The 69,816-nt window shown below is 53.5% G+C and overlaps 1 protein-coding gene across 5 annotated transcripts; it reads left to right on the top strand.

Moving 5' to 3' along the window:
• Positions 1 to 9,240: 9,240 nt before the first annotated feature.
• Positions 9,241 to 55,909, top strand: AACS (acetoacetyl-CoA synthetase). Of its 5 annotated transcripts, none has more exons than XM_060027876.1 (18): positions 9,241 to 9,478; positions 13,932 to 14,035; positions 15,887 to 16,007; positions 16,565 to 16,678; positions 21,165 to 21,262; positions 24,181 to 24,295; positions 24,481 to 24,562; positions 28,205 to 28,352; positions 33,342 to 33,422; positions 37,327 to 37,451; positions 41,562 to 41,626; positions 41,762 to 41,884; positions 43,738 to 43,851; positions 44,534 to 44,659; positions 49,151 to 49,220; positions 49,789 to 49,847; positions 50,665 to 50,867; positions 53,723 to 55,902. In XM_060027876.1, the coding sequence occupies exons 1-18, from the start codon at positions 9,346 to 9,348 to the stop codon at positions 53,858 to 53,860; spliced, it is 2,019 nt and encodes a 672-aa protein (XP_059883859.1). In that variant the 5' UTR covers positions 9,241 to 9,345; the 3' UTR covers positions 53,861 to 55,902. The 5 variants fall into 5 exon arrangements, with proteins under 5 accessions (XP_059883859.1, XP_059883860.1, XP_059883862.1 ...); XM_060027877.1 differs by lacking the exon at positions 53,723 to 55,902 and adding an exon at positions 48,428 to 48,576 and having other exon boundaries at positions 50,665 to 50,861; XM_060027879.1 differs by lacking the exon at positions 50,665 to 50,867 and having other exon boundaries at positions 53,723 to 55,906.
• The last annotated feature ends 13,907 nt before the right edge of the window (positions 55,910 to 69,816 follow it).

The raw sequence follows: 69,816 nt of genomic DNA, 5'->3' as shown, positions 1-69,816 counted from the left end.
AAGCAGGGGGCCTGGGGTCGATCCCACAAGCTGCGCGGTGTGGCTGGGTGGGGGGTGGAGGGGGAAGAAGTGTTCACTCCTTTATTCCTTTATTCATTCATTGGCCTAGGCCTGCGGTTCTCAGAGTGTGGTCTGGGTTCTAATTACATAAAACGCTATTAGTCGTAAGTTGTTTGCATTTTTCACTCTCATTTTCTCACAAATGTACAGTGGAGTTTTCCAGAGGCTGCAAGACGTGTGATATCATAACAGATAGGCCGCTGCATCTGAGATGAAGATTCAGCTGTTTTCGTTAAGGGAGATATTAGAGATTTGTAAAAACGGAAAACGATGACACTCTTCTCACTAATTTTTTTTTGTTTTGAAAAGTATCGTTATTTTTCCAAAAATATGTTATTTATGGTACCATGGAATGAACTTTTTATTATTTTTAAATGAATATATATACATATATATATATATATATATATATATACATACCTATATATTGGTTCTCAGTTTTTATTTCTAATTTGGTAATGATTTCTAACTTGATTGTCAATTCTAATTGACAGATTCGAATTCTAATTGATAGGCACAGAAACAAAAGCTTTTGGGGTCTTCAGTAAGTCAAAGAATATATAAAGTTCCTCACCTTAATCTGTTTGGGCTTCTATAACGAAAATACCACCAGTTCGGTGGCTTCAAGATTTATTTCTCACAGTTCTGGAGGCTGCGAAGTCCACGATCAAGGCAGCCTCGGATTTGGTGTCTGGTGAGGACCCGTTGCCTGCTTCGGAGACAGCTGTCCTCTTTCTGTGTCTTCATATGGCAGAAAAAGAGAGCTAGTTTTTCTTAGAAGGGCATTAATCCCATTAATGAGGGCTCCACGTACATGACCAGTTAACCTCCCAAAGGCTTCATTGCCAAATACAATCACATTGGGGGTTAGGTTTCAATATGTGAATTTGGGGGAACACAGACATTCCATCTATAGCAGTCCTGAAACCAGAAAGTTCAAGACCTGCTGGCAAAGTTAAGCGATCACATAGTACACAGTTCAGAGGAACAAAAGGGTGTTGGGTGAACACCAGGTCTTGCTCCTGCCCTGCCCCCGACCACCACATTCTCCTCCCCAAGGCGACCCCTTCATCAGTTTCTTATGCCTCCTGCTAGGGGTGACAAATGCCTGCAGTAGTAGGTATGCGTATACATTATTTAACAAATAATAGTATATTATACACACTTTTCTGGTCCCTGTTTTTTGTTTGTTTTTTTGTACATACCCCTCAAGTTTGCTGTACCGTTCTTTGGCTGATGGTACCCCATTTTATGGACATACCACAATTTATTTAACCATTCCTTTATTCCTTTATTAAGGATATTGGTAAATTTGTTCTCATCAATGGCTGCACTTCCTAAATTGACTTATTTACCTTATGTGCCCATTGTGTTTCTGTGATTTTTATGCAAGTGGTTGCACTTAGTGCAAATATAAAACTATGTAACATTATTATATAACACAATGTAACACTGTTATATGACATAACACAATATATTGTTATTGAGTGTTTAGTTTTGCCGGTAGTCTTCTAGAAACTCGGCTGTTAATTTCATTTTACCCATCTTTCCCTTGGTGCAGAAAATCGGAAACCAATCTGTGGTGATCGAACAAAAAGGTGCATTTACATCATTAGTCTAATGCAGCTGTCCCCAACCTTTTCGTCACAAGAGACCGGTTTCATCGAAGACAGTTTTTCCACAAAAGGCAAGGGAGTGGAGAGATGGCTTAGGTGGTAATGCGAGCCATGGGGAGCGACGGGGAGCGGCAGGTGAAGCTCCACTCGCTCTCCGCTCACCTCCTGCTGCGCGGCCCGGTTCCTAACAGGCCGAGGACAAGTACCGGTCCATGGCCCAGGGGTTGGGGACCCCTGGTCTAATGGATAAGCTTGCTTTCTTTTTCCCCCCAAACATGTCATTTGTCCCATCTATTCCAGTTGCAACACAGTGAGGCTTAGCGTTATTAACCAGAGTGAAATGAAGAGTGGTAGGATTTAATCCCAGGGCTCCTTAAGGCAGGCCAGTTTCATTCAGGGCCCAGGGATTTGGGGTTATTCTTCAGTGGTGTATATGCACTAAGATTTTGTGTGTTCTGTGTGCTGTGGACCAACTAAGCCCGTGCGCCACAACTACTGAGCCTGCGCTCTGGAGCCCACGAGCCACAACTACTGAGCCCGTGTGCCACAACTACTGAAGCCCACACACCTGGAGCCCGCACTCCGCAACAAGAGAAGCCACTGCAATGAGAAGCCCACGCACCTCAACGAAGAGTAGCCCCCCTCGCCACAACTAGAGAAAGCCCACACACAGCAGTGAAGACCCAAAGCAGCCAAAAATAAATATATAAAATAAATAAATTTATGAAAAAAAAGTTATCTCATAAAAGAGAATGAAATCAACATTTAAGTGTCAACCAATTGGAGAAAGAAAAGGAATCTAAAGAAAGGATTAATGATGAAACCTGTTCAGGTCTAGACAAAGGTCAGAAAGGCCGCTATCAGATTATGGGTAAAAATGTATCTGTGAATAAATACGTATTGAGTGCCTACACTTTGCCCTGCATTATGACAATGAATTCTCTCCTCTCTTACATTTGTTTTTCTGTGTCGAAATTCTTCTGGAAGTGTTTTATTTCAGTGATTGCAAGTCTCTGTTTATAAGGCTGGTCAGAAAATAATACCACCATTAAAAAGTGCTGATTTTAAAAATCTGAGAATGCAAATATAAGCTATACATACATATTCTATACATATCTGTATGTTTAGAAAATGTTTCAAAGAACAGAACTGGATGGGAATTCCCCGGTGGTCCAGCGGTTAGGACTCGGTGCTCTAACTGCCAAGGGCCTGGGTTCAATCCCTGGTCGGAGAACTGAGATCCTGCAAGTGGCGCGGCATGGCCAAAAAATGAAAAAAAAAAAGACACAGAACTGGAGAAAATAACAGAAAAGGAAACAGATCATTATGGAGCCTTACCAGAGCTAGAAGCTCTGAACTCAGGTTAAATTATCTTTTTATTTCTAGAGTTATATGACTGGAGTGTCACTTTACTCCTTCTACTTTAGTATTTTCAGTCACATGTATATATTTATTTTTATTTGGCTCTAGCTACCACCTTCACAAAAGTCTCAAGTTAGCCTGTGAACTTATCTCTAAGAGTGATTATTTCTACAGTCACAGATTCACTGTTTTGCAAGTATACCATTTTCATCACACGACCTTAAACACACCCTCTGTTGTAAGTACCTAATAATCAAAATCTTTAATAAATCCTAAAAATTTCCCCCGAATAGCACAAAGCATTGCACTGTGTATATATTCCAACATTGTATTAAAATAATTAGCATTAATTGAAAGCATTACTTTATTCAATATAAACATTTAAAATAGGCATTTCTGGGAGTTCCCTTGTGGTCTAGTGGTTAAGATTCAGTGCTTTCACTGCCCTCGCATGGGTTCAATCGCTGGTCAGCGAACTGAGATCCCACGAGCTGGGTGGCAAAAAGAAAAAAAGAGAGACATTTAACTCATAACCCAGTTCCAGCATTTCTTCACTTTTTTATCCTATACACAAAAAAATGTAAGTGGCTTGGTCCTCTTTCTCAGCCTCTGAGTTTGGGTAGGTAGTGTATTACTATTTAGAGAAGAAATGCTCCATAAATGTTGAAAGATTGAATTACTGTAAGGAAAAGCAGAGTCATTTTTCTAAGGTTTTGTCCTTGGGGCGGTGGGACATTCCGCAAGGAAGTGAAGATCTAAGTCTCCAACAGGACACAGGCCTGCCTTGAAATGCCTGCATCGCTTAGGCGTGTCATGGGATCCGACCACAGTCACCTTTGCAAGATCCCTCAGCTCCTCAGACCTCACCCCAAGGCAGCACAACCTTGGAGACCTACGATATGTGCGTGTACGAAACACAAACATATCCTGGTCCTGCCCTAAAGAGGCAAGCTGATAGCTTCTCAAGTTCATTTTGTCTTCAGGAGGAGGAATGAGTGTGGTCGGACCAATTGGGGCAGGGAAAGCTTCAAATGCCTCCGGCACGGATCACATCTGTAACTCTCAAGAGCCCAAAGGTTAACTCAGACCATGCCCACATCAAAAGTAGCCCCCTCCTCACCTCCACCCCCGCCACTCTCTAATCTGTGACTTTATTATCTTCGGGCACCTCTCACTAACTTGAGTGATCTGATGAATTTGTTCACTTTCTTCCCACCGGACTTTGTCGGGTTCCCTCTGATTCCCCCAGCGCATTGAGTCCCGCACATACTAGGAGCCCACTATACACATCTGAACATCTACATGAAAGACTAAGCATGTCTCAGACACTTCAGACGCAAATCCCCCCTTTAGCCCCACAGGAGTCGAGCTCGGGGCTCGACTGAACGGTGAATATTCTGGGATTGGGGGAGACAAACAGTTGCTGCAGGACTGAGTTATCAAGGTGACAGCACTCCGCCTCAGAGGTCGAAGTAGGACCCCGCCCCGCGGCCCAGCGCCAATTGGGCACGGCTTTTTCCGAATCCCCTTTTCGATTGGCTGAGAGGCGCGGCCTCGATGCACCGCAACGCCTTGCGATTGGTGGCGCTCTGGCCCGCCTTCCTCGGTGCGACGTACTGGGCTGATGCGAGGCCAGTTCTCTGCCAGCCAATCAGTGTGCGATCTGAGTGTGGTTCGACCGTGCGACTCGGATCCCTCCGCTGCCGCCGCCGCCGCCGCGGGCGCGGCCTCCTGTCTGGGCTGGTTGCACCCGGTTAGGCTTCCGTTAGGGTCGGGGCGGGGTCCGGTATCTTGGGAGAGGCCGTAGAGAGTGCCGTCGTGCCGGCTGGATGAGAAAGGGACGGAGGCCGGCGGCTTTGTCCAGAGGGCGCTTTCCCTCCTTCTAAGGACCCCCTCCAGCAAATTCAGACTCTTTCGTGGCATTCTAAAAGTTTAAAAAACAAAAACAAAAGAATCTCGAGTACAAATGCACACAATAAGTAAAAGAACGCTAATAAAAATAAAAGATTTCAATTGCCCGAAATTTGCAAAAGAAATGCCCAGTAGAGACTTATAATACAGACAGCCAAATTCTGAACCCTCAGTATCTTTCATCGCCCCATAAGTATTTATTGAACTGCTACTTTGTCCCGGCAACCGTGCTGCCCTGGAAGCATACCAAGGACTTAGTTTCAGATGGTGATTAGCGCGGTGGGTGAAAAAAAACGGCCATTAGGGTGGAGAATCTGGGCAGTATTTTGAATTGTAACCACCTACAATGAGATGGTGGGGGAAGCGTGTGTGTGTGTGTGTGTGTGTGTGTGTGTGTGTGTGTGTGTATGTGTGTGTGTGTAAATAAGATTTCTCTGCATCTTATTACACCATCTATCCCCCCCTTCACCATTTGTGCCCCCTGACTAGAGACAAGTTTTCAGGAGATAGAGTCCTTCTGGGAGCCTGGCTCGTGAAGAATGAACTTTGCAAATACATAAGAAGCCAAATCGAGCCAGAGGGTGGCAAGTCACCTCATCTGGTCCTCGTGTCTTGCCCTGTTGAAAACAATATTGAGGGCTTCCCTGGTGGCGCAGTGGTTGGGAGTTCGCCTGCCGTTGCAGGGGCCACGGGTTCGTGCCCCGGTCCGGGAGGATCCCACGTGCCGCGGAGCGTCTGGGCCCGTGAGCCATGGCCGCTGAGCCTGCGCGTCCGGAGCCTGTGCTCCGCAACGGGAGAGGCCGCAACAGCGAGAGGCCCGCGTACAACAACAACAACAAAAAAGAGAGAGTATAGAGAGGAAACCATGGCAAGCCTTAGAGAACTTGTACGGCTGTTTTAAATCTGCAGGATTAAATGAGGCCTCTGCTTGCAGGAATACCTCTTTCACCAGAAGCACTTGGCTCAGAAAGATTAGGGCAGTCTTAACACCCAGTACACAGTGTATCACCGAGTTGTGCGTGATCTTGAGTGGCTGAGTGTCCTACAGAAAACACAAGAAAGTGGCCTGTGCCCTCTGGGTGTTTGCCTTAAAAAAATGAACAACGTTAAGGGTTGCGAGTTAAGTTTTATTTGGGGCAAAATGAGGACTGCAGCCCGGGAGACAGCGCTTCAGATAACTCTGAGAACCTGCTCCAAGGAGGTGAGGGGGGAGCCAGGATATATAGGAGTTTTGCAACAAAGGGCGGGTAGCCGGGAATGTCAAAAGATTCTTGTTAATTAAAGAAAACCAGACATCTCAAGTTAAGGGATTTAGCGCTTTTCTATGTATGGGAAGATGCAAGAGTCTGGGCTCACTGAAATCATTCCTTTGAGATGCACTTCAGCTCTCTGGGGCCAGTAACCTGTATTTTCACATCCTGAGTTTCCTCAGGGCTCACGGGCTCACGTTAGAGGGTTGCACTCTTTGGTGACTGTGACATCCTTTGTTTATTGATATGGCAGGAAATATTCCATTTATAAATATTCCATTTATCAAGTGGTAGAGATCAGTGAGCTGTAGGGGACATTTGCATTCATGTGACACATATTTCCTGCCTGCCATGTGCCACCACAAGGAGAAGGGACCCTGCTTTCATGGAATTTCATGGCAGTGGGAGAAGACAGAACAGAAAAAAGTAAAGCAATTAATAAGCAGAATGATTTAGACTTAGACTATGAAGGAAGCAGAGCGAAATACTTGTAGCTTGGGGAAGGGGGAGGAAGGTGTATCTAATTGTTGGCTGGCTGGGGAGGGCCTAAGGGAGGGGATGACAGTTGAACTAATAACAAATGTCTATGTCACGTGATACCAGAAGTGGTCCAATTCATCCAGAACCAATTTACCAAATGCCAATGTGCCAAATAAGCAATTCACTGGGCCAGCAGAACTGGCCAGATTTACCAATTTATCAAAAAACAGGTTTTATGTGAAAACCACTGATAAAATTTCATCCCATTCTCCTACTCATGCTTTTTGTAACCAAATGAGCCTTGCATTTTCCCATGCCTCAGCTCATGCCTCTGTATGCCACAGAAAATATTCACCCACCTTTCATTTCTTTTATATGTATTTGACCTTCATCAAAGTGTATGTCAAATTCAACATATCCATGAAAGCTTTCAGTTCTGAACGAAATCATGAGAAAAGTACTTATTTGGTGCTTTCATAGGAGATCACACTGAGGCAGGAGGTAGGTGGGCTCCAGGCTAGACGTTTACAACTGCCCTCCTGTTCACACTTCCTGAGGGGAGAAGAAGATGGGCTCCAGGCCAGACATTCATTACCAGTCCCCTGTTTACACTTGCTGAAGCAAGAGATAAACGGACTCCAGGACTACATATTTATGACCAGACTCCTGTCTATATTTTGAGATCTGCACCTCGATTTAAAAACCAGTAAGAGAAATAGGGTAAATAACCGGACATTGGACATTTTTATGGCAGGGACGGAGTGGGACTAAATCCTGTTAAAAGATCAAGAGGTCATACATCTCCGATCCTTGGGGCAAGGGAGACATTGCACATGTGCAGAAAAGCTCCTTGGGGGTCAAAAAGGAGGGGACACCACCCCATAATATGTGATGCTAAGGTCGTCGTATAAGCGTCTGGGCTGTAATCCATGTTGGAAAGAAGTTGCACACGCATGTTTGGGAGGGTCCTAGGGCAGGGCAGGTGGGGAGAAAGAAACCTACTATGGATCGGGCTCTGGGGACCTTGTGGTGACCAGTTAGACAGGGATTTTGCTCCCGTGGAATGTGCATTCCAGTGTTAAAGGGATGAACATACATACATAAATCCCTCGCAGATGAGTCTTCTTCTGGGTTGAGATGGACTCATGCTTTCACAAAGGAGATGACTTGCAGACGGAGCTAGAATTGGTCCAGAACTTGGAGGTCAGGGGAGGGGGATATTCTGGAAGCACCCTGTCTTAAGTTAGAATCTATGTTTCTTTGTCATGACTGGGAGATGGACACTATTTAGGATTAAGTGGTGGAGGTAGGGGGTGGCTTCTTAAAACTCCAACACTGCAAAAAACTGTATTGGGGGAAGCTGATTGGGTTGCTGTTAGAATAAAGAACGACGAGGAATATGGGAAGGTCCCTAGCACAGTGCCAGCGTGCAGTAAGATTACAGTAAATAAAACTTCAAAATACATCCCATCCCATTTTTCTCTCCTTCTCCACAGCCACCATCATCTCTTGCAACATCACCGTAACCAGCCCCCCTGCTTATGTCCTTACTTCCTGAAGGCTATTCTCAACACAGCAGCTGGAGGGATTCCTATGACAGCTATAGTCAGAGCATGTCCTTCTGTTCACCACCTTCCAATGTTCTCATGTCACCCAGGGTAAAACCAAAGTCTTCAACAGTCTCCAGGACACACCTGAGCTTCCACCTCTTCCTTTATTGACCTTGTTCTCTACTCTAGGTCTCTCTAGTGAAAGACACTGGCCTCCCTGCTAGTTCACTAACCACGTCCAACACTCTCCTGCCTCAGGACCCTAGCACCTGCTGTTCCCTCTGCCTGGAAAATTTTCTCCCAGATACTAAATAGCTCACTCCTTCTTCAAGTTATTGATAGAACTACCCTTTTTAATGGGACCTTCCCTGACAACCTTTTTAAAATAGAAACACTCCTCCCATGTTTTCTACCCTCCCCTGATTTTTCATAGCAGTTATTACCTTTTATTATATGAGTGATAATCTACATATTACTCTATTATGTATGTTATGATACTCCTTGGTATACTGTTTTTTATTGTATATATTATACTATGTATGACATATATATAATGTATAATATTTGTTGATTGACTCCGCTTCTCCCCACACCTGTCCCCCACCCCTTATCTCTTGTTGACAGAGGGCAGGAATTTTGCCTCGCCCTGTGTTGTATCTGCAAAGCCCGCACAGTGTCCGGTACCCAGCAGGCGCTCGGTAAATAAGGCCAGGAAGAATAAATCAATCGTGAATGAATGAACACATGAACGAGCCTGCGGCCTCTCGCTCTTGCCCTCCGGCGCTGCTTTAACCCCTTCGCTCTCCAGGTGAGGTCGGGGAGCCCGGGCCCAACGCGCCTGCGCAGCCCCACCGGGTCGGCGGGCTCAGGCTCTAGTCCCGGCGGCGGCAGCACTCCTTTGCGAGGCGCGGCGCCCGCGGAGGGTTACATTCGGGGCGGGGCCGGCCAGCCGAACGGCGGGACCTTCGGGGGCGGGGCTTGCTGAGAGTCCAGTTAGGGCTGCAGCTCCTCTAAAAGTTGATCCACGTCGGCCGCTCCGCTCAGCCCCGTGTCCCGCGGCCCCGTCCCCATCCCCGCGCAGCCCCGGCCTTTCCGCCGGTCGTCCCCGTCGCAGCCATGTCCAAGGAGCCGCGGGGTGGGCGGGAGGAGATCCTGGAGTGCCAGGTGATGTGGGAGCCTGACAGCAAGAAGAACACGCAGATGGACCGCTTCCGGGCAGTCGTGGGCGCTGCCTACGGCCTGGCGCTGGGTGAGTGCGGGGCGCGCGTCCTGGGGGCTCCTCGGCCACCTCCCGGGGCCAGGAGCTTCCAGAAATCGGGCGCCCCCCCTTGGGGGTCCGAGGGACCAGCTGACAGAGGGACCCTCCTCCTGGGGTCCCGGGCGCCCCCTTTTCCAGGGCGTTGGTGTCAGGGTCCTTTCTGGTTGTTGGAATGGTCTCCTGATTTCCAGTCTCCCTCCTCTGGGGGTTGGACGAGCCGCTGGACGGGGGGCCCCTCCCCAGGGGTGGGACATCTTCTGACTGTGCGGTTTTGCCCCCTTGTCTGTGCGGGTTGTCACCTCCTCTGCTTTCAGGGAGCCGGTCCCCTCTTCACTGCAGCATCCGTCTCCCTGAGAGTGTTCCCCATCTGGTCTTGGAACCCCTGTGGACTCAGAGGTCCCTTGCTAGGCGTTCCTACCTGTGAGGTGTGCTCCCTGGGGTCCTGCCCTCGAGCCTTGGGGGCTTCCTCCCCGACCCAGGGCCTTTCTGGCTTTTAGCTCTTCCCTTCTGTTGGTGGGGAGTCACTTGTCAGCCAACAGTACCTCGTGCTATCCCCTCCCCAGGCCGACCCTGCTAGAGGCCAGCATGGATTCTGGGCACTGGGGAGAAGGGTGGTCAGGTAGGAGTCTGCCTCTGGGATTGGGGCCGAACTCCGTCCCCTCACGTGTTTACACTCCCAGCCCCGAACCGGACCTAGTCAAGGGCCCCCCTTCCAGCTGCCGCCCTGACCTCGGGAGCCACCTGGCTGGGTGTGGACCTGGGCAAGGAGGCCCTTTTCCGGATGAGACGCTTTCCCCCGCATCCACCTGGCTGGTCTACCTATACCTTCTTCACCCTCCCCGCCTCAGGGGTTTGCAACTCATTATGGCCCTTTCTGTCCTCTTCGGGCCCCTCCGCTGGCTGCAGGGACCCGTGTGTTTCTGTTGGTGGCATCACAGTTCTCAGGGAGCCTCACAGAAATGGAGGCGTGGGCCGTCTGACTTCTTACCTCGTCCCCTTTCCAGCCCAGCGTCAGCATCTCCCCTGGAGCCCTCGTTTCCTCTGCCCTGAACTGGCTGGTTTCCCTGCTTCCTGCTTTTCCTCCCTCTGCCCTCAGTACCGCCTGCGTGCGCGCTCTGCCTGAGCAGCCTTGATGCACAGGCCCGACTCTGTCACGCCTGGGCTCCAGGGCTCACAGCGGCTCCTTGTTGACTGAGGGTTTGCAAACCCTGCCGCCTGGCGGCTTCCAAGTCCTCCACAGCACGGTGGGTGTCGTAGCCTCCACGGAGCCCCTTCCTTTGGCTAGCCCAGCTGCACCCCTCTCCCGCCCTCCTGCCCCCTGGACGGTGAACCCCTGTAGACAGGTGTGGCTTATTACTCGCCGGGCCTTCTTTCAGGTAGTAGTTGGTAATGTGTGTTGGATTGGGGGATAGACTTTTTTTTTTTTTTTTCCCCCTGCGCCGCACGGCTTGTGGCATCTTAGTTCCCCGACCAGAGATTGAACCCAGGCCCTCGGCAGTGAGAGCACGGAGTCCTAACCACTGGGCCACCAGGGAATTCCCTGGGGGACAGACTTGATTCCTAAGAAGAGCCAGGAGTGGAACTGCATTCTTCTATGTTACCGTGCCGTGGTTCCGTCTCTCTTTCCTCTGCCAGCTGTTCCCCCTGCTGCTTTACAGAATGATTTCACAGAAGGGCAGTCCTGTGAGGTGCGTGAGATTGAGCTGTAATCTGACTGCCGGGATTTTGAAGTGGCTCCACCACTTACTAGCTGTGTGATCAGAAGGAAGTCACCCGACCTCCCGAGCCTTGGTTTCCTCACCTGTACAATGGGCATAATGAGAGGACCCGTATCACTGGGTGACAGATGATCGGGCGGAGCACCCGCCCGCACCTGGCCTCTGGGGTTTGCTGAGTAGACACTGGCAGAGGCACCAGTAGCTCCCCGTCTGCCTGCCCAGCTCCTCTCTGCCCTTCAAGGCTGGGACTGGTGGCCTGCGGGCCATGTCGGGCCTGCAGACTTAGTTCGGGCGGCTCACACACCGAAAGACCGCATAGGAAAAGTGAGATTTGCAACTTCTTTTGAAAACCCAAAGGCCCGTGCTGCTGGGTCTGTGTGCGCACGTGACGGCATCAGCTGAGCTGAGTGGGGCTCCTCTCTTGGTCTGGGGATGGCTTAGACCTTGGTGTTTTTCTTTCCTCCTCTCCCACGACTGGTGGTTAACCCACCCTGCTTCTCTCCTTTCCGTGGGCCTGGCCCTGGACGTTTTGGTCTTTGCTTTAAGAGCCAACTGAAATGCTGCCTTCTGTCTGATTATTCTCTCTGACCGTTTTCTCCTCTCCTCTGCTCTCCAAGTGCATGTAATTTGGACTTTCGGCCCGTCTTGCCTGGTCATTTATTTGTGAGCTTTTTTTTTTTTTTTTTTGCTGAGCAGCATGTGGGATCTTAGTTCCCTGACTGGGGATCGAGCCTGTGCCCCCTGCAGTGGAAGCGTGGAGTCTTAACCACTGGACCGCCAGGGAAGTCCTCAAGTGTCTTTATACCACAAACTGCAACTCGCCTCTGCATGCCAGCATCTGGGACAGAGCTGGCCAACAAACAGAAGGCTTGGTCTCTGTTCTCCAGCAGCTCAGGTGTACTTGTGGGGAGAAGGCTCGTGCAAAGGTAGCAGCGCTGAGCAGCGGGGGAAGGGGTGCGTGCTGTCCGCCTTCTGAGCTCCGGGTCTATCAGGATGCTGTTGAAGAGGGCCGGCAGGATCTTGAACTGAGACTTGAAGGTGTAGGCTGGTCAGAATTCTCACAGATGGAGAGGAAGGAGCAAGTGAAGTGGCAAGCGAGACTTACAAACTCGGATGCCTGCGGGGACCAGGCGGGTGACAGGGGTATTAATAACAGCTAATATTTAGTGAGCGCTTCCTGCACGCCAGGCCCCATTCGGGAACTTTACGCGGATTAACTCACTTAATCCTCAGTAACCTGGCCAAGTAGCTGCAGCTTTGATCTCGTTTCCCAGCTGAGAAAGTGGAAGCTCAGAGTCTTGGTTGAGATCTCGCAGCTGTGAGCCGTGGAGCTGGGCTGAGTGCTGGTCACCGCCGGGTTAGGTTGCCTCTCGCGTGGGTGTGAAGGGCCAGGTGGGGCAGCTGTTAGCTGCTTCAGCTGACTGTCACCGTGTGCCGTGACAGGGCACCAGCTACCTGTTGCTGCGTTGCAAACCACCCCAAGACTTAGTGACGTAAAACGACGGTAAATGTTTAGTATTTCTCAGTTTCCGTGGGCCAGGCTCCTGGGAGTGGCTTAGCTGGTGGTTCTGGCTCTGGGGCTCCCGTGGCTGCATCCACCCGTGGGCTGGGGCTGGAGGCCCACTTCCCCGGGGCCGGCTCACGTGGCAGTGAGTCAGTGCTGGTCGTGGGCGGGAGGCCTCCGTTTCACGCCGCCTAGGACTGCTTGAGTGTCCTCACAACATGGCCACTGGCTTCCTGCAGAGCAAGTGATCAAGGCGGAAGCTGCGGTGTCCTTAGGACTTTGTGACCCGGCCGGGCTCAGCGGGGGGAGGGGACGACACAGGGATGTAAATACCAGGAGGTGACACTCGTTGGCCGGCTTCCATGGCCAGACGTCCTGCCCTCTCCGGAGAAGCCAGAAATCCTGCACTTTATTTGGAAACCGAATTTAACGTCAGCCCATTCAGTTCCTGAGCTTCGCGCAGACTGAACTAAACGCGCCGGTGGTCCGTCCCCCAGGCTTCCAGATCGCAGCCTCTGAGCTGGGGGGGGGGGACGGCGGGGGACACGTGTGGGCAGAAGCCCCGGGAGCCCCTGCTCGACTGGAGAATCGTGTCAATCCCTTGGCTGCGTCGTGGACGGTGGGAAAGTTTCCGCTCAAAGCCCACCCACTCCTCCGCCGTCCGCTGGGGTCCTCGCGGCGCTGAGATGCTGCTGTGACTGCTCGCTCCCTGGTCGGCAGGCTGGTTACATCCTCCGCCCTCCCGGATGCTGTGGTGGCGCCCTTGGTGATGATGGGCTTTCCAGGTCTTCAGGGGAGGCCCTGCGCCGTCTCTCGTGCCAGCCCGGAGGAGTTTTTGGTGCTGGAGCTCTTTGCAATTTGTGAGGACCAAGGTGACTTAAAAAGCGCTGACATAGATTGCCTGAGGCCCCACAGCTAATACATGGCCAAGCCAGGGTTTGAACCCAGGCCTTCTGGGTCCGGAGTCCATGGTTTTTAGGCATGGTAGTTAAGGTATAAAGTCACCGCCTCGTGACTTTTACTCATTTGGGGAGTAGCGGTGGTGGGTTTGCTTTAACAGAAACTAAGATGCCCTGCGCTCCCAAGGCCCTGTCTCATCAGGTGCCTTCGAACCCCTCAGACACACAACTCCTCAGGTGTGTCCATCTTCTCACTGAACCAAGACTTTCCTCCTAAGATTTGTTGGAGTCATGTGCCTTTTTTTCTTTCTTTTTTGTTTCAGAAAATTATGATGACTTATATCATTGGTCAGTTGAGTCATATTCGGACTTCTGGGCAGAGTTCTGGAAATTCAGTGGAATTGTCTTCTCACGCACGTATGATGAGGTAAGAAGAGGTTGTGCTTACACATTATCTTTTCGTGCTTCTGATCCAGAATGAAGTGTTAATTTTGAGGAAGACTAAATCATATCTTCTTTTAAATCCCCACATCAGCGGGAAACAATCATTGCCCTAGAGAGTTGGCAGGAAATTGTGTTGGGGTCACGGACCTCATGGGGACTCTGCAGGCTCCGGGCCCCCTGATGTGTGTGGACCCAGGCCTTGTCCTGGGAATCTGAGTGATCCAAAGAGTAGGGCATCGCTGTATTTTTATTTTATTAAAATTTTTTAGAATTGCGGTAAAATACACATAATACAAAATTTACCATTTTATCCATTTTAAAGTGTACAGTTCAGTGATGTTCCATACACTCACATTTAAAAAATTTATTTGTTTTATTTATTTACTTTTGGCCGCACTGTGCGGCCTGCGGGATCTTAGTTCCCCAACCAGGGATGGAACCTGGGCCCCCCGCCGTGGATGTGTGGAGTCCCAACCACTGGACCACCAGGGAAGTCCCCATACTGTAATGGTTTTTCCTTTTTAAAATTTATTTATTTATTTATTTTTGGCTGCGTTGGGTCTTCATTGCTGCGCGTGGGTTTTCTCTAGTTGCAGCGAGTGGGAACTACTCTTTGTTGCGGTGCGCGGGCTTCTCGTGGCTTCTCTTGTTGCAGAGCACGGGCTCTAGGCATGTGGGCTTCAGTAGTTGTGGCACGCGAGCTCAGTAGTTGTGGCTCACGGGCTCTAGAGCTCAGGCTCAGCAGTTGTGGTGCACAGGCTTAGTTGCTCTGCGGCATGTGGGATCTTCCCGGATCAGGGCTCGAACCCGTGTCCTCTGCATTGGCAGGCGGATTCTCAACCACTGCACCACCAGGGAAGCCCCCTGTAATTGTTTTTTAAACTATCAGTAGTTTTGTTATTTACCTGGATTTTAGAGATTTTTATTTATTCCCTCAATAAATATCCAGGGAATAAGAAGTCTGTTGTATGTTTGGTTTGGTTATGGGGTGAGCCATTCTGAAAGGTTCACCTGAAGAAGAAACCAAGGTTCCAGCCCTGATGGAGGAGGCATGGATCCAACTTCCTAAAAACTGTGGCGGGGTGTCCGGTGGGCCGTGCACTTTGATCTCCTGGTTTCCATGCTCGGGTCAGCCCTGGAACATGTGGTAGCTGCCGTGTCTGTCTGTCTGTCCTTTTGTCATCAGCATCACTCATAAAGTAGGTGCTTAATAATTAACAGACTAAACTAGTGGGGCGGAGTTTTCCCTTGGCATTAATTTTTTTTAACTTTAGTGAGGAATAATTGATACATCTAATTTGTTTTCTTTATTTGGTTGCGCTGGCTCTTAGTAACGGCAGGCGTGCTCCTTAGTTGCAGCATGCGAACTCTTAGTTGCGGCATGCATGTGGGATCCAGTTCCCTGAGACTGAACCCGGGGCCCCTGCATAGGGAGCACGGAGTCTTAACCACTGCACCACCAGGGAGGTCGTGATACATATAATTGTATCTATTTCAAGTGTACACGTGAATGATTTGATATACATATGCCTTGCAGAATGAGTACCAAGTTAACTGACACATCCGTCACCTCACACAGTTACCTTTTTCTTTTTTTTTTTTGTGGTGAGAATGCTTGAGATCTACTCTCAGCAAGTGTCAGGTACACAATATCGCATTCATTTCTGTTTTCAGTTTCAAGCCTTTGGGCCAGGTCAGCGTTCAGTCTGTACAGTGATCTAGTGATGCCTTGGGCCGGCGAGTTAGCTGGCCTCCTGTGACGCGGAATCCCTTCTCTGCATCTGATGTTGCTCTCACGCATGTGTGTGTCTTGGTTTGCTGTTGTCCTCTGTAGGTCGTGGACACGTCCAAAGGGATTGCGGACATCCCCGAGTGGTTCAAAGGCAGTCGCCTCAACTACGCGGAAAACCTCCTGCAACACAGGGAAAATGACGGAGTGGCCCTTTACGTGGCACGTGAGTCCCGACAGCTACTCGGATTCTCCTCTCTTAGTGTGACGGGGCCACGTGTTCAGAGAGGCTCTGAAGCACTCAGAACCTGCAGTATATGATTCCAGACAATAGCTCGGCAGTTTTTTTTTTGTGTGTGGTGAAAAACACAAAATACTAACTTTACCATCTTAACCACTTTTAAATGTACCCTTCAGTGGTGTTCAGTGTGTTCACATTGTTGTGCAGTAGATCCCTGGAACTTTCTCACTGAAGCTCTGAACCCACGAAACACTGATTTCCCCATCTCCTCCCCCAGCCCTTGGAAAATTATACTAAAAAAATCACAACCAAATCAAAGGATTCGGGGCGTGCGTCTCAAGGATGCCCTTTCCCAAGCCTTTCTTTTCCGGAACGTCGGGTAAACCTGCATCTGGTTTGCATCCCGTGCACCTGTGTAGCGTCTCCTGGGCGCGTATCTCTAACCTGTGTTTGAACAGGTGTGAGTTTTCATCCGTGTCTGTGACTCAGAGCCTCTCTTTTTAGGATGGTCCGAGGATGACCTGTCCTTTTTCTCTTCCCAGGGGAAGGCAGGGAGGAGATCGTGAAGGTGAGTTTTGAAGAGCTGCGGCGACAGGTGGCTTTGTACGCCGCGGCGATGAGGAAGATGGGCGTGAGGAGAGGAGACCGGGTCGTCGGTGGGTACTTCTGGTGCCTGTCACAGTGGGGGCAGGGGAGTGGCTTGGAAGGAATGAGGTGGCGTCGGGTCAGATTACACGCACACGGCCTCGCGTGTGTACACGTGTGGCACAAACCAGACGAAGAGGGACGATCGTTGCAAGTGCGGCCCAGCCAGAGTGAGCTGGGCTGTGAGGGTCCCCAGCTCCCGGCCTCCATGTGGGCACGTCCTCCTGAGCCAGTGCTCACAGACGTCTACATTATTATTAATGATAATTTTTTTAATGAATTAGTTATTATTATTTTTAATGAAATGTGGTCCTTAAACTAAACACAAACCAGAAAGTTCATCGGGTCCTTGATGACAAAGCCAGGACCCCTTCCAGGGTCGGGAGAAGCTGCTGCACTTTCTGGGTCTGCCCGCCTCCAACTCGATGTTTTCCTGAGGGATTCCTGAGGGCTGATTTCCATTCTGTGATATTCGCCATCTGTGCTGACATGATTGTAGACTGATTCCTAACCCCCAAAACCCAGCAGAGGGAGTTTTATCAGTGGAGAGACTCACTAGACTGATTTCCTCTGACCCACAGACGCCAGGGCAGGTGCCACCAGCCTGCTTGTTTCCCAGATGAAAAACTGAGGCCCAGAAGAGAAAAGTAAACTCATCATTTTTTTTTTTTTAAAACTTGGAAAGAACTTTATTTAAAAAACGGGTGTTGATTTAAACAGTATAGACAATTTCAGTTCATAAGGTCGTTAACTGAAGGTATGTGGATATACTCAGCCTCTGGAGATAATAAAGAGACAGTTACTTTTTTTTGGCCGAGCCACTTGTGGGATCTCAGTTCCCCGACCAGGGATTGAACTTGGGCCCTCGGCAGTGAAAGCGCAGAGTCCTAACCACTCGGCTGCCAGGAAGTTCCCTGAGAGTTAGTGAGGCATGAAATTTGATAGCAGGACACTTCATCGCACGTCTGTTGGACGATGGGTTGTAATTATTTGGGGCCGCGATACGGCAGCGTGCGCCTGGGCCCGAGTGTCCTGGTGCCCGGCTGGTGGCCCTAGGCCACACTGCTCCTTGGGATCCCCACCTGGGCCTCCTCAGTGCGGCTTCTTCCACTTAGTTCTTCCTGGTGAGAACTTGTTTAGCAGCATCCACTCCCTGGAGTCAGGAGACCTTCCCTCGGTGCCTGGCGCTGCTTTTGGGCCTGTGGGTTTGGATGACTTTCTCCTCCCTGGACCTCGAGTTTCTGCATCTTTAAACGGGGCAGCAGAGAGGCTGAGGGGCTTGTTATGCAGAGTCTCCCGTGGGCAGAGAAGTTAGGTGGGCTTTCTCGGCCCTGCCCATCCACACGCACCCCGGGAGGGGCTGGTGACAATGACGGAGGTGTCCAGAGGCGGTTCCCAGTCTGGGTCCGGCTGGGGTTCTGTGTGCTTTTTGCTGCAGTGCTGGGGTCAGAGTTTAAATTGCTCCTTCCGGGATCAGGCATCAGATCTTATTCTTAAACCAAAGAAGAGGGCTTCTCTGTCCTCTGGCCGCACGACTTCACTCGCGGCATCAACCCCAGTGGCATCGATGGTGTCCGTCCCCTGCTTGGAGGCTCGCCGACCCCCGCTGCCTCCAGGGTGGGGATGAGAACCTGCAGCTGGGTCGGCGGCCCCGCGCGCTCGCTTCCTTCCTGCCTCTGCACTCCCCTCCCGGCCCCTGTCCTCCTAAGAGGGTCCGGCAGAGCCTTTGTTGGGAAGCCGGCCTCCGCCCCGCCTGCCCCCAGCTCTGTCCCCAGATGGCCTCACTCAAGGAAGCCCCTTGGTTGCCCCTGAGCCAGGCCCTCCTGTTGGACCCTCTGTCGGCATCTCGTTTTCATTCTTCAAAGGATGCGTCATTGGTAGTTACCTGTTTGGTTTTGTGATTATTTGAGCATCAGTCTCCTTTGTTTGGCTCTAAAACCCATGAGGCCTGGGGGTCTGGCTGCTGGGCTGCCCTCCCCACCTCCGGGGGCCATGGGACCAGGGCTGCAGGCCGGGCCGTCAGCAGGAGAAGCCACCGGCATGTTGGCGTGACCGTGCCTCTCCCGTGGGACTCACTGCAAGTGAGTGAGTGTTTGCAGTCACTCGGTGTGTGTTTGCAAAGAGGGCAGCCTTACCCTGTGTAAACCATGTGAAGGGGCCAGACCCCGAGTGTCCTTCTCAGATGATGGAGCTGGGCATGGAGCGACCGCTCACTGTTACTTGACTGGAGAGGAATGAATAGTAAAGGATGGGTAGGGGATGTGACGCGTGATCGCCTGTCTCGGCCCTGGATGGAATGTTCTACAGATCCAAGGGTTTACCCTGGTTCATTGAGGTCTCTGCTCAGAAGCTGTCCGTGCTGTCCTGTGGAAAAATCCATCACCACTCTCTCTGCACCCCGCTTTGTTTTCCTTTGTCGCCTGCTGCCTCCTTGAAATCACAGGATTATGCGTGTGTGTGTGCACGTCTGTCTGTCCTCCAGTACCAGAGGATGGGGCTTTGTCTTCTGTTCACTGCTGCATCTCAGTCTGTGGGTACCTGGCGCATAGTAGGTGTAGAACGAGTGTTTATTGGATGAATGCATGAGAGTGCTGGGTCAGAGCAGGCATTTTTGTGGTTGAAACCTCAATATCTTGGGTTCTTTGTGATCCAATTTAATTTGTCTAGAAAAGGATTTCAAAAGGTTCTTCTACCTTCCAGTAATTTTTCTTCCCTCCAATTTTCATTTTTAAAAATCTCCCTTTGAAGCAAATGTTTCTTGAGAAGGAGAAACGGAGAACAGGACATCCTGGGGCTGCCGCTTGGCCGTGCTTACGTGGGGGACACCTGCTCCGTTGCCCATCACTCCTCAGAATCAGGCTGGTGCTTGGTGACACCCCCTTCTTGAGTGTCACATCTTGGATTCTAATTTGACCTGATCACAGTTACTAGGACAGGGGACTGTGTTTCCCAGAAGACAGTGCTAGGGAAGCGTGCAGAGGGGGATTGAATGGGGAGATGCTTGGGGGCCTTCAGAGATGCGGTTACAGCTGCTCACTGCTCACGGCGCTGTTCCTTGTCTGTGAAGCGGGCGTCTCCTGGCTGCGTGTCAGTGCCCACAGCCAGCAGGTCACCCAGCCTCCCTGGGTGGTGAGTCCCGCCCTGCCTGGGGCGATGGCACCGTGGAGACACCTCAGTGCGCTCACAGCCAAGTCTCTTCTCGGCAGCTGACATCCGTCCGCGGGCCTGCTGTGTGCCAGGGCTGGACGGGGCCCGGGGGCCGTGGGAGCAATGCACGACCCCTGCCCCACGGGACACCCAGCAGGGAAGATGCCGTGAACCCAAAGAAACGAAGTCCCCACCGCTGTGGTCAAGTAGGCCGTCCAGAGCCATGGGAGGAGGGGCAGCGGGAGAGCTGTTCAGGGCACCACGGGGTGCTGGAGCCCAGAGGGCTTTGTGTCGCCCAGGGAGGGAGCCGTGCTCAGGGCAGGCCCTGGACCTGCTCCCTGGTGCCTTGTGCACGAATCCTTTTCCCTCTGGAGCATTTAGGACGGTCTGTGTAACTGATCGCAGTCTTTTCGTCCATAGAGAGTCTCTGCCTCTATTATCATAAAAGCCCAGAGGACTTCCCTGGGGGTCCAATGCTTCCACTGCAGGGGGCCTGGGTTCGATCCCTGGTCGCAGGCCAAGTGGTGCGGCCAAAAAACCAAACCAAACAAAACTCAGCTTCCTACTAGATGGAAGGCTGAGTCCCTTGCAGGACTGTATATGTCTTGACTGGTCTGCTCAGTCTTCATTCCCCTGCAGCCTCTCCTTTCCTCCCTCCATCCAAGCATCCTCCCACCAGCCGGCCAGTAGACCAATATCTGCGGACCTTGATCTGCAGGGCATACCAAAAGGCATTTGGTAAAGCAGGGAGCGAGACAGGCAACGTCCCTGCCCTCACGAGAGAACCAGATATGAAGTTGCCAGTTATGATTATACTTAGGTGATTATTATGCTAGATCTGGTGAGGGAGAAATACGGTGTGCTTTTTGGGTGACTGGCATGGGGACCTGAGTTCTTGGGGTGGCCTTGGAGAAGGCTTCCCTGAGGGAGTTCCATTTGCCTTTGGAGCTGAAGGATGAGTAGGGGGGGCTGGTGTGGGTGGAAGTGTCCAGGCAACGCAGGCAGCTTGTGCAAAGGCCCTGAGGCAGGGGGAGCTTAGAACTGAAGGGAGGCTGTTGTGACCGAGCCCACAGTGGGAGGTGGAACGGAGCGAGAAGAGGCCAGGATCGTGTAGGGATCCCTGATCAGAATGCGTCGGAGGGGGTGATGACAGGAAGCGGTCAGGCTGGCGGCAGTGATCGGGTCATCCGAGCAGATGTCAAGGTGGTTGGGTTGGGCCTCGCCCTGCTCTGTGAGCCGCTCACAGCCAGCCCTTCTCCCCACTCCCACCGTGACTCTGGGAGGTGCTTCTGGAAGTCCGCGGCATCCTCACACCCTGAGCCAAGCTTTCTCCCTGTGTCCCCCCCACAGGTTATTTACCCAACAGTGCGCACGCCGTGGAGGCCATGCTGGCGGCCACGAGCATTGGCGCCATCTGGAGCTCCACGTCCCCAGACTTCGGCGTGAACGTGAGTCGGGGTCCCCTCAAGTGCCCTGGGTGTGCGGCCCCCGCAGGGGAACATTCCGTGTGATTTCCCCATGACATCTTGGGTCGGGGTGTGGGCAGCTGCGGGGCAGGACCGGCCAGGCTGGGAGGAAACGGTGTCATGATGGCCTCCCGTCTCCCCGGCCGGTGACTCGCAATCAGCAGGAGAGAAGGAGCCAGAAGTAGTGGGATCTCTCTTTAAGTGTAAAAGTGAACGATCCTGGCTTCCTTTCCAATGTTCCCCACACCCAGCCGTGTGCGTTGTGCGTTAGCACGTGTTACGTGCGACAGGCGTGTTGCGAGTATCCAGCAGGAGACGCCGGTCCCGGCTCCTGTGACTTCACGACCACGTGAGGTTTTCTGATGTCCGTCGTCTGCAGATTTGCTCGTGGAAGGTTTGCTTACAGAGAGTTTGCTCCATAATCGCTGTTTCTGATCCCTTCCTTTGGGGCTGAGCTGTGTGCTCTGTGCGGGAGGGCGGCGGGCCTCTTTATCCCCGTAAGCCCCAGGGGCACCAGGGACCAGGGTGCGCCAGCTGCGGCGTGGCCCAGGCAAGGCAGGAAGCACGCACTGAGCCCCACCATGGGGAAGGAAGAAGCAGCAGAGCAGGACTTACTGGGACCCCCACTTCCTGATCAGGGACCTTTCCTGGTTGCAGAACCTCGGGGATGAGGGACTCTCAGGAGCCACGAGGCCGGGCCCATTAGAGGACATGCCGGGCATCCACGTCCCCGACCGTTCTTCCTCTGCTCTGGGCGTGGCCCCTGTGCTGGGCACTGGTCAATGCAGCCCAGGGTCTAAGGGCCGGCCTGGCTTTGCTGGCCGTGCATCCCTGGGTGAGTTATTTATCCTCACGTGCAAAGCAGGGGCATCAGGAAGAGAGAGTCTCATGATACGAGTGTAGACTGCGTGGGCCTGTGATTGACGCGGGAGGATTGATACACTTAGGATACAGGTGCAGGGACGGCGCTGTTCCGGCTCCGTGCTCTGCGGTCCATGTGCCTTGTCCACAGGCTGGGCATTTTGGGTGTGAGCTTGATACTCAACCTCTGCCTTGAGGCTTGCTCTTCTGGAAAAGGTTTTCAAGGTATTTCTTTGCTTTTTTTAAAATATTTATTTATTTATTTGGCTGCACCGGGTCTTAGTTGTGGCACGCGGGATCTTCGTTGCGGCACGCGGGATCTTCGTTGCGGCACGCGGGATCTTTTTAGTTGCGGCAGGCGGGATCTAGTTCCCTGACCAGTGATCAAACCTGGGCCCCCTGCATTGGGAACGCGAAGTCTTAACTGCTGGACCACCAGGGAGGTCTCGCAAGGTATTTCTCATCTCCTCCCACACCGTGCGGAGGAGGGACAGACGTGCTTCTGGAACACAGAGGCCTGGAGCAGTGAGGCGATTGGCTGAGGCCGGCCCTGGCCCCATGGGTTGAGGACTGGGCCCTGCTGAGTTCGGGGAGGGGGTGGTCACCCCAGACCTCACTGCTGGTGGCCGTGGTTGTGCCTCCTGGGGCTTTGCTGGGCCTCTGCCAAATCGCCTCCACCCCGACCACCCAGGGCAGGCAGGACTGACCTGAGCCTGGAGCTCCAGGGGGCCTCTTGGTCCCCAAGGCCCTCTGTGAGGCCGTGTGAGCTGCTTGGGACCAGGCCATCCTCGGAGGGGGCGGGTCCTGGAGGGTTGGGACCCCGTCCCTGGGCGCTGTTGTCCTTGGATCCCTCAGCAGGCCTTGAGCTGCGCTGCCGGGGAGCGGTGAAGGAGCCTCGGGGCTGGAGAAGGCATGTGGCATGGAGGTTACCAGCAGCAGGCTCTTGCCTGGGTTTGAATCTGCCTCTGCCGCTTCCTGTCTCTGTGTCCTCGGGGACACACCGTAGGAGGGCTTGTGAGGGCAACACCATTGACACCCATCTGGGGTTGGGACAGCGCTCAGACCTACCCCCCAAGCTCGGTGAACGTCAGCTGCTCCTAATGTGGAGGGAGTGGGTATTTTTGAGTGAATTGGAACTTGGAAGCAGTTGTGATGTTGGAGAAGCACTGTGCAGCATGGGGGCGTGGGCGTGGCCTTCTAGGGCCCGAACGAAGCCCCTGCCTGCGTGCTTCACAGAGAGCAGAGCTCCTGGGTTGGCCTCGGGTGGTGGGTCTGAGCCACCTGGTGCAGGGCGGGAGGCTTAGGGGACGGGCTGGGGCCCAGCCGCCTCCTGCTTGCCTGTAGCATCAGCAGCTGGCCTTGACCCTGCGCCCATCCTCGTGGGTCTGTCTTGTGCACAATGTCACCACCGCAGGCCACTCTGGCTAACTCTGGTCCCAGGTCCTGCTGTGCAGAGGATGCAGCCAGTGGTGGCCCTGGAGCGGCATCCCTGGCGTTCCTTCCCTGGTTTGAGGCTGGTTCGGGTTTTCCAGGGTGGTGGCTCTCGTTGGAAGCGCACACGCACTAGATGGCAGCCTGGCTCCGCCCTGGCCACGGCCTTCAGCACAGTTGCTTGCGGGAGATCTTTGAGGGCGTGATGGCCTGGGCCTCAGGAGAGCCCTCTATTCGGTCAGAAAGTGACAGGGCCAAACGCCGTTCTACTAAGATGCTTCGCTCTGCCCTGAGTTCTGGGAAGCGGTCCTCGTTTTGCTGGGACCCTGGTGTAGAGCCAGAGGCAGGTAGCCGTGTGCGCGATCCTTTGGAGTGATTGTTGAGCAGTGAATGACGGTTAGCGCATCAGCCTGGTGACTTGAGGGCCCCCGGCTGCTGGTACCACCTGCCAGCTCCCAGGGCTGAGCCCTCCTGGCCGGGAAGCCCTGGTCCGGGTCACGAGGCACAGCGCTTGCTCACGTGCATCCCTGGAGATGCAGCCGTGCCCTTGGCTGCTGGAGGATTTTGCCTTTTGGATGAACAATGACGACTCTTTCCTTCCACTCTAGGGCGTTCTGGACCGGTTTTCTCAGATTCAGCCAAAGCTCATCTTCTCCGTGGAGGCCGTCGTGTACAATGGCAAGGAGCACGACCACATGGACAAGCTGCAGCAGGTCGTTAGAGGTGCGTGGGCTGGCGTGGGGGGCGGGGGGCAGGGGCGAGAGCCCCCCCAGGGGTCCCAAGAGCCCTGCAAAAACAGAGTAGTCTCAGTCCTAGGTCGTGTTACGTTTCAGCAAAAAAGAAAAAGATTAGCGGCTAGGTATGTTGTGTCCTGTAAGCTTGTGTTTTCTCCTCCCCGCCGCTTTCAGGACTAGCAGACCTGAAAAAAGTGGTGGTGATTCCTTACGTTTCCTCCAGAGAGAAGATAGACATTTCCAAGATTCCAAATAGGTAAGCCAGCCGCATGCTGATCCCTGGTTGCATGTGAAACCCACCCAGAGTCCCAGCCGGGCTGCAGGTTCTGTGGATCTTTGCACTTGGGGTTGGAGTGTTTCAGAGGTGCAAGATGTCTTGGTTAAAAATCGTCATTCTGTAGATGGGGACCCGAGGGCCCCAGGGGGAATCCCTTGGGGCCACGTGGTAACTTAGTGGCAGAACAGAGACTGTCCCAGGCGTCCTAACTCTTCCTGTCTCGTGTCCCTTGGAAGTGGTGGCTTGGATGGGGCCAGGCTGGCTCCCCGGATTGGCCACAGCAGTTCTGAACGGTGACTCGTGTGTCCACAGGTGCGCATGTGTGTGGATGTGCGTATGGGCACACACACACGTACACCTCTGTGTACGTGGTTCATACGTATGTGTATTTGTGTGCATGTATGTACACACACGCAGCCACACGAAGGCATACACATGCGTAACATGTGGGGGTTTTCTTTCATTTTACAACCTATTTTTTGTTGCCATTGCTCCTGGCATCTTCCTTTGCTTTCCTGACGTTTATGAGCCGGTAGACCACAGGCCTTGACGTGGAACAGAATGGTGAGCACCTGCATTCTGAACAGAAGTTAAGAAAGTGGATCATGATTTGGTCCAAGTTGAGATTCTTCCCAAAGTTCTTGTTGTACACCTTTCATCTCTCTGTAAGCCATCATAGAGGAGCGAGTTCTGAGGTCGGGCGTGTTTACCCGCGCAGGTAAACCTGTCCATTTAGCCTCGCATCTGGGCTGCAGGCAGGAGTCTCTGAGTGGCCCCAGGCCCCATGGGAAGCGGCGGCAGAGCCGCAGGTGGGGATCCTGGGTGTGCCGTGGCAGGCAGGGAGGCGGCGAGGAGGCCTCGCTACTCAGGCAGACGGGGTGGACGCGTGGCTGAGCGGCGCTGTGCAGGCGCCCTCCGGGGGCACCGAGGGGGCTAAAGCTCATGTGCTGTCCCCCACGTTTACAGTCGAGCTGGGGGGGCAAGACACGCCCGCAGGAAGGGGGAGCTGTGACCGCTCGGCCCGGTAGACACAGCCATGCTCACTGAGTTGGGGACAGGAAGTGCCCAGGAGGTGAGAGAAGGGCGTGGTTGCTTCTCTGTGGGGCCTGGGGGAGGTGACACCCGAGGGACCTTGAGAGGTGAGCAGGGTCTGGGGACAGCTGCAGTACCAGGGCTCCAGAGGCTGAAGGGAGCTGCGGCAAAGTGGCTGTTCCTCTAAGGCCATGGTCTCGAGCCACACTGCTCGGGGTCAGATCTCAGCTGTGTGGCTCTGGGCCAGTGATCAACCTCTCTGTGCCTTGTTTTCCCCATCTGTAAAACGGGGACAACAGTACCTTCCTCGCAGGCTCAGCAGTGTGCATGAAGTTAGCTCTCAGTAACGTCGTCTGTCATTATGGGCAGGTGACAGCTGCAGGCCAGAGTGGGCTGTGTCCTCTGGAGCATCTGGGCCAGGATGTGCAGGTCCTTACAGGCAGGTCCGGGGGCGTGGCCTGTCCCCTAGACTGTGGGAACCCTGCCGACCTTGATAAATTTCACCCCTGCCGTGAACATAGCTCCCCTGGTTTTATTGATGGGGCCGTACGCACAAAGGCCAGGAGGAAAACAGGACGGTTTGCTGGCCCCGCGGTGACCCGGCTTTTATTTTTCTGAATGTGTTTATTGGTGATTGATAGAAAGTGAGAGCATCCAGAAGTAACGTTAACCACTTCGTTTAGCTTCAGGCAGTGCGGAAAGCTCTGCAGCCCCGGTCCCCCCCTCCCGGGGAAGCAGGCCCCCAGCGCTCTCCAGCCTTTGATTCCTGGGTGCCGCAGATAAACCGAGAGCGCCTCTGCACGTCTGTGGGGGGACTGCCCTTTGGGTTTTTCCTTTCTAGAAAAAGCAACAAAAGTAATTGCTGTTTACTGTGATTTATACACCGATGGAAAGAAAACGTTTTTCTCGGTGTGGAGCATTCGACTCGATTGGGCCCTTTGTGTAAATGGGATTCGGATGGGAGGTGGAGGCGGAGTGGGGCTCTCATTGGCTGGAAGGCTCCACAGTGAATAATCTTCCTGACGCCCTGGAGAGGAAGGGTCTGCTTGTTTACCGCTCAGAATTATTTGGGGTGCCCATTTCAAATGGCCGCACCTCCCCCAGGAGACATCCTCATCTTTTCTTTTGTTTAAAGATTTATTTTTATGTGTTTATTTATTTATTTTGGCTGCGCTGCGTCTTAGATGCAGCGTGTGGGATCTTCGTTGAGGCATTTGGGGTCTTTCAGTTGCGGCATGCATGCGGGATCTAGTTCCCCGACCAGGGATCGAACGCAGGCCCCCTGCATTGGGAGTGCGGAGTCTTACCCACTGGACCACCAGGGAAGTCCCACATCCTCATCTTTAAGGGGGCCTTTCCATGCAAGACAGCACACTTCTTCACTTTCGTGTGCATCCGTTTGTATTTCAGAGTAATTCTCCTTGGCAGTTGGCTGCAGGCCGCGTTTAACTGACTTCTCCCCCTTCCTTGAAAGAAAGTTCCGTTTGACAAAGCAGTAGTTTCGATTTTTCCCCTTTCTTCTCCCTTCTAAACCAGTGGAGGAACAGGGCCGGGGTTTTGGAATCGATGTTTCCGCCGATCTCAAAATAGAGAAACCACCTCTCTCCCAAGGTGGCTTTGTGGCTTCCGCTACCCTGTTTCTGCTCAGAAAACAGCCCCTTCGGTGGTTCTTGGTGACGTGCAGTGCGCTTTACGGCAGCTCTGGGGGCAGGGCAGGGCAGGCTGTTCGGGCTGGAGCCGGTAGCTGGGCTGAATTGTGTTTGTTCCTGGACAGATACTTGCATCTGGCCATCGTAAACCTCAGGATACAGGGAAGCAGTGAGAACAGTTGCCCCGCAGGTTGGCACCGCTTTCTGGCTGTGCCCTTCAGGTGTCAGAAGAGCTTACAACCCGGAACCGCCTCCCCCGCTTCTCCTGGGGGGAAAGGGAAGGACTCAGACACCCTGGGCTCTAGCTTGCCTTTGGGGAACCTGGGGAAACCAGGCATCTGCTAATCAGATGGTTAGTAGCGAACAGGAGGTGCGCCTGGGCTCCAGGGACTTGAGCATCACTTCAGAGCCGCTCCGCGGAGTTTGCATACAAGCAGCCAACGTGTTAAATGCAAGGGGTCCTTCTCCACAGCGTTTATTAAAGCGCTTAGATTCTCTGGAGAGACAGCCCTTGGCCCCATCAGCGGTGCTAATAGAGCAACAGGAAATCTTCGGGACTTCCCTGGTGGTCCGGTGGCTAAGACTCCGAGCTCCTAATGCAGGGGCCCGGGTTCGATTCCTGGTCGGGGACTAGATCCCGCATGCCTGCCGCGACTAAGACCCAGAGCAGCCAAAATAAATAAGTAAATATAAGAAAAAAAAAAGCAACTGGAAATTTTCACTCAGTTACTTTTTATTCAATTAGCATGAATCCTTGAGCCCCGACTTCTCCCTTCTCTCTTGGGGAGCTTCCAGACAAGGCAGGTCCCTGGAATCTAGGTCGTCACCCAGGTAGACGTGGCGGGGGGTGAATGGGCGAACTCGACAGATTTCCGCACCCCCGCCCCGCCAGGCGTTCTAGAACCTTCACCGTTTGTCTCCTGCGCCTTTTTGCCCACAGCGTGTTCCTGGAGGACTTCCTGGCCGCTGGGCAAGGTGCGCAAGCCCCTCAGCTGGAGTTCGAGCAGCTGCCCTTCAGCCACCCGCTCTTCATCATGTTTTCGTCGGGCACGACCGGAGCGCCCAAGTGCATGGTGCACTCGGTCGGGGTAGGTCTGCACCCCCTCCCTGCCTGGGGGCTTCCTGCTGGCTAGGGCAGCACCCCGTCCCCGCTCTCCAGGTGGGGTGCTGCGCCGAGATCCGGCCTCGAGCCGGGCGGTGGGGGGCTGCTGCCCCAGCTGCCGTGGCCCCGTCGCCACGGGGTCCCGGGACTCCACAGCGCCACCAGGGCAAGGCCTGCGCCGGGCGAGCCGGTGACAGTCATGCTATACGTCATGACCCCTTAGGGTATTGTGAGTCCAACAGATGGGCCCTGCCCGCATTTTATTTTATTTATTTATTTTTAAATTAATTTTTCTTGGAGTAGAATTGCTTTACAATGTTGTGTTAGTTTCTGCTGTACAGCAAAGTAAATCAGTTATACATATATCCCCTCTCTTTTGGATTTCCTTCCCATTTAGGTCACCACAGTGCACTGAGTAGAGTTCCCTGTGCTCTACAGTAGGTTCTCATCAGTTATCTATTTTATACATAGTATCAATAGTGTATGTGTGTCAGTTCCAATCTCCCAATTCCTCCCCCCCCGCCCCCTTTTCCCCCTTGGTGTCCATACGTTTGTTCTCTGTGTCTGTGTCTCTATGTCTGCTTTGCGAACAAGATCATCTGTACCATTTTTCTAGATTCCACATTTGTGCGTTAATATACGATGTTTGTTTTTCTCTTTGTGCCTCACTTCACTCTGTATAACAGTCTCTAGGTCCATCCACGTCTCTACAAATGACCTAATTTCATTCCTTTTTATGGCCTAGTAATATTCCATGGTATACATGTACCATTTCTTCTTTATCCATTCCTCTGTCGATGGACACTTAGGTTGCTTCCATGTCCGGGCTATTGTAAATAGTGCTGCAGTGAACATTGGGGTGCATGTGTCTTTTTGAATTATGGTTTTCGCTGGGTATATGCCCAGGAGTGGGATTGCTGGGTCATATGGTAGTTCTATTTTTAGTTTTTTAAGGACGTCCATACTGTTCTCCATAGTGGCTGTATCAGTTTACATTCCCACCAACAGTGCAAGAGGGTTCCCTTTTCTCCACACCCTCTCCAGCATTTGTTGTTTGTAGATTGTGGTGATCGCCATTATGACCATGTGAGCTGATACCTCATTGTAGTTTTGATTTGCATTTCTCTAATTAGTGATGGTGAACATCTTTTCATGTGTTTTTCGGCCATCTGCCGGCATTTTAAACAGAAGGAAACAGGTTAGGTGAGAAGAGAAGATATCAGCTCATCAAGGGTCCTAAGAGTTGTTGGTGTGTTTTCTCAAAGCTGTCATGTAAGCGTGGGTACGGACGGTGCACGTGCCAGGCAGCGTCGCCAAACTTCTGTCTGACCGTGGGCTGGGGTCAAAAAGTTTGAAAGCCTCCGGGTTATGTTATAAAGTGCGGTTAACCGAGGGAGGACTTACCGTGCTGTGTGAGTCAGCTTGGGCTGCGTAGCAAAATAGCACGGGCTGAGGCGGGTCTTAAACAACGAAGATTTACTTCCTTGCGGCTCTGGAGGCTGGGTGTCCAGGACCGGGGTGTGGGCAGGGTTGGTTCCCTCTGAGCCTCTGTCGTGGGCTCGCAGGGGGCTGCCTTCTCGCTCTGTCCTCACGCGCTCTTTCCTCTCTGCACGCACATTCCCGGCGTCTCTTTGGGGTCTAATTTTCCTCTCTTCGTAAGGACATCCATCGCGGTGGACGAGCGCCCACCCTATCGGCCTCGTTTTAACCTCCTCCCCTCTAGGAGGCCCGAGGATTATCTGAGTGGAGAAACCTCCCATTGTCTAAGAGCCTTCTAGCTATCGCTTGGTCACATGACGGTATTTGAACATGAAATACAGAATTTCTCTTATTCCAGCTCATGCAGCTTTTACAGCTGTTCTCGCTAGAACATCTAGAAGCTGTTTGAACCCCTGCCGTAGAATCACTCTAACGTCTTAGTACAGCTCTTTACACCGTGTTCTCATGAGAACGTGGAAAGAGGTTAACACAACTTTGTCATCACCTGGATTTGCATCCAAGGAAGATCCGATGGCAGGTTAGGAATGATAACCGCCAGATACACACAAGCCTGTTCACAGACAGTGGGTGACTTCTCAGGAACCACGGAGTGGGAGGGAGGGGACATCGGGGGCCAAAGCCTTGATTTCTGGAAGAGTGGCCTCTTTGTAGGAGCGAGTGCTTGTTGCTTACCAGCCTGTGTTATCACACTGAGTTGGGCGTGTTCAGAGCCTACGGTGTAGCTGCTGGCATCGCGTTTTGCCTGGAGGGGGACCCCTGGTGTGCCTGGTCGGAGGCCCGATATCCGGCCACAGAGATGAGTGTTTTTAGAAACCTGGCAGGCGAGGGCGTTGCGGGGTGTGTGTGTGGGAAAACAGCGCATATTAGGAAAACCTGCCGTGCCCGACTGTACTTTTATTTTCAGTGCTCTTTGCCTAGCAAATGTCCCTTTTTTGGGAGTGGAACATAAAAATGTATTAGATGAAATGTAGTTTGCTCATAAAATCATTGTGCTTGGTATATTCAGAATATGGAAAAGTCAGGAAAAATTATATTAATTCTGGCTTCGCTGGGCTCTTGCATCTCCAGAGAAGTGACTAAGCACCTTGCCTGTTTTCAAGCGTTATCTCTAGCGGAAACTTGAAAACAGCGCGGTGGGACCGCCGACAGTGGCCCTGGGGCTGGCAGCAGGGTCAGGGTTGGGTTGGGACGTTGTGATCCCCGTTTGCTGTTTTGTGCTTTCTAAGCCCACGAAAGAGCCCAGAAAACAGCTTCCCTCTTCCTTCTTTTAAATTACTCTTCTTGCTTGAGATTCAGAAACCATGCTGCTTACACTTCCTGACGCTCAGGGAAAGCATTCAGACTTGCCATAAATATTTAGAAATTAAGGGCCGAGCTGTTGACGCGACTCGTTAAGGTTCACACAGAGAGAAGCAAAGGAGGGTCTTGTGCTGTCAAGAGAGTGAGGTTGCTGAGCCGGTGAGCACGTGGCGGGTTATGAATAGGCCGGGCTCATAGAGGCAGACCGTACGGGCGAAGATGCCCTTTAAAGGCCAATCTAAGTGAAAAGGGAAATCGAGGGGGATCTGCCACGGGTTCCTATAATCCAGGAGCTCCCAGCCCTTTCTGTGGATTTGCCACGTGAACACTTAGCGTTCATCGAAAGGGTTCCTGAAATGTTTATTGTCCCCACGTGGTCGCCCGCCTCCTCTGAGTGAGAGCAGTGTGTGTTGAGGGACTTTCTGAGGAAGCCTGTGACTGTCCTGGGTGGGCGTGGGTGTGCTGTCCCTGACCCTGCAGCGCACGCACGGTGAAGCCATCGGGCTCTTGGCTCCCACGTGCAGACCCAGGGTGGCCTCGGGGAGCCCTCAGAACGGGCTCTCCCTCCCAGCGGCCTTTCTACCGCTGTCTCTCCAAGCCCCGTGTGGTCCGTCCCCAGGGCAGGCGTCCCCGCTGCGGGCCTGGTGACGGGGTGCCGTCCGGGACAGACTCGGGAATAGGGGCACTGGCTCTGGAGTCAGGGAATTTGCTGGGTAGGATTGTTTCTGTTGAGCTTTGAAAGGGGTCATCTCCTCTTACTGGCTTGTGTGTTTTTTTTGTGTGTGTGTGACGCGGGCCTCTTACCATCGTGGCCTCTCCCATTGCAGAGCACAGGCTCCGGACGCGCAGGCCCAGCGGCCATGGCCCACGGGCCCAGCCGCTCTGCGGCACGTGGGATCTTCCCGGACCGGGGCACGAACCCGTGTCCCCTGCATCGGCAGGTGGACTCTCACCACTGCGCCACCGGGGAAGCCCTGGCTTTTTTTTTATTTCCCTTGGGTACAATGAGGGTCATCAAGGCTGGTTTTAATACGTGGGTCCCGATAGTCCCTAAACAACCAGGGCCACCATTGCCGTCTGCTGGCGGCTCCCGTCTGTGGCCAGACTGAGCGCAGTGGTTGGCCTTTCCAGGGGCTTCGGAGGGGCCGCGTCCCTGATCTAGCCTTAGGATCTTGTGTGAGATCCATTGAAAGGATGGGAAAACCGAGAGATGAAACAGCTGGTTCAGGGTCCCCTTGCTCTGCTCTCTGCATTGTGCTTGGGGCTGGGAAGCTTCCTGTCCTCCCTGTGAGCCACAGGCGACACAGTCCTTTGGAACAAGTGGGGTCTGGGCAGTGGAATACTACACAGCTGTACGAAAACCACGAGGGAAACTCCCTGTGTTGATAAATGGAAAAAGCAAACTGCAGGACAGTGCGTCCAAATAAAAAACCAGCATAAATAAATACACGCAGATAGGCAAGAAACATACCTGGAAATGTACGCGGGAAACATATACGGCTACTGGTTGCAGGAAGGGACGGGGACTTGTCATGGTGTATGCTTTCGAGTTTCGGTCCAAGCGAATATACTGCCCAGTGAACATTAAAATGAAAAGTAATAGATCACATGTCGGGTTGGGAGAGGGGTCTGACTGGGCGTTGGAGCTGAAAGCAGGGTCTTGAGCTACCCCTCGGCCAAGGAGTCCCTGAGCTCTGATCCGAGGCTCTCGGAGCTGCAGACCCAGCAGCGGCTGTGCACCCCGGGGACAGTCCTGCTCAGGCATCCAGTCTTCCCCGTCCACCACGAGGGAGCAAGGCTGGCCTGTAGTGCCCTGGCCTGGGGGGGGGCAGGTGTCCCTGCACCCAGCCTTTTACCTTCATCTTCGTGACTCTCCGCTCCGTGATCTTCACTTCTCTCTGCCTGAGGTTGGTGGGTCCCCTGTGCTTCTGATCACCTGGCGCCCAGAGCCTGCAGGCCGGCAGGGTCGGGTCAGGGTTTCTTCTCATGTCCCCAGCGAGTCTTAGGGGTCAGGTGGCAGAGGGACGGGAGCATTGCTTGTCATGGTGAGGGTGCTCAGAGCTCTGCCTCTTCCTTGACCTCTCCTGCCCCAGGGCCGAGCGTCTGGGCTGCGCGCGCCTCTGTGCCCTCGGAGGAAGCAGCCTGGTTCACGCGGAATTCCCCCGCTTCTCCCCAGGGGACCCTCATCCAGCACCTGAAGGAGCACATTCTTCACGGCAACATGACCAGCAGTGACATCATCCTCTATTACACCACGGTGAGTGTGGGTGCTGTGCTGAGACGGGTGCCCTCCCCCTCCTCCGCGCCCCTCCCAGGACGGGCTTTGGTTCATTCAGGTAGGGAGGACTTTATCTTTACTCTTCTTTTTGCTTCTCCACCTTTGCACATGTCAGGAGCCAGAAGCGCAGCTCGAGCCGCAGGCAGCGTGCGCCAGACCCCGGGCCACGTGCGCCAGAGCCCAGGCCACGTGCGCCAGACCCCGGGCCGCGTGCGCCAGACCCTGGGCCGCGTGCGCCAGACCCCGGGCCGCGTGCGCCAGACCCCGGGCCACGTGTGCCAGACCCTGGGCCGCGTGCACCAGACCCCGGGCCGCGTGTGCCAGACCCCGGGCCGTGTGCACCAGACCCCGGGCCGCGTGCGCCAGACCCTGGGCCGTGTGTGTGAGACCCTGGGCCGTGTGCACCTGACCCTGGGCCGTGTGCGAGCAGCCCCTCCTGCGGGATCCTTCGCTCTTGCTCTCTTTCTCTCCCTCCTGGCGGCTGCCCACTTGAATCTCGGCACCAAGGTCGAGCACCAGCCTGGCCCGTCCCCCTGTGTTGACCTCGGTTGCCGCTGGGAGCCCTGGAGCCCTGGGGAAATCTAGAGAGACCGAGGAGACTGTTAATTCAGTCTCTTGAGCCTGTAGAGGTGGGGATGAGTGTCACGTGACGGAAATCTGTGGCTCAACCTGGGGGACAGGAACTTACCAGAGATGCCATGAGGACGGTCAGTTCTTAGTCGTGTGCAATAGTAAAGGGACTCTGACCAGTTGAGGTGGAAAAGGAATTTACTGGAAGGCCGTGGGGTGGCGTGCTGAGAGGCAGAATAACGGCCCCAAAGGTTCCCATGTCCTCACTCCTGGAGCCTGTGCGTGTCACCTGATGCGGCAAAGGGGCTCTGCAGATGTGATTCGGCTGCAGCTCCGGAGACCAGGAGAGTGTCCTGCATTATCCGGGGCCCAGGGTGATCACCAGGGTCCTTACAAGAGGGAGGCAGGAGCGGTGGAGCCAGAGGGGGTGGACGACAGAGCAGAGGCCAGAGCGCGGTGGGTCCATGAGCCAAGGAGCGCGGGGGCCCCTTGAAGCTGGAAAAGGCAAAGAAAGACCCTCCCCTGGAGCCTCCAGAAGGAACTCCCAGCCCCGCTGACACCTGAGTTTGGACACCCGACCTTCAGGGCTCTCAGACAGTACACTTAGGCCACTGGGTTTGTGGCCGTTGTTTACAGCAGCCAGAGGAAGGGCATGCAGGGTGGCTCGAGCAGTTACTTCCATGGCTGGGGAGCCAGGCGTGAGACCAGGCGGGGCCTGCGGGCGGCTGCGCGTGCAGCCGAGAGCCGCCGCTGTACTGCAGCGCCCGCGGGCGGCCCGCGGTCCTGCCCCCAGGACGGAGGTGGTCCTGCTTCCAGCCCTTCCCGTGGGTTAGTGTGGAGCGGGCGTCATCGAACCAGAGCTTGAGCTCAAGGTGCTGGAGCTGTTCCCGACGCCGCTGAACCCTGGACGGTGAAAGGTTAGCAAGCCGAAGGAAGTGCTGTTTGTCCCAAGGGAAGAAAACTCAAAATCAGCTTCTTCCAAGACCGCAAATGTCCAGGGGCTCCAGAGTGATTTGGCTCCCATTTCCGGTCTGAGTTCTCAAGGAAGCAGAACGCTGAGGCATCTTCCTAACCTGGGAGGTCGAGGCCCAGGCCCTGCTGCTTCCCTGGTGCCAGGGCCCCAGGACCCGATGCAGACACAGGAGGGAGCACTGACGTGCGACCAGGCGCAGGTCGCCCTGTGTGCCCAGCCGTAAATCCAGGGCTTTGGGCCAAATGATTTGGGTTTCTTTCAGCTGCAGGCTTTCCTTCTATCCCCCTCCGCCATCGTGAACAGTGAGTGATGCTGGGTCCCCGCCAGGCTCTGCCAGGCTCCGGCCCTTTCAGACAGGAAGGCAGCGTTTTGAATTGCAGAACCCCACCCCCGGGGCAGCCACAGCTACGCTGACCTCCAACTCAGCTGCCTCCCTGGGACACGGCGAGGGGACAATGGAAGGACTCAAGGATCCAGAGCAGTTCTCTCGAAAGCAGTTCACTTTTCTGGGAAGCATCCTGCCCACGAAGGACGGGGCCGTTGCATTTTTCGGTGGAGGATGCCGGGTGCCAGCAGCAGCCTCGGGTGCCCCCAGCCGGCCCCAGCCAGGCCTGTGCTGTCGCTTGCTGACTCACTTTAGCAGCTGGACAGTGAGGTGGCCGGGGTGCAGTGCTGCCTATTACAGTAATTCCTTGGGAACTCCCCGGCGGTCCAGTGGTTAGGACTCCACAGCTTCACTGCCGAGGGCCCGGGTTCAACCCCTGGTTGGGGAACTAAGATCCCACAAGCCGTGCTGTGAGGCCAAAAAAAAAAGAAAAGTAAAAAAGATTCCTTATTAGAAGAAACTCAACTTAGGATGTTAAAACCCTTAAAAAAAAAAAAAAGGCAACTCAACTAAATGGAGGTTCTTGTGTGACCCCCTGGTTCCCTTTGCCGTTTCCATGGTGCCAAAGGGGAGCATAGGTTGGTCATTGTGCTTTTATCCGTGTCACTCACACTGTTGTGACCTGTCTGGGGATTCTTAACTGCCGCTTGGCTGCCTCCTCACGTGGCCACCTGGTCCCCGATGGCGGGATTCTGACCTGGGGACACCGGGTGACCTGGGACACTGGGCCGCATCTGCTCCAGGCTCATGGATGGGCATCCGCCTGCCCTCGTTGCTTACGGGGTGGAATTGGGTTGTTTTGCCCTCTGGACAGAGATTCCTGCTTCCTTGTTCTGTCGCTATATTGCTTTAGGCCGGAATCGCCTACAGATTCTCCCAGCGTGGATGGGAGTGCCATTGTCAGTGGGGCTATGAGCACACTCTTTGGCTGTGAAAATTTTTTTAATTAAAAAAAAAAATGCTGTACTTACACGTGGTAAGCATTTCATGCAACACATGGGAACTTGGTGAGAGGTTGGCGTCTTCCAGGGCCCAGAGGCAGCCACGTCCGCCCTGCTCACTGCCCTGCCCCTCGGGCCCCTTTGCAGGCCCAGGGGTGGGGCTGGGGGTTCTGTGTATGAATGGGGCGCTGCACACCCTCTGCCGGGCTGGCCCTGCCCCTTTACGGTCTGTCTTCGAGACTGTTCTGCACAGAGCCAGGCCTCGTTCTTTTTGATGGCTGCGCAGTGGCTGACTCCTGAGTGCTTGTTGGGTGCCAGGCGCCGTTTCCCACGTCCGACCTGGGTTGTGCTGCAGCGCCCAGGGTTCCCTGCACGTGTGCACCACGTGACCACGCAACGGGCATCTCTGTTGCCTTCGGTCCCTTGTTGTCATCAGTGAGGCTGCAGGAAACATTCTCCGACATGTCTTAGTGCACACGTGTGCGTTGATCCCTGCCATGAACTCTTTTAATTTTAATTTTTATTTTGGCTTCATTGGGTCTTTGTTGCTGCGCGCGGGCTTTCTCTAGTTGCTGCGAGCGGGGGCTACTCTTTGCTGCGACGCGTGGGCTTTTCATTACGGTAGCTTCTCTTGTTGCGAAGCAGGGGCTCTAGGCGCATGGGCTTCAGTAGTTGTGGCATGCGGGCTCAGTAGTTGTGGCACGCGGGCTCAGTAGTTGTGGCACGCGGGCTCAGTTGCTCCGCAGCACGTGGGATCTCCCCAGACCAGAGATTGAACCCGTGTCCCCTGCATTGGCAGGCGGATTCTTAGCCTCTGCGCCACCAGGGAAGCCCCTTACCGTAAACTGTTGACGGGGAATTGCTGGGGCAGAGCATTGTGCGTTTGGGCCGGGCAGTTCCTGGCTACTTTGGCTCAGCATCGGGTGGTTTTCTAGGGATGAGAGGCTGCGTGACGGGGCCGAGGGGAGCTGGCCCGGCGCTGGGTTGACACGTGTTCCCTTCTGTCTGCTCCAGGTTGGCTGGATGATGTGGAACTGGATGGTGTCTGCTCTCGCCACGGGGGCGGCCGTGGTCCTATACGACGGCTCCCCGCTGGTGCCCACCCCCAATGTGCTCTGGGACCTGGTCGACAGGATCGGGTAGGTACCCGGGACACTCAGACACAGGGCGGCCGCTCTGAGGATCTGGGTGCCGTCTCTGGAACGCTTTGCCACCCTCGATGTCCCCCTCTTGGTGGGGGTGGCTGTGTGAGGGTGCGGAGGTGCCAGGAGTAGGTGAAGCTGTCAAGGAGGGTGGGAAGGGGCGGGCGCCCCTGACAGGGACCGACCATGGAGACCCATGTAGTGCGGAGGGGGCTGCCCCGCCCCTCAGGGCCCAGGGGTGAGCTCTGAAACCTCGGGCACCGGGAGAGGGAACGTGGTTTTTTTTTGTAACTCTGGCTTCTAAGAACTTGCAGAGCTGCGGCCCCGGAGAGAGGCAGACTGACGGCTGAGGAGAGCTCTGTTTCGCGCGGGGCCCGTGGCCGCAAGGGTGATAGCGAATGACCCAGGCTGAACGTACATACCTGTTCGGGGACGGTGTGGAGATGCTCATTCAGGGGAGGGCAGGTCTGTCTCTGGGGCGTTCCCAGCGCTTGGCCTTCCCACCCGCCCTTCTGCGAGCCCTCAGGGCTGGCCAGCGCCTCGAGGGTCTCCCAAGACTCAGCAGGGTGCTTCCAGATGCCCCGCTGCCGGTACTGCAGAAGGGCCTCCCCGCAGTCCTGTGAACAGGACGGCAAGCGGGCATTCTGATGGCAGAGGCAGCGGCCAGCTAAGGGGCAGCGTCGGGGGAAGGGTGGAGTGGCCCCTCTTCTCCCCCAGCCCCTCATTGCCATCGCCAGGAACCGTCCAGAGACCCTGTTCCGTCGGCACTTTCTTTGCTGATGAATTAATCATAGGCGGCTGACGCGTTCTCGCCACTGTGGCTGCTGGTCGCCGTTGGCCTAATGATCGTGTTTCCAAGAACGAGAACACGGAAGCTGGCAGGGCTCCCGTGGCCCAGAAGTTAGCCACGCTCTGCAATGTTCTAATTACGTTACCTTTGAGTCCATTTACACTGGGGAAACAGGAGGAACCGCTAATGTTCTTAAATCCCTGGGCATTAATATTTGAAGTATAACTTTGGCCTGGGTGATATTTAAATCCTGACATTTGGCTCACAGTATTGGCGAGGAAATTTATTTCCTAATGAGCTTGTTGCCAGTGAAGGGTTAATCAAATCCCTGGGAGGATCTCTGCCCTGAATGCCTGTCAGCCGCGCTCAGGAGGAGACACTCTGGACGCGTATGCCTGTGCCACGGGAGGAGGGATGGAGAGAGAGAGGTACATCCCCGGGGCTTAGAGCTAATGAAGTTGAAGGATGGAGGCCCAGGCAGACCCAGCTCTGCGTGTGTGTACGTGCACACGTGAGTGTGGATGCACCTGAGTGCGAACGTGTGAGTGTGTGTGTGCATGTGCACAGGTGCACGAGTGTGAGCACGCATGCCTGTGAATGTGTGCAGGTGTGCATGTGCGCACGTGTGTATATGCAGGTGCACACACGCTTATGTGCACAGGAAAGTGGGTGTGTGAGAGTATGTGCACACGTGGGTGTGAGTACACCCATGCCTGTGGATGAGTGTGTGTGTGCACGCATGTGATTGTGTGCAGGTGTGTGTGCAAGCGTGCATGTGGGAGTGCGTTCGCAGCCCTGTGGTTTGGGTCTGTGTAGAACGCACGTGCTGGGCCTCCGCCTTACATCCCGGTTTGGCCTGTGCCCCGGATGCCAGCTGAGCCGTGGCCTTGGCCGTCCTCAGGGCCCCTCTGGCCTGGCCCTTCACCCGGCTGGGGGGCTCATCTGCTGAGGTCAGCGAGGCAGGTGCCACTCGTTGGCCTGTGAGGGGCGCCCGAAGGGCAGCACGGCGCTCCAGCCGTCCATGCGGGTGACAGGAGAGGGGGCAGGTCAGACGGGGCAGGATGCCTTCATTCCAGCTCTGCCACCTCCCGACGCTGAAGTGACACCAAATCAAACGTGCTTTCACCTAAAATCCTGCGGGTTTGTGCAGGAGGAGCGACGCTTCAGCTCTGGCAGGGCGGGCAGGGGCTTCGCAGTGCGATTTAAGGGCCTCACGTTTAAAATAACGTTGATGCGCTTAGGGACGAAATCCTCGTTGATTGTCATCGTGTCAGCGCACAGGCTTACTAACATGTTTCATAACTGAGCAGTTATTTTGCAGACGTGAACGAGGTTAAAGGACGGATTGTCCTCTTTGTTTTGGGTGTGTTGCTGGGCTCTCCAGGTCTGGGCTGGGGAACATTCTGGTTGGGGTCAGGGAAGAACTCTGGGGTCTTTGTCCGGGTTTGCAACTGGGCGGGCAGTTCACGTTTAGGACTGCGGGATGCGTGTTGCAGGCCAGGGCAGCGGCGGGTGCCGAGGCCCCAAGGGGACCGAGATGGGGGTGGTGCGGAGGCTGGGAGGAGGCCCTCGTGGCTGCATGTGGGCAGTCGATTCAGGCGGTGGAGCTGGATGAGGGGGGAGGGCAGGGTCCCCCAGGGATTTCGGGGCTGTGCCTCGGGGTGGGTGTCTTCCGCGTGACGTGGCACCCCGTTGGGGCGTTGAACTTGGGGGCGCTACACGATCCCCCCGCGAACTGCGGGGTCGAGGGCAGACCGGGGAGACCGGGGCTCAGGCTGGCGGAGCCGTGGAGGAGCCGCGTCTGCAGGTGGCTCCTTGCAGGGCTCCGGGCTGGGGCGAGCCGGGGAGCTGCCTCATCCCTCGTGGGGTGCTTCCCAGCAGCACTCGCGAAAAAGGCACCGTGCCGAGCACACAGGCACGGGCGCCTGCGCTTCATGAGCTCTGTGTTTTTTAAACTGCCTTACCCAAGCCTGGAGACAGACGGGGAGGCCTGGCCGTTCCTTCACACAAGCAGGCCTGGGGCCCAGCCCCGGGGACGCCGTGGCAGTCTTTACACATCCTGAGGGTGCGGTTTGCAGACAGACACCTGCGACTTAGGGAGGGGGGGCGGATGGGGGCTGAGCAGAAATCCGCGTGCTGCGCTGTGTGGCTGGTGGCTGGAGATCTCTACCTGTGGCTGAGGCTGTCCCTGCTGTCCGTCAGCATGTGATGGGTCCCTGGTCTCCTGCTGAAATACGGGTGACGCCTTCATTCTCAGAGGATCTGGAATCAGCTAATCAGACTACCTGAGTTTATGGAGTAAGTGAGGAGGGGGTGGGGACTGTATACGTTTCCTGGTCCCCACGACCTCCCAGCTCCCAAAACAGCCTTCACCAAGGACACAGCGACCCAGGAAGTGTCCGCGGTTTTAGTGGTTGCAGGGTGTCCCGGTGAAGTGAAGAAAAGAAAGGGACTGGAGGCATGAAGGACAGTAGTTTTGAGCCGTGGATTCTGCCCCTCCCAGCCCAGCCGGCCCTGGTTCTGTGTGTCTGTGCCTCTGAGCTCTGTCCAGCACCAGATAGCACAGGGCTGTCTCCCTGGAATGAATCTCGCCAGCCAGGTGCGAAGGGATGGGTTTTGCCGCCCAGAGGGGCAGGAGGGACCTGGATTTTATGGCCTCCTTCAGCCCCCAGGAGAAAACAGCCATTAGTTAGGAAGGTAGAGCTTTCTAGGAAGGAAACAGAACATGAAGAAACACTCTCCCCTTGAAAACACAATGACTTATACTCAGCATAACGTGTTGTTCTCAATGCAAACTTGGGGATAAAGGACTAGATTCTAAATGTTCAAAAAGAGAAGAAGAGTGGTTTTCTAAGTTTCATAAAAATGTGAGCTTATCTAAGAAAGGGAGATGGGTCAGGAATCCCAGGCTTGGCGCCTGTCCTAACAGAAGCTCCCACGGCCTCTCCACTTCCCTGGGAAACGATCGCGGGCGCTCAGAACTTGAGGGGTCTTGATTCTGTGTCCTCCTTTGGTCCCCCCGAGAGAAAACATCCTGCAGCTGGGAAGATGGTGGGTTTATGTGCAGACAGTTGTTTTAAGAAGAGCCAAAGGGTAAAGGGAGCCCGGGTGCTCTGCAGACGTGTCAGTGCTGGCCTCAGAGTAACGCAGGTGTTGTAACTGGCTTTCAACTACATATTAAGCGTTAATTCAACCCAGAAGAATGACGTGTCTTGGATTTTGCAACCTCGTCCGAAATGGGTCACTAATTTGAGAAAGCTTCGGTGCCTGGAATATGCAAGAGCCTTGACGAGTTTCTGGTGTCTTCTTAACTCCAGCATCACCATCCTTGGAACGGGTGCGAAGTGGCTGTCAGTGCTGGAAGAGAAAGACGTGAAGCCAGGTAAGCGTGCCTCCCAGGGTGTCCGTTCCCTGTCTCGCCAGCCGCAGAAATCAGATCCACTCTGTTACCTGGTTCCTGCAAGCCAGGCAGAGTGTGTCGGGTTTGGCTCTAATCTCTCCATGATTCTGGCTCTAGTGGAAACTCACAGTCTGCAGACGCTGCGCACGATCCTGTCCACCGGCTCCCCCCTGAGCGCCCAGAGCTACGACTATGTCTACAGGTGCGTCAAGAGCAGCGTCCTCCTGGGCTCCATCTCAGGTACGGCCCCCGCCATGTGCCTGTGCCGTGGAGAAGGTTCTGGAAGAGCCAGAGGACTCGGGGACCAGGCTTGGCCGTTAAGCGTGCTTCCCCTGTGGCCCAGCGAGTCCACCGGCTTGAATTTATCTGCGTGAACAGTCAGCAGAGCATGCGCGTTTGCACGGTCGATGTTCCTTATTCCCGGTAGTTATGTTCTAGGGAGAGGCTACAAACACTGAGTTAGCCATTGCTGAACCTTTGCCGGGGGTGGAGAACGTACATACACTCCGCACCCTGATCGTAACCTTAGATCCTAAACAGCTCATCCTGGTAGATTCTATTTTCTTTACAAAAGAGAAAACAAGGTCCGCACGTGCCAAGTGACTGGCCTGAGGCCACCCACTAGCTGGGTACAGAGTGGGATTCAAACCCGGTCCTGCCGCCTCAGAGCCGAGCTTCCCGCCCGCCCAGCGCATCCCTTGGTCCTCCCCAGAGCCCGCCTGGTGGGCAGGGGTGCTGCTGTCGGATGGGCGTGGGGCTGTCTGCCGGGCCGGCCCAGCCCATCTCGGGGCAGCCACGTCTGTTAGGCTCTCGGCCTGTCCTCCTGCCGCTGTCCCAAGCGCCCCAGCTCCAATCCGGAAGCAGCGGAAGCAGCACTTCTGCTCCCAGCGCTGTGCTTCGTTGGGGCGCGAGACTGCCCCGAGCTTGCTGGTCACGGCCATGAACGCGATTCTCCCGTCTTCATGGGACGTGCCAGCCGGTACCTCGAGGTGTCTGGAGGAGGGAGGCAGGTCAGCACGCTTCGATTCTGCCCGGAATTAATCCTGCCAGTTGTTGAAGCGTCGAAGCATTTTATGTGGGTTTCAATCACCCTGCCCCACCCCGTTCACATACACAGAGCGTGAGCAGGGAGAAGACACTTCTTAAATCACAAGGCTGTCTTTTTAGGTGTACAAACAGGTGTAAAGGGGAGCACGGACACCAGTGTCCGGATCGCCGAGTCTAGGAAGGGACCAAGTCGGGGCTCCGTGTGTGCCCTCTGCCCACAGCCTCCCCCCCTTTCCTCCCTGGGCTGCCGTCTCCCACCCCTGTGCACCCCGGTGGGCTCCGTGCGTGTCCCTGTGCCCACAGAGCATCCCGCACCGCGGGCACGTGCGAGGGGGCAGTTGTCACCGGCTGGGCCCAGGTTCAGGCGTTAATGCCACTCCCTCTTGATGACACCTGGGGTCCGACTCTTCTTCGAGCCCCTCCCTGAAACGGAGTGATTCGCATCCAGCACGTGCCCTAGTGCGGGAGACTCGCACTCCAGGGACCACAGGGTTTCTGCTTCTCCGATGATTAAGTGAACATAAACCACAGCAAAGAGACTGTGCACGGGACCCGTCTGCCGCGGCAGTTCCTGCAGACAGGCCTGATGGGGCGAAGCTTCCACTTTCGTGAACCTGAGTCTAGGATTTCCGTGCGACCACAAGAGGTCATTTATTTGGTGTCTCCTTCAGCACGTATCCCTGGTCAGAACGATAAATCACCCGGACACGGGAGGTTCAGTCCAGTTTCTAAGTCACCTCCCCGCTCCCTCCCTGAAGAGAAGCTCAGCTCTCTGGGAATTTTTCTGTATTTGGAGAAAGAGTAGTATATATTTGTCCTCCAGGGTCTTTCTCCTTTATTGTTCATTAATAAAAAACATGGACAGTTTGTCTCAGTCTTCTGAAATTTTTTTCTTTTTTTTTTGGCTGTGCCGTGTGGCTTGTGGGATCCTACTTCCCCAACCAGGGATCGAACCCAGGCCCTCGGCAGTGAAAGCCTGGAGCCCTAACCACTGGACCGCCAGGGAAGTCCCGGTCTTCGAATCTTGAATCTCCTTTTGTTTGCAGGTGGCACCGACATCATGTCTTGCTTCGTGGGCCAGAATCCTTCAATTCCTGTGTACAAAGGGGAAATTCAGGCCCGGAACCTGGGCATGGCCGTGGAGGTGTGGAACGAGGAAGGTGATGGCTCCAAACCCTTCCTCTCTCTGTGACGAGGTGTGAGTGGTAACTTGGGTGCGCTTGGATGTGTAACTTTGCTTGGGGCCAGTTCTCCAAAACGGCCCCTGCCACCGCTCGCAGACTGACGGCCCCCGAGCCTGGCTGAACACCCGCCGGGCTCCCCGGCCTCCTGCAGCCCGTCCGGCTGAGGGGAGTAGGTGTTGGCCTGCAGCACAGATGGCGGGCCATGTGCTTGGAACGCCAGGCAGGCATGCAAACTTTGGGGACGCTGCTGAGGCCACCCCACTGCCTCAGCAGCCTCGTGCCCTGACCCTGGCGAGGACCCAGAGCGAGATGCAGGACCCGAGGGGCAGCGCGATACCGTTTGTGCGGTGTTTAGAAACACGCAAAACGACGTGTTATTCAGGTGTATGTAGATGTGGTAAAATTATTAATCCACATAAGGGAACGGTACAGGATTGAAGTTGAGCGAGAGCGGGGGGAGCGTGGTGGGGAGCAGTAGCGTGGCTTTCGGTGACGCCGGGCTGATGGGCATGTGGGCGGGGCCGGCTGCACGGCTTTGGATGTGTCTGAAATACTCTGTGATAGCTCATAGCTTAAAAAAGGAGAGAAGGAGAGAAAGAGAGCCGGGGCGTTTGGCTGTGGCGTGTGCTCAGTTTAGCTCTCATTCCTCCCCGGCCAGGAAAGGCAGTCTGGGGGGAGAGCGGTGAACTGGTGTGTACCAAGCCGCTCCCCTGTCAGCCCACGCACTTTTGGAACGACGAGAACGGCAGCAAGTACCGGAAGGCATATTTCTCCAAATTCCCAGGTGGGTCGGGATGCAGGTGGAGCTGCCCAGATTCCCGCCTGGGCTGGGCCTTCGGTGTCTAATTCTGGATGCGCCTGCCCCCTGCCGGCCCCCCTCAAAGCCTGGTGAGGCTGCTCGCAGCTCATTCCGCCAGGGGGGCAATGATGAATTTTTGATCAGTATCTGGTCACCGTCAGCTTGAAGCCATCTTACGAAACCCTAATCTGGGTGTAGATTACTCTTAACCACCCTCTGTGCCCGGAGCCCCTTGGCCCGGAGCCCTGCTCCTGGCCGCCGGCACGACCCGCTGGTTTGGCTGCGTAGGGGCGGGAGGCCCGCTCGCTTACCCAGGCTCATCTGCCTGTTCGGGGAGAGATGCGTGTGCGAGAGGTGTCTGGCTGGGGTCTCCTCTGTCTCACACCCCATCAACCAGTCCTCGTGGAGGTGATGGGAGAAGAGAGCTTTTGCAGCGGGATGATTAATTCCAGGCCGTCACTCACTCAGGCTGCCACCCTCCGTTCATCTTCGGAGTGGTGTCTTGCCCCAGAGCTGGAAAGTCTCTTTATTTAAAGCTCTGATTCCTGCCTCCTTATCTTATTTCATAAGCAACCTCGAGTGATTGCAGCTATGTAACTCATAATGTAGCGAGGCTTCTGCTCCAGAGTTATTTACACCTAAGTACTTGCTGTCTTCAACCTCTAGAAAGGTAATTCTATTTTGCATAAATCACATGTGGTGAATCAGAAAGCGGCAGGTGACCATCGGGGGTAGAAGGTGCCACGGGTCTGTCCCGTTTCTCTACTCGGCCTTGCGTGTTCCCGTGTAATGTCCCACATAAAAGCCATCGTACCTGGCATAGCACGTCACATGTGAGGGTAGTGGGAGCATCCCTCCCCGCCATGTGGCCTGGTCTCCATTGGATGCCTCTGCATTTAAGCCCCACCTTGGGTCCTGCCAGTGTGTAGCTGTTCAGACAGACTAAAGCAGACTAGAGAGAGAGAGAGAAGTTCCTCAAATGACCTTGAAGAGGAGTCGGGGCTTCTGTCCTAGGAAGGGATTAGAACCTCAGCTTGAAGATCCATCTAAGAAATGACATCTCTTCTGCAGCACTGCTCTTTGAAAACTCTTTTCTGTCATTTTTTGTTACATATGCAAGGGTTCGCATGATAAATGTCTCTCAGGATTAATTTCAGAAAAAGTCTTTATTTCCAAAGCTCTGATATTCCTTCTTGGAGGAAACAAATACTTGGTGACCTGTTATATTGTCCATTTTTGCCTTGGCTGCCAGGAAGCTCAGAGCTGCCATCATTGCTTTGTTGTAGCAGTCCTCTCACCCCAGTGCAGAGTTTCTGATCCTTTCAATAATCCCATCATATAGTTGGCTTTATAGGTAGCTTCCTCAAATACTTTCTGGAAGTAGGTGTGACATACGAATAAATACGGAGAAATAAGGGCAGATAAGATAATGGGATCTGAAGCTGTTGGTCATGGTCAGGGTGGACACAGGCTGAACTTAGACCACTTCTCCAGGCCCAGCACTGAGAGATTCTTGGACTGTATAGGACATGGCTCGATGATAAAAGAAAACAACAAAGAAGCAAGGTCTTCCTTTCTGCAACAGGCATCCGACTTACAGACATCACTACCCTGAAAAATTAGGCCAGTGAAAATGTAAACTGACAAGGTGCCGATATGGAGAAGTATCCAAGAATTTATTAAGTGACAAATAGGAGTGTGGAACCGAGGGCATTGCATGCCTTCTGTGTGAGTTTTTAAAAGGAAATGTATGTGTGTGAATAATAGGAGCCATTTTGATTTTCTTTGTGACTTTTAATTGTCTTTAAAAACCTAATAAAAATTTAAAAGGAAATTAAAAGCTAAAATTAAAATCTAAAAATAGAAAGATTTAGATCATTCTGATCCTTCAAAGCAATGATTTCAGCTCTGAGTTTCCTGGTAGCCAAGGCAAAAATGGAAGTATGATGGGTACAGGTGACTGAAGATAGTGAATTCCAAATAGGAGATCAGGCCTGCCCATGAGCCATCAAGATTTTGAGCTTGATGAGATGGAGCAGGCAGAGCTTCCATTGGCCCTCGTTAGCTAAACAGGTCCAGTGGTCACAGGTCCTTTAATAAGAGAAGCGTGTATGTGCAATGTGTTGTTTATTTATATTTACATTTATGTACATGGAAGGCTGGGCCATCTTTTTTTTTTTTTAATGTACAGGTATACATGCTCACTCTAAAAAGATTTCAGGCAGTAGACCTCCAGGAATTCAAAGCAGGAGAAAGGCTGGGTTTGCCCATTCATCCTGGTGTATTTGTTCACGGGTCCCATCACCGAAATGGGAGAGCACGAGGAAAATCAGAGTGAAGCAAAATCACCTGCCATGAAAACTAGAGAGTTTGAACTGCAGGCCCAGGGGCATGGAAACCTAGAAGGAAACCCTTAATTTCTCTGACGTGGCAACCGGGCACCAGAGCCTCCAGCCACTTGTGGATTCATCCCCTCAGCTTTGGTTTTGCAAGAGGTTGAAGCATGTCGTTTCATTTTCACAAATGAAAACTTCTTCCGGGAGATTTGCATCTTCCTTTTTCTTTGCATTTCCAGGGCTTCAGTAAGGATCAGACTCATGGGAGGTCTGACTCCATATGAGCCAGACTGTGTGTGGATCTTGGCACCCAAGTTCCAAAATGAACAAGGATTCCCGGGAGGTGGGTGGGACAGGCCCTGCTGCTCTGTCTGCAGCTTGCTGTCTCCTGGGACCACCGTGTATAAGCCTGGTTTTCTGTGTAGCCATACAGATGTGCTTCTGCAAAACTTTGGCATGTCATTTGCAAGCGTAGGAATGACTTTTCCACCCGTTTGTGTAGGGGAACCCTTTAAATATCCAATTAGAAAGGAGAGGTTTCAGCCACAGCAATCAGACAAGAAAAAGAAAGAAAATGTGTCCATATCAGAAGAGAAGAAGTAAAACTGTCACTGTTTGCAGATGACATGATGCTATATGTAGAAAACCCTAAAGTCTCCACCAAAAAGCTATTAGAACTAATAAATGAATTTAGTAAAGTTGTAGGACACAAGGTTAAGATACAGAAATGTGTTGTTTTCCTGTACGCTCATAATGAACTATCGGAAAGAGAAAGCAAGAAAACAATTCCTTTAGAGCTGCACCAAAAAGAATAAAATACCTAGTGGGGAAAAAAAAGGAAAGGTTTTATTTTTTAGCTTGGGGAGGAGGGAAGAAGGCCCTCGAGGCCTCCCGTCCTCTTTGCTCAGAATAAATGAGCTCATGAGGCCTTTCCTTCTCTTCCATGGCCTCCCACGCACTGCACGCTCCCTGCAGGCGGGGGACCTGGGCTTCATCTCCGGAGAAGCCCTGGTCGTGGCTTGTAGCCACTGGCTGGGATGAGGGCCTCCACGGAGTATGTTGTCATTGGAGGGGTAGCAGCTCAGAGTCACGGGCCGACTCGGAAGGAAGAGATGGCGTCCGTGAGGACCCTGCGCGGGCTTGGTCTGCCATTTTCCCCTGGCTGGATCGCAGGGCTCTGGGGCTTATTCCAGGAGGCCAGGCAAATGAATTCCGAGCTGCGCAGAGCCGGCAGAGCTGTGCTCTTGACCGCTCCCTCCCCCGGGGCGCCTCCTCCATTTGTGGGACCCGCCAAGGGAGGAGGCCTCCAGGCAGTTCCCCTGTGCGGCGTGGCTTCTCTCTGCTGCTCTGTGTCGGGTGGCGGATGTGTCCAAAGCTGGGGCCTGATCCCTTGGATCTGTTGCTTTGGGGCCTCCAGGACGGGGGCCTCCCCATGAACGACACCAGCCCAAGGGCCCAGCTGCACACTGCGGGCCACGTCGGGGTGGCTCAGGGCGCGCGGTGTCAGTGTCACCTGATTCTTGCCTTTGTCTCCGCCCTCCACGTGCCCCGGGTTTCACCTGCTCGGTAAGCCTCTGCCCCCGTGGCTGGTGCTTTCGTTCAGGCTTGGGTTACTGGGACTGTTGCAGTAGCCTCCCGCCTGGTCATGCTCCTGTTTATTCTGTTACAAGGTGGGCCCCAACCCCTCCGGACCTGCTCCCTCAGCCGCCCCAGACCACCCTCTCTTCCCAAGACGGGGCTTGTACTTTCCCACCCTCCATTCAGAGGCCCCCCTCAAAGCTCCATTGATCTCCCCAGTCCCCCCCTTCACATCCTCACTGCTGGGGTTGCTCTCAGGCCCCGTGAATTCCCGCAACCCTCGTTGGTACCTGCGGGAGGGGTGTTTCTTGCGCGCTGCCGCATCTCAGACCTGGGTGTAGGGCGTGCCCTTGGGGGTGGGAAGGTGTGCCCTTGGGGATGGGAGCTGTCTGGTTCACTTCCGCCCCCAGCCCCACATCACACCTGCTTCTGGGCCTCGGGTGTGTCTGTTGACAAGAGTTACGTTGGTGTCATGCCTTCCGAGGGCGTCTGTCCAGGCAGCCGGTCAGGATCCTGTCCCCTTGGGGTGACCGAGTCCCTCTGCCCCCCCCGCCCCCGGCAGGTGTCTGGGTGCACGGCGACTACTGCAGAATCAACCCCAAGACCAGGGGCGTCATCATGCTGGGCCGAAGGTGAGGGCCGCGGACTTGGCTTCTCTTCCCTGGGGCCCCGCTTCCCGAGGCATCCGGGCAGGGAGAGGGGGGCGCTTCCCGTGTCCTGGACCCTTCCATCTGCTCGGCCTGCGGGGTGGGTTGGCTGCCCCATTTGGGGCCTTTCCTGGGTTCTTCCTGTGTCAGCTTCCCAGGGGTGGGTCTGGGCCTGACCCACATTTCTGTGCCCTGCAGTGGTGGGTCGGGGGGCTTTGGGGTGGGAGGCCTGCGGCCGACGTGCGCCCCACGTCTTGTCTGCCGTCGCTACGGCCCTTCCTGGAGTGCAGCGGGGAGGGGTGCCCGCACCCGGGAGGGGGCACCTGTGCGGGGGGAGGGGCAGGGAGGTGGCCGATGTCCCCACACAGAGGGGACCCCCTTGATAGCTAGCTTTGAGTTTAGAGGGAGAAAGGGGGTGGTTGGGACTAGGAGCTGGGGAGGTGCCGGTGCTGACGGCATGTGGTCGTGGAAACGGGGTGACTGTCCCTGGGGCCCCTGCGATGGGCCTCACTCTGGAGCCGCCACGTGTCCATGACCTCGTCTCTCTCTCCAGCGACAGCACACTCAACCCCAACGGAGTGCGATTCGGCAGCTCGGAAATCTATAACATCGGTGAGCGTTCTCCTCTGTCCCAGCATTATTCTCAAGTCATCCAGGAGTGGCACAAGGAGTGTCTCAGCGGGGACCTGCTTTCCGAAGATGCCACCTTTTGGCATAACTCTTGCCCCTTTGCCTCCGGGCGTGAGAATAGACATGTATGAGGGTGTCCTTCTTTCTAGAACATCCTTGTCCACACTGCTTGTAGCTCAAAAAGCCTCAGGACAGGATCCTTAAGGTCCCGTGGCCCATCCCCATTCCGTTACATCTCATCCTCATGGTGAGCTCCATCAGGTTGGTCAGCTGTGTCTACTCTTCATGGGTGGAGAAGGACACACAGAGAGGTTGTGTGATTGCTGGCAGTCACACAGCACCACCATCCAGGACGCCAAATAAAGACAGTGGGCCTTATGGGTGCACAGTAGAGTCACCTGTGAGCCTTAAAATGTCCCACCGGGGCCACGAAATCAGCCTCCCGGGGAGGCGGCCTCATGCGGATGGCAGAGTCCCAAAGTCATGTCAGGGTTGTGTAATCAGGGTGGAATCTCGATCCATGTGATTCCAGCCTTTCTTCCTCCCACCACTGGAGTACCCTTGCGGCACTTGATTCCTTTTCTTATTTTTAAATTTGTAATTGAGTAAGTAAGGCGGGTGCCCGGCTCCTTGTAAGACGTCAGCCCTTCCAGCGCGAGCTACGGCTCTCTGACTCTGCTGGTGATAGGTGTCCTTCTGCCTGTTCCCCGGGGCACCTGCCAGGGGGGGCAGGGGAGCCACGGCAGTCCCCATCAAGGTGGGATGGTGTGAGAGCGAGGCCCTGGCCCTGTCTCTGCAGTGGAGGCCTTCAAGGAGGTCCTGGACAGCCTGTGTGTCCCCCAGTACAACAAGGACGGGCAGGAGAGGGTGATCCTCTTCCTGAAGATGGCTTCCGGCCACACCTTCCGGCCCGACCTGGTGAAGAGGATCTGCAGCGCCATCCGCCTGGGCCTGTCCGCCCGGCACGTGCCCAGCCTCGTCCTGGAGACCCAGGGCATCCCGGTACGGCCCCCCACGAGCCCGCATGCTTCTGGACCTCTCATCTAGACGCTTGCTCAGGCTTTATATATAGTTGGTCCCCGTTGCCTGGCAACCCCATTCTGTTTTCGGCCATCTCCCTCTCTCTGTTTTTTTTTTTTTTTTTTTTTTACTCTTCCTAAATTGCATGTAAAGCAACTTCTGCTAAATACCAGTCTTCAGAGGGTAAGCAGGGCCCGCCTGGCACGTCCAACTGGCTTTTCCTCTGTGTGGTTTTAGTGTGTGCTCAAATTATTAATGCAAAAATTAATTTTAACTTTTTAAAGAGTCGCTGGGGTGCCGTTCCTCCTGCCTTTTAATTTTAAGTTCTGCCTGCAGAAAGAAGATGTGAATCTATTTAGAGGCGCAGCTCCAGAAAGCTGCCCCCCCGCAATACTTTGCTTAGGTTCTCATTGCGGGAGGAGATGCGCTCAGATCGGATCACGGCTTTAACCTGCGGCCGCTTACAAAACGAAGGCCTCTGTCGGCCGAGAAGGCCTCTGCGTATACACGCGTGTGCGCACACAGCCGTGTAAGGGCACAGCCGAGCCAAGCCCGCAGAGTAGCTGTTCACGGAGGCGGGGACGGGAGCGGGTTAACCGGGCCACCAGGGGAAGGAGAGTCTGGATGTCGCTCCCCGAGCAGGGGCGGGCATGTGAGGTGCAGCTAGAGCCAGGGCTTTTTATACCGTCCACAGATTTCCTTTCCACTTTGGTTACGCGTAGGAAGGGCCCCCGCGGCCTGGGAGTTCTCTTGTCTCACTCGGCGGGTGGGTGACTCCGGGTGACGCTGTGCAGACAGTGGCTCAGGGAGAGAAGGGGGCTTCCTGAGTCAGTGACACTCACTGTCTTTTCCCTGGTGAGGGTCTTAGGCTTCCCTTCAGTGGATCCGTTCTGTCTGGATCTGGAACAGTTTGGGGAACTAGGATGTGAGAGTCCCCTTGGCTTTATCTTGTTGAGAATGAATCTGTGTCCTTTGCTGCCGAAATGGTGACTCCCAAACTGTATCTGCTCACGAGAAGAGCGGAGCGATTTGCTGGAAGGTGAGGAACACCCCAGCCTGTCTTTCTTTCTGTCCTCAGCCTGGCTCTTGTCCCCTGACTTCCGGGCACTCAGTTCAGCTCTCTCCTCCTCCGTCCGCTTGACCCGTGAAGTCGTTTCGAGGGTTCCCGGGGCTTTTTCAAGCTCCCTCGTGTTCTCAGATCCCTGTGGTCTGAACTAATAGAGCACTTTGGAGAGGATTCGCCCTGTGCCACCAGGCTGGGGGGTGGGGGGTCTGGCCCAGCCACAGGGGCTCGGGGCTGGACACGGCCAAGGTCACGGCCGGGCGTCTGGTCACACCAAGGGGAACACAAAAGGGCATCTGAGGCCCTGCCAGGCTGGAGGGCCCGGAGGCCATGACTGCCCTGATCTCAGCAGGTCTTTGTCACTGGTCACAGCTGACGTGCTGGCCCATCCTGACGGGAGGCTGTGCCTTATCTCCTGGGTAGGGGGGTAGGGAGGGGGCCAAGCAGGAGTCCAAGGACCTTCTGCCCCACCCCAGCCCTTCTCACCAAGAAGCAGGAGAAGGATTTCTTTTTTTTCTTTTTTTTTTTTTTGCGGTATGCGGGCCTCTCACTGCTGTGGCCTCTCCCGTTGCGGAGCACAGGCTCCGGGCGCGCAGGCCTAGCAGCCGTGGCTCATAGGCCCAGCCGCTCCGCGGCATGTGGGATCTTCCCGGACTGGGGCACGACCCTGTGTCCCCTGCATCGGCAGGCGGACTCTCAACCACTGCGCCACCAGGGAAGCCCAGGGGAAGGATTTCTTCTAAAACGATGTCTTGTTTGTTTTGTCAGCTGATGCAGGCTGTTCTTGGGGCTTTAAAGCACAGAAAGCACGTGAGACGTTTGCATTTCAGGGCAAGAGGGGCTGACAACACCCCAGTGACAGGTGGTCCTTCAGAAGCCGGTGCTCAGATCCTTAATTAGTTCACACGTAGACCGAGGTTTTCAATGAATGAATTTTAATTACATCTCAGGATAAAAAAAAAAAAAATGCCAGTGTGAGGAGAGATCAGGGCACTGGCGGTTCATTAAAGGGCTCTCTGTTTGTTCCAGAATTTTCCTGGTCCCTAAACACGCCAGCACAGCCGCCAAATGACCATTGGGGTTAAAGATGAAACGCGTGCTATGAATTTTAGAGGGGCCTCTGAGCATTTGGACAGAGTCTGACTATGGGAAAAGCAGTGCCCCATCTCATTCAGATGACGGTTCTGGGGGAAGATTTGCCGGAAGTTTGGCGAGGCTCTTGGACGTAGCTCACTTTCCGGTGGTCAGGGACAGTCACAGGAAGCCAGCCCACTCCTGAAATAAGCTAGTCTTTCTAATATAATAAACAGTGTAAGAAGGTAAATGTAAGTGAGAAAGAGGCAGCGTAATTTGCCGGAAGTTTGGCGAGGCTCTTGGACGTAGCTCACTTTCCGGTGGTCAGGGACAGTCACAGGAAGCCAGCCCACTCCTGAAATAAGCTAGTCTTTCTAATATAATAAACAGTGTAAGAAGGTAAATGTAAGTAAGAAAGAGGCAGCGTAACAGCGAGGCACGTCCGAGAGCTGTGTGTGCCTTCACTCATCAGCTTGCCCACAGCCTCGGGGTGATGCTCTGGTCCCCAGGTGATGTTCCAAGGGACAAACCCAGGTTAAGGAACTCGCTCACGGTCACCCACCGAGAATCGCTCGCTCTGGTCGCCCCAGGTCACGATGGTCGTTTCGGCTTGGACGTGCCCAGATGTCAGAGCTGAGGGACTTCTTTCCCCTTCGGGTCTAAACGCTCTTCCTGTCTGCTTCCTCCCCTCCCCTGGCAGTACACCCTCAACGGCAAGAAAGTGGAAATGGCCGTGAAGCAGATCATCGCTGGGAAAACCGTGGAGCACCACAAAGCCTTCTCGAACCCCGAGACCCTGCATTTGTACCGGGACGTCCCCGAGCTGCAGGACTTTTGAACCAGGCCAGCTGGCACGTCCCTGAGCCACACACGTCTGTACTGTCACTTCTGTGCGTTCAAGAAGTTACTTAGAGGGACTTCCCTGGTGGCGCAGTGGTTAGCAATCCGCCTGCCAATGTACGGGACACGGGTTCCAGCCCTGGTCCGGGAGGATCCCACATGCCGCGGAGCAGCGAAGCCCGTGCGCCACAACTACTGAAGCCTGTGCTCTAGAGCCTGTGCTCTGTGACGAGAGAAGCCACCGCAATGAGAAGCCCGCTCGCCGCAACTAGAGAAAGCCTGGGGGCAGCAACGAAGACCCAACGCAGCCAAAAATAAATAAATGAATAAAAAAAAAAAAAAAAAAAAGAAATGACTTAGAAACCTACGGCTCTTAGAAAAGGAGTTTGCACCAAGTCTGTAGGCCTGGGGAAGAACGATTCTCTGCTCTGCGGTTTCATCTGGTGGATCCCTGAGTCTTCCACCCGCCACAGGGGGATCCTGACCTTCAGGGGCCGAAAGGGAGGGTTTGGGTTGTGTGTGTGGCAGTCTGGAGAGTGTATGTCTTTGCACACTCGCAGGGAGGAGCTGGGGTCTCCTGTGCGTGCACCGGCATGGCCGACGCCTGGTCTCCAGCCAGGGCCTGCAGGCATCTTGGTGACGGCTCACCCCAGGGCAGTGACCAGCCTGCAGCCTTGTACTGTGGTTCCATTTCCCTCTCTTAAGGCCCAGATCTCTTTCTTCCCTTTGTTTTCGTCTCCCGGCTCTGGCTGCCACCCTTCAGGGCCCATCTGTCTGCTGTGGCACGTTACCTGTCACGGCGCCCGTCCCAGGGTGACTTTACAGCATCTCACGGCAGATTCTCAGGACCCCGGGCCGACCGCTCCCGCTCTCTGTGTGTCACGGACAGAATCTGGGCAGCTCCTGGGGGAACCGTGTGTCACACCCAGCCACCGGTGCTCCCCAGCAGATAGAGTTCCAGTTCCCTTTGGAGAATGAGTGGGTTTCACGTTTTAATAGGATCTCTTAATTTCACGGGCTTTGAGTGGTTTGAAATTTTTTTAATGTTAATTAAGTGTGTGGTGTGTGAGTGTTTGAAGGCGTGGGTGATGTCCACGCCGTGGGGAGTGTCACTCAGGGATGCGGACGAGCCCCCAGGCCACGGGTCCTGCTGAAGCAGAGCCGCTGGGCCTCAGGGGACGTGGCCTCACTGCACAGGGGGCCGGGACCTGCACATCAAAAGCTCGTCGCCAGCAGCTGTATGTGCTTTTGAATGTACTGTTCACTTTAGCCTCTTAACACACTCCTGTCATCATAATGTTCATTTTTGTATTTTTTGAAACCGAGTACAGTGAAAAGCTTTCTTGAACGCTTTTTCTCATGGATTATAGAAAAGGGGCAGCACTGAGTTTACTGGAGTTAATTTATGACCACATTTTAAATGCAGAGTAAAGTCCGGAAAAGTGATTCTATCCCGGGATAGTAAAGAGGTTTCCCCTCAGGTGGCAGCTCTGATAAACTGGTGATAGGCAGAGTGTCCCATTCAGAAGGGCTCTGAAGCCAAATCTCAGCTGAAAAGAAATGCATCAGGATTGGCCAGCAACGTCTGTCATGGCTAAATGCTGGATTGTTTCTTGTCAAGTGTGAACGTCAAGTGTAAACTGGGTATTGTAAGAGACTGGATAGGGCTCTGCCAACTTAAAGGCAGACACACAATGTTTAATAAACTATTTCAAACTTCCTAAAAACAACGGGGCAGGTGCTATGAGGCATTTAATACAGTAAGCATATACGCATACGTGCACAGCCCCGTGCGAGCGGCGTGCTGCGTGTTTTCTCTGAAGCCGGGGCTGGATCTGAGGGCCTAAAGCCGGTGCAGATGGGGCAGCCAGGAGCCGCAACCCGCTGGGAGATGTTTGGCCCAGGTGGCGGGGGCATGTCCTGGGTCCCTGCGAGTTAGCGGCCGTGCCTGGTGACCGAATGGCCCCAGAGCCCTTCTCAGTGTGAAGCCACCCCCCAGAGGACGAGGACTTTCCTCACCCTGGGCTCCCCCAGGGCTCAGGGCCGCCGGGGTTCTGGACAGCATTTTCTCATCATTGCAGGAGCCGGGGGCCACTTGGGTCGTGCCTGGCTCTGTGTCGCAGCATCCGGGCTGCCCCCTGGCAGGGCTCATTTTTCTCGCGTCATGGCAGGTTAGAGGCCGCTGTAGGGCGGGTGTAGGGGCGATAGGTGCCCGGCTCCTCCTGTGCCCTGGGCTCCGCCGTGCTCGCGTGGGGCTGCTCACCCCGCCCGCGTCCCAGGCAGGAAGGAGGACGTGACCAGGGCCGGGCGAGAGGCAAAGGGCCTGTCCCTCCTCAGCATGCCCCGTTTGTATCAGCAAAACAACGGCTTTTCTGGAAAGCCCACCCAGTGCACATCTGCTTATGCCTCAGAGGCCAGAACTGGCCACAGGCCACCTCTCCCTGTGGGGGAGGCTGGACAGCTGAGTGTTTTTAAACCGGGCCTGTTACCTTTGTGTACAGGCATACCTCATTTTATTGCACTTCGCTTTATTGTGCTTTGCAGATATTGTGTTTTGGGTTTTTTTTACCAGTTGAAGGTTTGTGACAACCCTGTGCAAATCTGTTGGTGCTGTCTGCTCACTTCGTGTCCTTGTGTCACATTTTGGCAATTCTCGCAATATTTCAAACCCTCCACCTGCAAGATTACAACTCACTGAAGGCTCAGACAGAAGTTTTTAGCCATAAAGTATTTTTTAGTTAAGGTACGTACATTTTTGTTTTAGATATAATGCCATCGCATAGTTAATAGACTACAGTATAGTATAAACAACCTTTATGCGCGCTGGGAAACCAAAAACTTCGTGTGACTCGCTCTATTGCGGTGGTCGGGACAGAACCGGCCATGTCTCCCAAGTATGCCTGTATTAGTTTCCTGCTGCTGCTGTAACAAATTACCACAAACTTCAACCAGCATGAATTTATTATAGTTCTGGGGGGTCGGAAGTGTGACGCAGGTTTCGCTGGGCTAAAATCAGAGCGCCGGCAGGTGGTGTTCCTCCTGCGGGCTCTAGGGGGCGCCCGTTCCTTGCCGTCCGGCTTCTGGAGGCACCTCCCTCCTCGGCTGGGGGCTCATCCCTCACCCTCAAAGGCTGCAGCAGTCTAACACCCCTGCCTCCCTCTTCCACGTACAAGGACCTCTGTGATTACCCTCACTCAAAGGCCTCACTCAAATAGTCCAGGATAATCCCCTATTTTAACACCTACTGATTAGCAAGCTTAATTCTGTCTGCAGCCTTAAATGCCCCTGGCCACATAACCTAACGTTTTCACAGGTTCCAGGGATTGGGATGTGGGCATCCTTCTGGGGGTGGGAGTGGGATTATTCTTCCTACCTGGCTTTGCAAACTCCGCCAGGTGCTGTAGGGCAGGAAGAGGGAAGAGTGGTGGTCAGGAAGGCGTGAGCCCCGAGCCGGGGGAGTGAACAGTCGGGACCCCTGGTTGCTGACTGCCCCCGGGCGGGGCTCTTCCTCCCCGTGTGACCGGCCTGCCAGCCTCCTTCCCAGGGCTAAGGTCAGAGCCGGGACCCCCGGCCTTCTCCTCCGGCCGGGTGCTTGGAAGCCACTTCATATTGGCTGTGCCTGAGCAGTCGTTAGGGCTTACTCGCCCTGCCCTTTAGTTCTGGCAAGACGTCCCGGGCCGGCTGAGCTCACGCGTCCTTATTAATAAGCCGCGCTGGACAACTTCATTAACGAGAGACAGATGGGCTGAACAACAGCCCACTCCATCGCCCGCGGAGCCAGCTCTCCCGTGGAGTGCCTTGGCCCCAGCATCGCTCTTCAAAACCCCGGCACCTGCCGGCCAGCTGCACTGAGCCTTCCTCCCTGCTCCTGTCCTTCCCGTTCCCACACCACCCGTGTCCCAGCAGCAGCTCCAGGGAGCCTCAGGACCTGCAGCGTGGCCTGGCCGGGGCTGTGAAGTTCTGTGCCCCTGGTCGCCTCCCACGGGTGACAGAGGAGAGTAGGGAAGGAGAAAACGGGCAAGCTGACTTCTGGAAAATTCTTCCACCAACCCGGCGCCCGATCCAGACCCTCCCTGCCGCCCCCGCCCTCCCCCAGCGCCACCCTGTCACCCCGAGCACCATCGTGCACAAAACACAAGAACGGTTCCGGTTCATCAAGCAAATAGGTGTTGAACACACAGCCAAGGTGATGGGGAGCCTGTCGGACGCCGCCGGGAAGCCCAAGCTGGCGTTGATGAGCCGAGTTGCCGTTTACATCAACACAAACTCATTCTAAAAGCCTGCTGCCATCATGTCCCCAAGCCTTGAAGGCTGTCATAAATGGAAAAGAAAAGGCCTGCTTAGATGATGTTTAAAATGTACTGTGAGCTAAGTGCTGGCTCCTTGTCACGGCTGATCATCTTGGAGCGTGCCCTTGGCCATCCCAGCAGTAAGTGGATGGTCTTATAATTTCATTAGATGACTTCCAGGGGAGAAACCGTTGTTAAGTCAATTCATTATGCTCTGGAACAATTTCCAAACTTTTTCATCTTGGGACGCCCTCCCTGTGCTTCCTCCTACTCTTTCTTTCCCTGGCTCGAACTGTAACTCATGAGTCAGACTAGGTTTTGGGGAGAGGAAAAGGGACAGCTTGGACCCAGTTTTCATTTTCTGGGCTTCGAGCTTGCCGGTCTCATCAGTCCTGCTCACCATTTACCTGCTGAGCGTGGTCTCACTCCTTTTGGTGTCCGCTTGCATTTTTCAATCATGACTCAGGATTTTCCTGGCTATGTGTAACAGAAACCCCGATCCAAACTGGCTCAGGCGAAAAAAGGGTATTATTGGCCCACAGTTCTGAAAACTCAAGTGCTACGACTAGCTTCAAGTGTGGCAGGATCCAGGGGCTCCGTGATGTCATCAGTGTTCTCTGCCCCCATATCAGCTCTGCCCTCCTCTGTGTTGATCACATTCTCAGTTGGCTTCTCCTCTCAGGAGAGCAAGGTGAATACTTACAGCTCCAGGCTACGTCCTCACAGGGCCGAGAGGGGAGAAACATTTTTTTCCCCTAGCAGTTCCAACGTGAGTGGCCATGTTGAAGCTCATTGGACTGTTTGGATCACGTGCCCAAACCTGAGCCAATCACTGTGGCCAGGAGGAGAGACTATGCTGATTGGCTAAGCCTGGGTCACATGACTCCCCGGCAGGCGTGGAGCCGGCTCCTTCCAGTAAGCGGGACTGAGGGTGAGGGAGGTGGGTCCTGGAGGAGCGTGTGGCTTTGCTTTAAGAAGCAGAGGCAGGGACTTCCCTGGTGGTCCAGTGGTTAAGACTCCGAGGAAGACTAAGCACTTCCACTGCGCGGGGAGCGGGTTGGATCCCTGGTCGAGGAACGAAGCTCTCCCAAGCCGGGTGGGCACGGCCAAAAAAAAAAAAAAAAAAAGGAGCAGAGGGAGCAACCAGCCCGTGTCTTTTCATCTTTTCTTAGGTGTCAGCCCTTCTCTTCTTTCCTCCCGGGTTCCTTCTTTCTCTAGGAGAGACTCCCTCTCACCTGTGTCTCTCTCCCTGCTCCTGGGCCCCTCCCCAGCTCGACAGAATCTCAGGTTGCTTGGAAAACAAGCTGGGTCCTGGTGACTTAGAATGGATTTCCAGATTAAGAAAATAGGGGTGGGCTGGGGAGAGATGTGCTCTGTTTTTTGCATAACCTAAACTCTGCAAAGTGAAGCTCTGAAATCTTATGTTTGCCTTTAAAAGTCTGTGAGACTCTGGGTTAACATTTAGCTGCCCCCCTCTGAGGCCTCTGCAGCCCAGGTGCTGGGCCAGGGGCTGCGGTGTGGGCAGGTGGGCTCAGCCCGCCTGGGGGGCAGACGCAGTGCCACTCTTCCTCTTGCCCACACCTGGGGCCCCTACTCCCCTCCCCTCCCCTCCCCTATCCTTCCTCCTCTCTCCTCCTCCCCTCCCCCTTTCCCCTCCCCCTCTTCCCCTCTTCCCCCTTCTCTCCCCACCCCTCCCATCTCTTGACTTTAGACCAATCACTTTCCCTCTCTGTGCCTCAGTTTCCTCACTCAAGACGTGGGATGATAAGAAACAACCACCTGCTATGGCTGGGAGAGGCTGCAGTGAGGCCAGAGATAGAAATCACTATAAACAAAGGCACCAGAATCACTCAGGTCAAACCCTGCACCTGCCTGAAGTTCTTCACTCCTCAGACCACCACGCCTGAAATGGACTCACATCCGCTCTCCCTGGGAAGCCTGTCCTGCTGTGCCAGTCTGGGCTGACATGTCCCGTCTGTAGTGGACACACCCTACAATGGCCCCATAATTCCCACCCTTAGCACCCACACTTGTGTGTTACCCACTCCTCTTGATGTGAGTGGGACCTATGACCTGAGTCTAACCAATAGGATATGGCAAAGGTGAAGAGATTTTGCAGATGCAGTTAAGGTCCATAATCAGTTGACTTTGCATTAATCAAAAGGAAGTCTATCCAGGTGGGCCTGAAATAATGACATGAGTCCTTTAAAAGAAGTTCCAGGCCTTCCCTGAAGTCAGAGACTCCAAGTAGCAGAAATTTCTGGCTTTAAAAAAGCAAGCTACCATGTACTCTACAGCCACAGGAAGTGAATTCTGCCAGCAATCTGAGAGAGCTGGGAAGGAGAGCCTTCTCGAATCGGGCCTCCAGACAGAACACAGCTGGACCTCCACCTTTTTTTTCTGGCTGCGCCACACAGCATGCGAGATCTTAGTTTCCCGACCAGGGGTTGAACCTGTGCCCCCTGCAGTGGAAGCTCAGAGTCCTAACCACTGGACCACCAGGGACTTCCCCTGGACCTCCTGGACCTTGATGGAGCCTTGTGAGACCATGAGCTGTGAACCAGCTAAGCAGTGCCTGGACTTCTGGCCAATGAAATTGGTAAGGTTGTGTGTGTGTGTGTGTGTGTTTTAATAAATTTATTCATTTTATTTATTTATTTTTGGCTGTGTTGGGTCTTCGTTGCTGTGCGTGGGCTTTCTGTAGTTGCGGTGAGCCGGGGCTGCTCTTCATTGTGGTGCACGGGCTTCTCATGGCGGTGGCTTCTCTTGTTGCGGAGCACGGGCTCTCGGCGCACGGGCTTCAGTAGTTGCGGCTCGCGGGCTCAGTAGTTGTAGCTCACGGGCTCTAGAGCGCAGGCTCAGTAGTTGTGGCGCACGGGCTTAGTTGCTCCGTGGCATGTGGGATCTTCCCGGACAAGGGGTCGAACCCGTGTCCCCTGAATTGGCAAGAGGATTCTCAACCATTGTGCCACCAGGGAAGCCCTGTGTGTGTTGTTTTAAACCTTTTAAGTTTGTGGTAATCTATTATGAAGCAATAGAAAACAAATACACCCTCTCAATGGCCCGGGCCTCAGCAGGTGTGATCACACCCCACTTACCACCTCTCTGTGTGTGAGACCTGTCTCCTCAGCCTCCCTCAGGCCCTTGAAGATGGGACTCTTCCTCCTTCTCTGTATCTCCACCCCTCAGTCCCAACCACAGAGTAAGCCTTCAATAAAATGCTCACTTGAACTGGGACTGGCACCGTGACAAAAAGCCATCTCTTATCACAGGCTTCAGGCACAGCGGGATCCAGGAGCTGGGATAATGTGATCAGCATTCAGCATCATGCTCTCATGGCATCTTGTAAGGGCAGTAGGGTGTAGTGGTTAAGAGCATGGGCTCTGGAATTAGGTTGCCAGATAGAATACAGGAAACTCAGTTAAATTTGAATTTTAGATACACAGTGAATAGCTTTTTAGTGTAAGTATGTCCCCAATATTACATAGGACATATTTATACCAAAAAAATATTCATTGTTTATCTGAAATTCAAACTTAACTGAGCATTCTGTTTCACTAAGTCTGTCGCCTTTACCCTGGAACCAGCTGCCTAGATTTGAATTATGGCTCTTCCGCTGTCTGTGTGACCATAGAGAATTTACTTACCCTCTCTGAGCCTCATTTCCCCATCTATAAAAGTGAGGATTAAAAAGACTGTGCATCTCACAGAGTTGTGGTGAGAGTGAAGTAAGCACATTGCCTATAGATAGTGCCAGGCATATAGTAGGCGCTCAATAAACATCATCTACTGCTGTAAAATCTTGTCCCTACTTTCTTCTGCATAGGTGTTAATCTTTGACTTATTGCCTAAGTTCCAACAAAAGGCCTGGTCTGGCCAAGGTCATGTGCACAGTCACTGTGACCAGGGGAATGGAAGGTTCTGATTGGCCACACCTGGTGGAGTGTGGTCCCCAGGTAGGAAGGAAGGCCTGGGTCGCCCTGAGCAGGGGTCCTCGACCTGCCGCGATGCTTAAGGACCACTGGTGGGAACAGGAAACAGCAAAGGTGTTTGCCGGAGGGTGCAGCTGGTGCTTATTTCCCACCCAGGCTGCGCTGGAAGGAGCTGATGAATGTCACACCCCATCAGGCAGACGGTGGGCCTGCAGTGCTGATAATGACGGCCTGGGTCCCCTGTGTGCGCCGACATCTGAACCAGGTGCCAGGTGCCAAAGGCAACGAGCTTGTTTCTCGTCAGTCTGGGCTGTCCTGGTGGCCAAGGGCTGTGGCGCCTGCGGGATTGTCTGTTTAGCTGTCCTATAACGGATGTGGGGCTCAGGACCACAGCTTCAGTGCCTGGAGCCATTTGTCTGGGCCTTAGGCTGGCTGGTGCTAATAATAGCCAACATCGCCCATGTGCTGGGCACTGTTGCAAGGGCGTGATCCTGACTGTGAGCCTGGGAGGTCAATGTCATCATTATCCCCATTTTGCAGATGGGGAATAAGGCAGCAAGTTCAAGGAACTCGCCCGAGGTCACTCAGGGCTGGATGCCAGATGCTGGTCCTGACCTTCCTCTTGAACCTTTTGGAAAGGGCTTGCAGAGTGGAGAGAATCCCCTTCTTGATAATCAAAACCTCATTATGTGGTCCTTTTTTTGGGTAGTTCTTTTTTGGGGGGTGGGGTGGGTAGTTCTTGCGTGTCTAGATTGATTAAAAAAAAAAATCACACCTCAGTGAGGAGGATCAGTTGCCACATACGGTTTCCAAGTCACTTTGACGCCGTCACAAACCCTCTCATATGTTTGAGCCTCTAATTAGATTTGGAGGAGAATCAATTCATGTGTCATGAAATGTTAAAAGACGACGTTCCATGAATGGTCCTTCCCGTTATTCCAGCTTGATTGAAGTTGTGGCTTGTTCACAGCACGCTATTTATACTCTTAAGACAATGGAGCTTTTAAAAGGATTCTGATTCTTGGGTCTTCACATGTGATTTCTGGGGAAGCGGAAATTTTCAAATTTTCATAATGATTGTGTTTTTGTGGCCCTTTTCCTTTTCTTTTCTTTTCTTTCTTTCTTTTTAAATAACCTCACTCGGCAGTGTCTCTCTCCCCCAGATGGGGACCTCAGGCTCTTGCCAAAGTATGTATCACATAATTGCTTTCATGTTCAGACCCCGCAAGAGCATGTTGTAAATGGCTGCGACACAGATGTGACAATTCCATTAGGCCTGGGTTCTTGCATGGTTGACCTTGCAAATTGAATTTGGGGAGGTGAGCCCTTCTGCCTGGCTGCTAGATTTCACGTTCACAGTTTGGGGAGAGGCCTGGGGAGCTGCAGGCGGAGATTTCTGTGCAGGGCATGGACAGCCGGGCATCCACTCGGGTGAGTCCTGCATCTGTCCCACATCCCTTTGCACCCCCGGGTCTTCCTCAGCTCTCCAGAGGAAGGCGGCAGCCCATGATCGACGGGCTTCTGCCCACTGTGGCATTATTAGCCACTCTGTCAAGGTGACAATGTCATTTTTAATATTCCATCTTCAGACCTGAGGTTTATTTTTAGGTTGGGAATCAGCCAGCCTTCCCAGAGACTCGGCCGCAAAGACTTAAGGGCGTGGTTCTCGGACCCGGTTGCTGGGGAGCTTTTCACCAATACGCATGCCCACGAGGTTGGCCTCTGGGGTGCAGGAAATTTTCTATATCTTGATCCCTGTGGTAGTTACTTGAGCTTATCTATGTGTGTGCAAAAATTGAGCTTTGGTGAGGACGTGGAAAAATCAACCCTTTGCATTGCTGGTGGGATAAAAAATGCTGCAGCTGCTTGGAAAACCGTTTGGCAGTGTTCCTCAAAAAGTTAAACACAGAGTTACCATGTGACCCAGCAATTCCGCTCCTACGTATGTACCCAAAAGAACTGAATGCCAAGACTCAAAACAGATATTTGTACACCCATGTTCATAGCAGCATTACTCCCAGTAGCCAAAAGGTAGAAACAACCCAAATGTCCATCAACAGATGAATGGATAAACAAAACATGGTCTCTCCATACAGTGGAATATTATTTAGCTATAAAAGGGAATAAAATTCTGATACATGCTACAACATGGGTAAACGTTGGAAACATGATGCAGAGTGATCCCTTGGCCGAGGTGGGGTCTGACAGGGTTCTCCACTGTAGAGCTCCCCGCGAGGCCCCATATAACACAGATGACAGGACAAAAAGTGAAATCGTGCCATTGGCAGCAACATGGATGGACCTAGAGATGATCATACTAAGTGAAGTGAGTCAGACAGAGAAAGACAAATACCATTTGATATCACTTCTATGTGGAATCTAAAAATTGATACAAATGAACTAATTTACAAAACAGAAACAGACTCAGACTTAGAAAACAAACATCTGGTTACCAAAGGGGAAATGGCGGGGGAAGAGGGATAAATTTGGAGGTTGGGATGAACATGTACCCACTAATATATATAAATTAGATAATCAACAAGGACCTACTGTAGACCCCAGGGAACTCTACTCAACACTATCATAACCTATATGGGGAAATAACCCAAAAAAGAATAGATATATGTCTGTGTATAAGTGAATCACATTGCTGTACACCTAAAACAAACAACATAGTAGATCAACTATACTCCAGAATAAAATAAAAATTGAAAAAAGAAATAAAAAACCGCAGACAGCAATAGATGACATTGTCTTCCCTCATTGACCTTCCTGCCAATGGGAGGGAAGGAACTAATATTTCTTGTACACCTACTATGTGCCATGCCTTGGGTTACACACTCACATCCACTGTCTCATTCAAATTAGCCTATTGATGCCAGATAATGATTTGGGGGGGACTTTATTCGTTAGAAACCAGAGAAAGCATCCTTAGCTTTCTCTGATTTCTGAATCTGCCTCACCTCACTTGAGTACCGTTTTTGAAAAAGCATCTGAAATATTTTCCATATTAATTGTTTTAAGGACCTAATTACAAACTTCATTATAATTGTTCCTTAGTTATAATTTGTTCAATTACTTTAACAAGTTGCCAAATAGAACACAAAGCCTGCAATAGCATTAGATAATTGTAATGAGACACTCAGATGGGTTACAGAGCCTCATCTTTGCTTGCATGTTTTTTTTCCTCAGAGGAAGACAGACAGAAGGTGGTGGCTGGCGCTCGCTCTGCCCACCAGCTCCCTCCAATCTGGGGGGGTGGGGGTGGGGAGCAGCCTTTGCTTTTGCACAAAGGTCAAGTTCGGGAAAACGGAAATGTGTAAGGGTGGCGTTGGAAACGTTTTAGGTGATGACGGTTATATGTAACACTTATTACACAGCAGTCACTGTCCTAGGCACACTTACACGGAGTAATGCATTTAATCTTCCTGCCAGGCCCCTGGGGTGGGTGCTATCATTTCCCCCATTTTACAGATGAAGAAATCTAGGCACAAAGTCTGAGTGACTCGCCCGAGGTCACGCAGCCCGAAAGTTCTGGAGCTGGGCTCAAACCCAGGTGGGCTGGCCCCAGGGTCTGTACTCTGGGCCACCACTTTGAATTTATTATTGAATCTCAGAGAAAAATGTGATTACCTACTTTATCCCATAAAAGACTATCAATGAGAGAGTTTCATTTTAGTCACTTAATTGTTAATATCTGAATGTCTTTCAGAGGCAGAAATGTGAATGTAACTTCCTAACATTTGTTGTAGAGCTAGATCACAACGCTGTGTCACGTGGCCGTGCTTGACCCAGTCGCTAGGGCTGAGGGGATAGAACGTGTTGACACAACAGGCTCTGGTCTCCTGCTCAGACAGTTTGATCTGTGAAGATGTTTTGACGGGATTCCACTAACTAAAATATTCACTTGTTGAACTTAAAGAAGCTGACTTGACTAAGAATGTTAGTCAGATGCTTGGAGGGCAAGTGACAGAAACTTGACACATCTGGCTTAAGGAAAAGGCAAGACTTTATTGGTTAATACGACTGAAGCCCAAGAACGGATTTCAAGCATGGCTGGATCCAGGAGCTCCAACAATGTTCCAGTGCTCTCCGTCCATCTCACCAAGGGTCTGCTGTCCTCAGCATTGGAGTCACTGTCGGGCAAGAAGGCCACCTGCAGTTCCATGTGTCCCCACCAGGAGGCGTGCGGCTGGATCTCCTTTGGAGGAGGAGTCTGTCATCAGCACCAGGAGTGCAGTTTGCTGACAGCCTCCTGCTGTAGCTCCCTCAGGGTCTGCCTGAGCTTTTGAGGCCCGGCCTTGCCGATCCCAGGTGACCCCAGCCAATGGTGGTGGGATGAGGGCTTGGTCGTTTCTGCTCAGTGCTTATGCTGTTGCATTGTGTGGTCAGATCTGCATGGTCTGAAAGCTTCTGCCCACTCCTGCTTCCCTCCCCCCCACTTCTAGTCAATATCTTTCACAGGTGTCACCTCCAATAAGTCTCTTTCTCTCCTAACCTCATCTCAGTGTCTGCGTCCCAGACCACCCAACTAACACACCAGAGTCATTTTCTAAGAGGTTGGACTTCCCAGGGGCAAGGAACACAACTTTACCAAGAGTTACAGCAAAATTCTCAGGCCTTGCTTCTGTTGGTTGAAGTTGGGTTACGTGCTTATCCTGGAACTCTCCCTGTGACTCTGATTGGCCAGACTTGGGTCATGTGGCCACTTGTGGGCGGGGTCATCCATGTCTAAACAACTTGACCCAAAGAAGAGAGCTGTAGTCCCCCAAAGGAAAATCCGGGTCCCCTTGCCAGAATAGAAGGGGGATCATTGCCGGTCAGGCACCAACATCAGGTCTGCCTTGGAAGGCTGTGAAATCAGAAGGCCTGGCCTTCAGCCAGCCTGTCACATCACCTCTTCTGGGACTCAGCAGCCGCATCTATGACATGGGCAGATGGCAAGCGGATCCCACCCTGTTCCTGTTTCTCACTCTCTGTCTCTCTCTCTGTCTCTCACTTTATTTCTCTTTCTCGCTCTGTCTGTCCCTCCCTCTCAGCTGATCTCCGCTCACGGCTCTCCTAACAAATCCATCTGAGCCCCATGCTGTTTGCAGAAGCCCCTTCCAGATGGTGGGATGGATTTGAGTCGATAGCTGGGTGTGCTAATGACACAGAGCTAATTCTTAATAATGATGAACTGCGATAAAAACCTCATCTGGATCAGCTCGAGGTACCTCATCTGGATCAGCTCCAAACCACACACTCCACTGCGGTCCTGGCCGCTGTCACCAGGACAGCTGTGATCATTCTGGAGCAGAGCTTACCTTGCAGTCTCGGTCCCTTCCTGGTACGGCCTCAGAGTTTGGAAAGCCAGGGTCATCTGAATCCAGGACTGGTGAGTTGCAAAGACCAGAACCTCTCTTAAAGATGCTCAGGTCCCGAGGGAGCTTACTGTAAGCGCAGCGGCCCCAGAGCACAGGTGTGCATGAGATAGAGTCGTACCTGTCAGGGTACCCGGATGTGAGTGAGCCGGGTACAGAGTCCAGCTGCTTCAAGCTGAAGAGGAATTTATTGTAACGATGCCAGGGGAGCTCACAGGGTTGTTGAGAAGCTGCAAAAATATACTCCCCGGATACATAGAACGAGGATGTCCAGACAGAGAGAAGCACGCCACAGAGTCTGATGAGGCCACTGCTGCTGGACCTGGATGCCCCCGGACACTGGACATGGCTGCGGCCACCAGAATAGCTTCTCCATGTCTGCTTCTTCAGGCCAGGAGTTCTCAATTCAAAGTTGAGTCAGCCAGGCTCTGTCACACACTCGCGCCCTTGCTGAAAGGCAGGTCAGGCGTTAAGCACACAGACTCTGGAGACAGACTGGGTGGGTTCACATCTAGGCTCTGCCACTTATCTGTGCGACCCTGGGTGCCGTGTATGCCTCAGTTTGCTCATCTGCAAAATGGGGATGATAACTGTGCCTACCCCCCTAGGGGTGTGCGAGTTAAATGACAGAATATACGTGAAGGAGGTCGAAGAAGTAACTGAGCAAGCATTCTGAGTTTGAGGCATTACTATTATGCTTTTAAATGTATCAGTTGTCATTGATGATGAAAGGCAGCTGCTGTTCTCATGAAGACTCGGACGGTGGGGAATTTCCCACATGTAGAAAGGATGATCCATGTGACAGATGTTTCCCATAATAATTCCCTTTCCTTTCTCTACTGCTCAAATGTATTTCTATTTTGAGCCCCGATTCCCCTGTGCTTTCCTGATTTCTCAGTCAGTCCGGGGACATGCCTACCTGTTCCCCAGGATTGCTCCTTAACAATGAAATGTGAATGCCGTTAAGCAGATCACGCATCCTCCAGTTTACCACAGTCCATACCACTCCCTATTGCTCTGCAACTGTGCTGTTTCACTCATTTATGTTACTTAGCTCGATTCCTGTGGGCATTTGAATTTAGCATCCTAGAACTAAAGAGCTGGGGGTTTTGGAAGACAAAAGGATAAAACCTAAAGGCTTTTGTATCTACTTTCATGGACGCCACATCCCCTCCTTGAGATAATAAGCCAGTGTCTGTCACCTGCTAGATAGGAGGAAAAGGATAAAACGAGTACACAATATTATCCAGCCCTATATGGGTATATATATTACACATTGCCAAACTCTCTGTACTGCCCTCAACCCCAAGGAGATGAACAACATAATCTCAAAATCCCATCTTTCAGGGTCTGTGTCCTGGAATCATTCCCACAGCGAGTTCTGTATCAGTCAAGGTCCAACTAGGAGACAGAGATGACATCAGTAATTTGAACAGGAAATGCTGGCTACAAAGAATCATTAGCTCTGAAGAGGTGGTTAACTAACTAAAGGGGTAAAAGAACGGACTTCCCTGGCGGTCCAGTGGTTAGGACTCCGCGCTTCCACTGCAGCGGCCTCGGGTTCAATCCCTGGTGGGGGAACTAAGATCCTGCATGCCACGCGGTGCTGCCAAATTGAAAAAGAAAGGGGGGGGGTAAAAGAAGACCCTGAGGGGTCCAGAAGCAGCAGGTACAAAAGAACAGCTGAAGGAAAGAGGACAATGAACGGACCACAGCCCCTCCCTCCTTCCCGAGGCTGAGATTCTTTGAAGAGGGCACAGCGACCACAGGAACACGCAGTCTGGGACTTCCCTGGCGGTCCAGTAGTTAAGACTCTGCGCTTCCACTGGAGGGGGCGTGGGTTCAATCCCTGCTCTGGGAACTGAGATCCTGCATGCTGTGTGGTGCGGCGAAAAAAAACAACAACAAGCAAACAAAACCCCCGCAGGCTGCTGGAGTGAGGAAGCGTGTCAGAAGGTGAAGGCTGCAGCTGCTCCGTATATATAGTCCTCCACTGCTGGAGGGTGTGAGCTGCTCTCTGGGAGTGGCCCACAGGGTGGGGAGAGTGTGGTCTGAGGGTGTACTTCGGGCTGCCAGGTGAGGAGAGGAGGACCTGCAGCGCTGCTGAAACTCCTGTGTGAGAGCAGCTGGGCTTCTGCTCTGAATAAAAGAGCAGGGGCTGCCCACCTAATGCCTCTATGGACAGAGCCCCACATTCTACCAGCTGGCAGAGGAGAAATGCTCACGGGGCCAGCTCCAGTGTCCTGAAGCAGGGCAAAGAAGGGTGGATTTGGGACTAAGAGATAATCATGTGACAACTGGCTCAGGGAGAAAGACCTGGGAGTCTGGGAGAGAAGGTTTCAGGAAGGTCTGGAGGAAGGAGAGGAGGCA

This window comes from Delphinus delphis, chromosome 13 (genome assembly GCF_949987515.2).
Source record: "Delphinus delphis chromosome 13, mDelDel1.2, whole genome shotgun sequence".
Taxonomy (NCBI): Eukaryota; Metazoa; Chordata; class Mammalia; order Artiodactyla; family Delphinidae; genus Delphinus; species Delphinus delphis.
The sequence above is the reverse complement of the archived record's forward strand: the minus strand, read 5'-3'. Positions and strand labels throughout refer to the sequence as shown.

Coding starts and splice junctions, on each gene's coding strand:
- AACS (XM_060027876.1), top strand. CDS start 9,346: ATGTCCAAGGAGCCGCGGGGTGGGCGGGAGGAGATCCTGGAGTGCCAG. Junction 16,679..21,164: donor GAGAGGAGACCGGGTCGTCG/GTGGGTACTTCT, acceptor TCCCCCCCACAG/GTTATTTACCCAACAGTGCG. Junction 37,452..41,561: donor GACCTGGTCGACAGGATCGG/GTAGGTACCCGG, acceptor TCTTAACTCCAG/CATCACCATCCTTGGAACGG.